We start from the raw sequence: 62,655 nt of genomic DNA on the forward strand, positions 1-62,655 counted from the left end.
GTGGTCCCTATAGTCCCTATAGCTGAATCTGGTGGTCCCTATAGTCCCTATAGCTGTATCTGGTGGTCCCTATAGTCCCTATAGCTGTATCTGGTGGTTCCTATAGTCCCTATAGCTGAATCTTGTGGTCCCTATAGTCCCTATAGCTGAATCTGGTGGTCCCTATAGTCCCTATAGCTGTATCTGGTGGTCCCTATAGTCCCTATAGCTGAATCTGGTGGTCCCTATAGTCCCTATAGCTGTATCTGGTGGTCCCTATAGTCCCCATAGCTGTATCTTGGTGTCCCTATAGTCCCTATAGCTGTATCTGGTGGTCCCTACAGCTGTATCTGGTGGTCCCTATAGTCCCTATAGCTGTATCTGGTGGTCCCTATAGTCCCTATAGCTGTATCTGGTGGTTCCTATAGTCCCTATAGCTGAATCTGGTGGTCCCTATAGTCCCTATAGCTGTATCTGGTGGTCCCTATAGTCCCTATAGCTGAATCTGGTGGTCCCTATAGTCCCTATAGCTGTATCTGGTGGTCCCTATAGTCCCTATAGCTGAATCTTGTGGTCCCTATAGTCCCTATAGCTGTATCTGGTGGTCCCTATAGTCCCCATAGCTGTATCTTGGTGTCCCTATAGTCCCTATAGCTGTATCTGGTGGTCCCTATAGCTGTATATGGTGGTCCCTATAGTCCCTATAGCTGTATCTGGTGTTCCCTATAGTCCCTATATCTGAATCTGGTGGTCCCTATAGTCCCTATAGCTGTATCTGGTGGTCCCTATAGTCCCTATAGCTGTATCTGGTGGTCCCTATAGTCCCTATAGCTGTATCTGGTGGTCCCTATAGCTGTAGCTGTTTCATGCTATTGTATTCAGTTAACTTCATATTACTTTATTCTATTGTATTAATACAATCACACTCAGGGGCCAAATTATAAAGTACATTTTACAGCAGGTTCAATTGCATCGGTTGAAAATGACAGCTCTGTCACAAAGGGCACATAACTAATGCTTTGGCATTGTTGAGAAGCTACATCCTTCAATATATTCCATCACATTCATATCTTATCCATGGATTTTCTGATGATAAATAATACATGTAAAAACAGTTTTTTGGGACCTACTTGTTGCCAACCTACATACAGTATATTACCTTAAACAGCCCTAAGGCATCGCGCCATCTTTCTGATCTGGAGGACAGTTATATGAGTTGTTATCCTTCTCTGGTCTGCCTGTTTGACGGTTCAGCGTGAGCCTCCCGGTGCCCATTACCAAGATGCCAGATGATCAGCGCGGGATGGAGGTCCCACGGGACAGGAGCCACGTGACTACGCCCTGCCACGAGATGGCAGCGGCAGATGGCATGGGTACCCGCTCTGGCAGTTGGCATGAGTGTCATTTCTCAAAGAAAGACAGAGAGAGAGAGAGGAGGGGGGAGAAGGAGAGAGAGAAAGAGAGAGAGAGAGAGAGAGGTGGAGAGAGAGAGAGGTGGAGAGAGAGAGAGAGAGAGAGGAGGGGGGAGAAGGAGAGAGAGGTGGAGAGAGAGAGGTGGAGAGAGAAAGAGAGAGAGAGAGAGAGAGAGAGAGAGAGAGGAGGGGGGAGAGAACGACACCAGTAAAGGAATGATTCTGTCATTTTGTTTGCAAGAGAAGAGAGAGGAGAGAAGAGAGGAGAGAAGAGAGGAGAGAAGAGAGGAGAGAAGAGAGGAGAGAAGGTGGCACAGAACAGAGAGAAGGGAGATACTAGAGAACATGCACACCGCCCGCTGACATACATTCAGGTGAGGAGACTTGTCTTGGTATACGGATTGTTTCACCTATCATATGCATGTTGTTCTATCAATAGTTTGTCACTAAATAGCATATATATATGTATAACTAATTTATTCAGAAATGTTGATTGCTGGAGCATGTGACTTTGGCCTTGGTTTTGCCAAATAGCAACACAACATCTCTCCAGATTCTCCATATATAGGAGAAGCACACGAAAATTTGACATTGACAGGCTATACATAGTGTGGGCATTGTAATAGTTTATGTGTTGACTGCATTGCTTGCGTGTGTGTTAACTGGGAGTTGTGGTCTATAGGAATCATGTTGACTCTACCGTATGAAGAACCAGATATGACGTATGAGCCCCGGTTTGGAGTCAACTACCCCCGTGGGAGCTTACCGGATCTGGAGCCAAACCCGATACACAGCCTGAACGTCACGTCGAACCCGGAGAGAGAGGGTGAGGAGGAGCCAGACCCGATACACAGCCTGGACATCACGTCGAACCTGGAGAGAGAGGGCGAGGAGGAGCCAGACCCGATACACAGCCTGGAACTCAGGTCGAACCCGGAGAGAGAGGGTGAGGAGGAGCCAGACCCGATACACAGCCTGAACGTCACGTCGAACCCGGAGAGAGAGGGCGAGGAGGAGCCAGACCCGATACACAGCCTGGACATCACGTCGGACCCAGAGGAGGGTGACATCTCAGAAAGAGAGGATGAGGAAGAAGAGAGAGAGGATGACATCCAGCAGGATGAAAACGGACACCCCAGAAAGAGAGGACCACGGAGAAAGAAGTTGACAAAAGGTAGACAGGAGAGGGTCACGGTGCGCCGTCATGAGGCAAACGCCCGTGAGCGCAGCAGGATGCACGGTCTGAACGACGCGTTAGAGAGCCTCCGAAAGGTGGTGCCCTGCTACTCCAAGACCCAGAAGCTCTCCAAGATAGAGACTCTGCGCCTGGCTAAGAACTACATCTGGGCCCTGTCAGAGACGCTGTCTGCGGGCAAGAAGCCGGACCTGCTGGGGTTCGTTCAAACTCTGTGTAAGGGCCTGTCCCAGCCCACGACCAACCTGGTGGCTGGCTGTCTGCAGTTGAAAGCCAGGTCCTTCCTCACGGACCACAACGGAGAGGTGACGTACCCCGGTAGTACGGCCCACTATGACAACATGTATCCCTACCCCGGGGCAGATCTGGGCACGGCCCCTGGACAAGCCTGCAGCACCCTGGGCAGCGCCAAGCCGTCCTACCACAGCCGGCACTACAGCTACGGTGGCCAGTACGAGCCGTGCTACGACCACACGCCTCCTGAGGGAGGAAGGGAGGGACACCTAGGCGGACAGATCAGCCCTCCTCTGAACTTTAACGGCATATTCTCTCTGAAACACGACGAACCGGAGGAGTACGGGAAGAGCGGCCACTATGGGATGAGATACAGTTCTGTGCCCGGTCACGGCTCCCTCAGCTCGGCATCCATGTACCGGGTATCGCCAGAGGGCCGGTTACACTATGAATTACACCTTCGGTCCGCAGGGCAGACCCACAAGGCTGAGACTCAGAGCCAGTAGGCAGAACTGCCAGGCTGGGACTCAGAGCCAGAAGGCAGAGCTGCCAGGCTGGGACTCAGAGCCAGAAGGCAGAGCTACCAGGCTGGGACTCAGAGCCAGCAGGCAGAGCTACCAGGCTGGGACTCAGAGCCAGTAGGCAGAGCTACCAGGCTGGGACTCAGAGCCAGTAGGCAGAGCTACCAGGCGGGGACTCAGAGCCAGTAGGCAGAGGCATAATTAATAGAACACTTAAAAGGTTATACTTCCCCTGTTACTATTCATCACACACACACACACACACACACACACACACACACACACACACACACACACACACACACACACACACACACACACACACACACACACAGATCACCAGTGGAAGGAGCACGGTGTGCCAATACAAAGTGTTTAACATGCAATTTATTGATTGATGAGTTTATGAATGTATTAATTTCTTCCCTGTGTATTGAATTATCTATGTAACTATTTGTTTATTCATTGACCTTAACATATAGCAGTTTGTCACAGGGAATTTAACACTGGTTTGATTGCAAATGTTGTGTAAAAATATTTTCTATTGTGTTTTTAAAATTGGGCCTATATCTATAGCTGATAAACAACTAGGCTACTGAATCATATTAATACAATTATTATGAAAACTTGGAGACGACCAGCGGTGTAGATTATCAAGGTAAAAAGCAAACACGAATTATCATCTCATCAGGGAATTATGTTTCATTTGACTTGTTTTCGCCGTGAGGAGACCTGCAACAATCTTCTATAAAGAGACGCAATGCCAGAAATATCCCAACTACAGGAAGAGATTCCAGAGAAACATGTTCAATACTAATTTAATCCCACATAAGAAAGGCCTCTGTAATGCTATAGGCCTTTGTGCTGACTGGGTGCATGTTGGAATATAGGTGTTTAAATAAGGCTCATTAATTATGTCGTCGTGCCAAAGCCTCAACGCAGCAGCTAAGCTCAATGTGTGCTCAAATCAAATTAACGCTTCAACTGTATAAAAGTCGAAGGAAAATGCATTTGTATTTAAATCAGTGAAGTAAAAAAAGGTGAATGTGATCGCTTAATGTATTTGAAAAAATGATGATCCATTAGTTTACGAATAGGCCTACTTCATTTTTTTTGTCTTAATAATGTGTTTAAAAATAATGTGAATGATATAATTTTGTGAAAATGTTTCGGTGCAGTATTGAGTGACTGTTGTTCTGTAAATCATCATCAATATCGATCATCACCTCCATCCTCACTATTCTAACTGAAGAACATCATAATATCATGAGCCAGAATGCAGTATATGCTCTTAGAGAAAAAGGTTCTGGATATTACCAAAGAATGGTTATATGCTAGCTTTATGTATGGCACCCTTCAGGTTCTATATGAAACCTTATATGGAACCCAAGTGTTCTATATGGAACCTTATATGGAACCCAAGTGTTCTACATAGAATCTTATATGGAACCCAAGTGTTCTACATAGAATCTTATATGGAACCCAAGTGTTCTATATGGAACCAATTTTGTTTTAGTGAAGAAGAACCCCTGGGGTTCTGATCAAACAACCCTACAAAAGGGTTCTGTACCTAACCTTTAGGTGTGCCATATATGAAGCAAGCAATACCCTTTTTGGTTCTATCCAGAAGGGTTAGGGTTTTCTAAGAGTTACAGTGCCTTGCGAAAGTATTCGGCCCCCTTGAACTTTGCGACCTTTTGCCACATTTCAGGCTTCAAACATAAAGATATAAAACTGTATTTTTTTGTGAAGAATCAACAACAAGTGGGACACAATCATGAAGTGGAACGACATTTATTGGATATTTCAAACTTTTTTAACAAATCAAAAAACTGAAAAATTGGGCGTGCAAAATTATTCAGCCCCCTTAAGTTAATACTTTGTAGCGCCACCTTTTGCTGCGATTACAGCTGTAAGTCGCTTGGGGTATGTCTCTATCAGTTTTGCACATCGAGAGACTGAAATGTTTTCCCATTCCTCCTTGCAAAACAGCTCGAGCTCAGTGAGGTTGGATGGAGAGCATTTGTGAACAGCAGTTTTCAGTTCTTTCCACAGATTCTCGATTGGATTCAGGTCTGGACTTTGACTTGGCCATTCTAACACCTGGATATGTTTATTTTTGAACCATTCCATTGTAGATTTTGCTTTATGTTTTGGATCATTGTCTTGTTGGAAGACAAATCTCCGTCCCAGTCTCAGGTCTTTTGCAGACTCCATCAGGTTTTCTTCCAGAATGGTCCTGTATTTGTCTCCATCCATCTTCCCATCAATTTTAACCATCTTCCCTGTCCCTGCTGAAGAAAAGCAGGCCCAAACCATGATGCTGCCACCACCATGTTTGACAGTGGGGATGGTGTGTTCAGCTGTGTTGCTTTTAAGCCAAACATAACGTTTTGCATTGTTGCCAAAAAGTTCAATTTTGGTTTCATCTGACCAGAGCACCTTCTTCCACATGTTTGGTGTGTCTCCCAGGTGGCTTGTGGCAAACTTTAAACAACACTTTTTATGGATATCTTTAATAAATGGCTTTCTTCTTGCCACTCTTCCATGAAGGCCAAATTTGTGCAATATACAACTGATTGTTGTCCTATGGACAGAGTCTCCCACCTCAGCTGTAGATCTCTGCAGTTCATCCAGAGTGATCATGGGCCTCTTGGCTGCATCTCTGATCAGTCTTCTCCTTGTATGAGCTGAAAGTTTAGAGGGACGGCCAGGTCTTGCTAGATTTGCAGTGGTCTGATACTCCTTCCATTTCAATATTATCGCTTGCACAGTGCTCCTTGGGATGTTTAAAGCTTGGGAAATCTTTTTGTATCCAAATCCGGCTCTAAACTTCTTCACAACAGTATCTCGGACCTGCCTGGTGTGTTCCTTGTTCTTCATGATGCTCTCGGCGCTTTTAACAGACCTCTGAGACTATCACAGTGCAGGTGCATTTATACGGAGACTTGATTACACACAGGTGGATTGTATTTATCATCATTAGTCATTTAGGTCAACATTGGATCATTCAGAGATCCTCACTGAACTTCTGGAGAGAGTTTGCTGCACTGAAAGTAAAGGGACTGAATAATTTTGCACGCCCAATTTTTCTGTTTTTGATTTGTTAAAAAAGTTTGAAATATCCAATAAATGTCGTTCCACTTCATGATTGTGTCCCACTAGTTGTTGATTCTTCACAAAAAAATACAGTTTTATATCTTTATGTTTGAAGCCTGAAATGTGGCAAAAGGTCGCAAAGTTCAAGGGGGCCGAATACTTTCGCAAGGCACTGTATGTATGGATATTTCTAAGCCTTACTTTGACAGAGTTGTTGAGGTCAGATATGCACCGGTATGGGGACCATGATTATGGGCTTTGGGCTGTGGACGGTATTGTTATTGTTTTTACTTTAGCCTTTATTTATCCAGGAAGTTCCATTGAGGTTAGAAAACCTCTATGAGCATTACGTGGGGCTAGATTAACCTGCGGTAACCGACAACTGCGTAGCAGCTTCATTGATTTTATTTATGCGGTGTCAGCTGTCAAATCAACAAGCGGCTCGCAGCATTATATCTAAAGAGGACATTACCATTACAAGGGCCAACTGGCATTAGTAATAATCCCATGTAGACTTGTTCAAACACTGGAATGTGTGATGTAATCTACACCTTGATTAGGCTGATATAAATCCTTATTATCTTGTTTCATGATTTTCTATTTGAGTGTCATTAATTCTATATAGCCTAGCTACATTCTGAAGGGTCGTGACAACCACATGAGCAGCAAGCCGCTCACCGATGTGACAGCTCTAAGGCAGTTACACCTCCGCAAAAAACACCAGCTATCGGGGTGTCGGCTTTTGTGGTTAAACTCTTGATCAGACAGTGGCTATAGACTTTGGCCTGTGTAGTCCTACACGGTAAGAGTGATGGGTTATGTACAGTAATGTGTAACGGTCCCATGATAGGGGATAGATGATCTATCAATTCACACACACACACACACACACACACACACACACACACACACACACACACACACACACACACACACGTCTATCAACAGAGTATTATTTATATTACAATTCTATACATTATTATTACAATCATTTATATTATTTATATTTATGTACATTATTATTACAAACATTTATATTATTTAAATGTATTTTTATGTTATTTTTGCAGAGTGAAAAACGGCGCTTGATGGTGTGATCTCTGAGTCAGATGTGTTTATGCACAGTAGGGTGGGTGGTCTCGAGGGTCCTTCTGACCACATATTTATAAATCAAAAAAGACAGCTGATATAATGGCCTATGATAATCACATATTTCCAATAAAACATACAAGAGAGATATAGTGAATCACTTTGCCAGATGCGCATTTTGAAAGACACAACAAAGAAAAGAAAACAGGTTGCCAGTAGGATGCAAATCACAATACAATGTTTCAGCACCATGGACAGCACACATGGCTTTATATACAGCTCTGCAGGTAGTCAGCACCATGGACAGAACACATGGCTCTATATAGAGCTCTGCAGATAGTCAGCACCATGGACAGAACACATGGCTTTATATACAGCTCTGCAGGTAGTCAGCACCATGGACAGAACACATGGCTCTATATAGAGCTCTGCAGGTAGTCAGCACCATGGACAGAACACATGGCTCTATATAGAGCTCTGCAAGTAGTCAGCACCATGGACAGAACACATGGCTTTATATACAGCTCTGCAGGTAGTCAGCACCATGGACAGAACACATGGCTCTATATAGAGCTCTGCAGATAGTCAGCACCATGGACAGAACACATGGCTTTATATACAGCTCTGCAGGTAGTCAGCACCATGGACAGAACACATGGCTCTATATAGAGCTCTGCAGGTAGTCAGCACCATGGACAGAACACATGGCTCTATATAGAGCTCTGCAAGTAGTCAGCACCATGGACAGAACACATGGCTCTATATAGAGCTCTGCAGGTAGTCAGCACCATGGACAGAACAAATGGCTCTATATAGAGCTCTGCAGGTAGTCAGCACCATGGACAGAACACATGGCTTTATATAGAGCTCTGCAGGTAGTCAGCACCATGGACAGAACACATGGCTTTATATAGAGCTCTGCAGGTAGTCAGCACCATGGACAGAACAAATGGCTTTATATAGAGCTCTGCAGGTAGTCAGCACCATGGACAGAACACATGGCTTTATATAGAGCTCTGCAGGTAGTCAGCACCATGGACAGAACACATGGCTTTATATAGAGCTCTGCAGGTAGTCAGCACCATGGACAGAACACATGGCTCTATATAGAGCTCTGCAGGTAGTCAGCACCATGGACAGAACACATGGCTCTATATAGAGCTCTGCAGGTAGTCAGCACCATGGACAGAACAAATGGCTCTATATAGAGCTCTGCAGGTAGTCAGCACCATGGACAGAACACATGGCTCTATATAGAGCTCTGCAGGTAGTCAGCACCATGGACAGAACACATCGCTCTATATAGAGCTCTGCAGGTAGTCAGCACCATGGACAGAACACATGGCTCTATATAGAGCTCTGCAGGTAGTCAGCACCATGGACAGAACACATGGCTATATATATAGAGCTCTGCAGGTAGTCAGCACCATGGACAGAACACGTGGCTCTATATAGAGCTCTCTAGGTAGTCACCACCATGGGCAGAACACATGGCTCTATATAGAGCTCTGCAGGTAGTCAGCACTATGGACAGCACACATGGCTTTATATAGAGCTCTGCAGGTAGTCAGCAACATGGACAGAACACATGGCTCTATATAGAGCTCTGCAGGTAGTCAGCCCCATGGACAGAACACATGGCTCTATATAGAGCTCTGCAGGTAGTCAGCACCATGGACAAAACACGTGGCTCTATATAGAGCTCTGCAGGTAGTCAGCACCATGGACAGAACACATGGCTCTATATAGAGCTCTCTAGGTAGTTAGCACCATGGACAGAACACATGGCTCTATATAGAGCTCTGCAGGTAGTCAGCACCATGGACAGAACACATGGCTCTATATAGAGCTCTGCAGGTAGTCAGCACCATGGACAGAACACATGGCTCTATATAGAGCTCTGCAGATAGTCAGCACCATGGACAGAACACGTGTCTCTATATAGAGCTCTGCAGATAGTCAGCACCATGGACAGAACACGTGGCTCTATATAGAGCTCTGCAGGTAGTCAGCACCATAGACAGAACACGTGGCTCTATATAGAGCTCTGCAGGTAGTCAGCCCCATGGACAGAACACATGGCTCTATATAGAGCTCTGCAGGTAGTCAGCACCATGGACAGCACACATGGCTTTATATAGAGCTCTGCAGGTAGTCAGCACCATGGACAGAACACATGGCTCTATATAGAGCTCTGCAGGTAGTCAGCACCATGGACAGAACACATGGCTCTATATAGAGCTCTGCAGGTAGTCAGCACCATGGACAGAACACATGGCTCTATATAGAGCTCTGCAGGTAGTCAGCGCAATGGACAGAACACATGGCTCTATATAGAGCTCTGCAGGTAGTCAGCACCATGGACATAACACATGGCTCTATATAGAGCTCTGCAGGTAGTCAGCGCAATGGACAGAACAAGTGGCTCTATATAGAGCTCTGCAGGTAGTCAGCACCATGGACATAACACATGGCTCTATATAGAGCTCTGCAGGTAGTCAGCACCATGGACAGAAAACATGGCTCTATATAGAGCTCTGCAGGTAGTCAGCACCATGGACAGAACACATGGCTCTATATAGAGCTCTGCAGGTAGTCAGCACCATGGACAGAACACATGGCTCTATATAGAGCTCTGCAGGTAGTCAGCGCAATGGACAGAACACATGGCTCTATATAGAGCTCTGCAGGTAGTCAGCACCATGGACATAACACATGGCTCTATATAGAGCTCTGCAGGTAGTCAGCACCATGGACAGAACACATGGCTCTATATAGAGCTCTGCAGGTAGTCAGCACCATGGACAGAACACATGGCTCTATATAGAGCTCTGCAGGTAGTCAGCGCAATGGACAGAACACATGGCTCTATATAGAGCTCTGCAGGTAGTCAGCACCATGGACATAACACATGGCTCTATATAGAGCTCTGCAGGTAGTCAGCACCATGGACAGAACACATGGCTCTATATAGAGCTCTGCAGGTAGTCAGCACCATGGACAGAACACATGGCTCTATATAGAGCTCTGCAGGTAGTCAGCACCATGGACAGAACACATGGCTCTATATAGAGCTCTGCAGGTAGTCAGCACCATGGACAAAACACGTGGCTCTATATAGAGCTCTGCAGGTAGTCAGCACCATGGACAGAACACATGGCTCTATATAGAGCTCTGCAGGTAGTCAGCACCATGGACAGAACACATGGCTCTATATAGAGCTCTGCAGGTAGTCAGCACCATGGACAGAACACATGGCTCTATATAGAGCTCTGCAGGTAGTCAGCACCATGGACATAACACATGGCTCTATATAGAGCTCTGCAGGTAGTCAGCACCATGGACAGAAAACATGGCTCTATATAGAGCTCTGCAGGTAGTCAGCACCATGGACAGAAAACATGGCTCTATATAGAGCTCTGCAGGTAGTCAGCACCATGGACAGCACATATGGCTTTATATAGAGCCCTGCAGGTAGTCAGCACCATGGACAGAACACATGGCTCTATATAGAGCTCTGCAGGTAGTCAGCACCATGGACAGCACACATGGCTTTATATAGAGCTCTGCAGGTAGTCAGCACCATGGACAGAACACATGGCTCTATATAGAGCTCTGCAGGTAGTCAGCACCATGGACAGCACACATGGCTTTATATAGAGCTCTGCAGGTAGTCAGCACCATGGACAGAACACATGGCTCTATATAGAGCTCTGCAGGTAGTCAGCACCATGGACAGCACACATGGCTTTATATAGAGCTCTGCAGGTAGTCAGCACCATGGACATAACACATGGCTCTATATAGAGCTCTGCAGGTAGTCAGCACCATGGACAGAACACATGGCTCTATATAGAGCTCTGCAGGTAGTCAGCACCATGGACAGAACACATGGCTCTATATAGAGCTCTGCAGGTAGTCAGCACCATGGACAGAACACGTGGCTCTATATAGAGCTCTGCAGGTAGTCAGCACCATGGACAGAACACATGGCTCTATATAGAGCTCTGCAGGTAGTCAGCACCATGGACAGAACACATGGCTCTATATAGAGCTCTGCAGGTAGTCAGCACCATGGACAGAACACATGGCTCTATATAGAGCTCTGCAGGTAGTCAGCACCATGGACAGAACACATGGCTCTATATAGAGCTCTGCAGGTAGTCAGCACCATGGACAGAACACATGGCTTTATATACAGCTCTGCAGGTAGTCAGCACCATGGACATAACACATGGCTCTATATAGAGCTCTGCAGGTAGTCAGCACCATGGACAGAACACATGGCTCTATATAGAGCTCTGCAGGTAGTCAGCACCATGGACAGAACACATGGCTCTATATAGAGCTCTGCAGGTAGTCAGCACCATGGACAGAACACATGGCTCTATATAGAGCTCTGCAGGTAGTCAGCACCATGGACAGAACACATGGCTCTATATAGAGCTCTGCAGGTAGTCAGCACCATGGACAGCAGCACCCAAGTGGAGATTCATCAAATCATTAATCGCAGCGCATGAAGTTCTCCTTTAGCAGACAAAAATTCCTACATTCAAAGATAAAGTAGACATGGTGGTCATCAGGCATAAGGCAGTGTCACACACACACGAAAGCCGCTTCTGTGGCCTGTTTCCAAGCTAAAGGCTAAAGCTTAGCTAGCAGCAGTGGTTGAATTTTCCTAATCATCGTTGTCTTGTTTTAAGGACAATGACGAGGAGAAGTAGGTTGTAAGTGGAACACAAGATGCAATTAAAGTTGTCCTATTCTGTGTACTTTCTATCCACGTTTTGCCCTAATGCGTGGGAGGATTGGCCATCTGGCAATTCCGGCAAATGCCAGCAAGGCCGGGCCATCTCTTATTGTGGTGGGCTGATCTAAATTGACCAATATTTTACAAGGGAGGTTTTTATTTTTTTATTACGCAATTTCTCTGTTGTCATAATAATTTATATAGACCTAGCTCTCACTCTGTCAGTCATTGAGTCAGAACAGAAAATCATGGATCATACAAAAAAAAACGTAAAAGGTGGTGCCGAAAAAGATAGAGACCAAAAAAGGTCTATTGAGGCCAACGCTGCTAAATGTCTGAAATGAAGCGATGTAATTGCTAAAGGTTGTGGTTCTGCTGGTCCTAGTGCTGCAGAGGACAGTGGTGCAGGTAGGAAGTAAACAATGACACACTGATACAGATCATCATACGCTGCCAGTTAGGCCTAATATTTTGTCTATATATTGTATGAAATAGTGGGCTAATCAGAGAAGGGGGAATTCGGGGGAACATTTTGACACTAGGCCACTTGTAATTCAGTCTAACAAGTCATTACAATTGTTTTTTGTAACACATAGGGAAGGCAATAGCCATCTACTAGACATTTATACAGTGTTTTTTATTCAGCACAAGTCATCATGTATTACAATAAAACATTGAATGAATGCATACACGCAAAATAAATCTTAATTAATCTGTAAAAGGTGAAGATGGGGGCCATCTGTGTACTTTCATTATTTTGTCAATGTTTAGGTTATTTGCTTCGCTTCTAAATCGATGTCTCTTCAGCCAGTGAGGCAACTTTGCTTTTTGAACTATAGCAGAGAAGACAAGCCGCGCATCTGCCCCCTCATTGGCTAGAGTGGTCCCATCTGATCTCGTCTCCTCCGGTCTGCCATCCAGCCTTGAGGCCCTCATATATTTTCATTGTTAGAGCAGTCACTCAACTTGTCAATATAATAGATCACATTTGACTTTAGTTACTAGCGACTCTGGTGTTGGATTACATTACATATTCACAGCTATTGGAGGCTAGAAAGTCCCGCCTAAAATGTAATTCGCTCATCTGAGGGCTAGAAGGGTTCATGGCTGGAAGGGATCCAGCTTTTTGTAAAATTAATGTCAAAAGTTGAATTTCTTTTGTTGCCTTTTAGCTAACCCCTTTTCTAACCAACCTAATTCTCCTAACCCGCTCCGTTAATTATCCTAACCTGCTGCGTAATTCGCCTAACCTGCTGCGAAAAGTCAAATCTGACATTATTTTGACAAAAGCTGGATTCCTTCTATCACTTCTTGATTCAAACGAAGTACAACGCTGGAAATCTGTCCGCATCTACAGAAACTAGTCCCATTGTTGTATAACAAACACAGATGGTTTTATATCGAATTCAGAGAGAGGGGAAGAGAGACTTGGTTTGAAGAAATCAACTGTGGGAGCAATACATACAAGACCACTGATAATCTCCCTCGATCTGGGGCTTCACGCAAGATCTCACCCGTGGGGTCAAAATGATCACAAGAACGGTGAGCAAAAATCCCAGAACCGCACGGGGGGACCTAGTGAATGACTTGCAGAGAGCTGGGACCAAAGTAACAAAGCCTACCATCAGCAAGGGCATTGAAGATGAAACGTGGCTGGGTCTTTCAGCATGACAATGATCCCAAACACACCGCCCGGGCAATGAAGGAGTTGCTTCGTAAGAAGCATTTCAAGGTCCTGGAGTGGCCTAGCCAGTCTCCAGATCTCAACCCCATAGAAAATCTTTGGAGGGAGTTGAAAGTCCGTGTTGCCCAGCAACAGCCCCAAAACATCACTGCTCTAGAGGAGATCTGCATGGAGGAATGGGCCAAAATACCAGCAACAGTGTGTGAAAACCTTGTGAAAGGTATATAACAAAGTATTGAGATAAACTTTTGTTATTGACCAAATACTTATTTTCCACCATAATTTGCAAATAAATTCATTAAAAATCCTACAATGTGATTTTCTGGATTTTTTTTGTCTGTCATAGTTGAAGTGTACCTAGGATGAAAATTACAGGCCTCTCTCATCTTTTTAAGTGGGAGAACTTGCACAATTGTTTTTTTTTTTGCCCCACTGTATGTACTGCCAATTCCTTCATGTTTTGGCTGTATATGTAGCCTAATATTAAACACAGCTAAGTGGGCAGGAGGAACACATGACATGCACTATAATCAGAAAATAATAAATGAAAAATCCAGGTAGCCTATTGTTCTGGAGGTGATGTGTCTGTAACAGATTGCTAAACTGTATTTTCTATGGATAAATGAGAGTCGGATACTCTGGTTTGCCAGGCAGAAAAGGAGAAGATAAATTAAGTGCTTTCTGGTCAATAATCTGGATAATGCCTGCCAATGCTGATGACTGGTCATTTGCCAACAGTCAGGACGCCAAACCTTTTGGTTGTGAAGCACAGATGAGATGTTTCTGAGACTATAATTTAGTGTAGTGGCCAGATGGAACAAAGACAGAAGTAGAAAATACACATGGTAGGTTATGGTAGGTTACACCTACTCATTCAAGGGTTTTCTTTATTTGGACTATTTTATACATTGTAGAATGATAGCAAAGACATCACAACTATGAAATAACACATATGGAATCATTTTGTAACAACACAAGTGTTAAACAAATCAAATGTGTTATATTTGAGATTCTTCAAAGTAGCCACCCTTTGCCTTGATGACAGCTTTGCACTCTTGGCATTCTCTCAATTAGCTTCATGAGGTTGTCACCTGGAACGCTTTACCTTTGCTGAGCACTTGTTGACTGCTTTTCCTTCACTCTGCGGTCCAACTCATCCCAAACCATCTCATTTGGGTTGAGGTCAGGTGATTGTGGAGGCCAGGTCATCTGATGCAGCACTCATCACTCCTTCTTGGTCAAATAGTACTTACACAGTCTGGAGGTGTGTTTTGGGTCATTTTGGGTCATGAGCAAAACTAGATAGGATGGTGTATCGCTGCAGAATGCTGTGGTAGTCATGCTGGTTAAGTGTGCCTTGAATTCTAAATAAATCACTGACTGTGTCACCAGCAAAGCACCCCCACACCATCACACCTCCTCCTCCATGCTTCACGGTGGGAACCACAGATGTGAAGATCATCCATTCACCTACTCTGCGTCTCACAAAGACACAGCGGTAGGAACCAAAAATCTGCAATTTGACCATGATGAAGGCCTGATTCACGCAGTCTCCTCTGAACAGTTGATGTTGAGATGTGTCTGTTACTTGAACTCTGTGAAGCATTTATTTGGACTGCAATGTCTGAGGTTGGTAACGCTGATGGACGTATCCTCTGCAGCAGAGGTAACTCTGGGTCTTCCTTTCCTGTGGCAGTCCTCATGAGAGCCAGTTTCATCATAGTGCTTGATGGTTTTTGCGACTGCACTTGAAGAAACCTTCAAAGTTCTTGACTTTTTCCAGATTGATTGACCTTCACATCGTAAAGTAAAGACGGACTGTCATTTCTCTTTGTTTATTTGAGCTGTTCTTGCCATGAGAGGGACTTGCTGGCAAGGACAAAATGGCTCCTTAACAGCTTCTACCCCCAAGCCATAAGACTGCTGAACAATTAACCAAATGGCCACCAGACTATTTACATTGACCCTCCCCTGGATTTTATTGATTTTTTAAAACTTTATTATATTTACTAGATATTTTCTTAACTATTTGTTGAATTGCATTGTTGGTTAAGGTCTTGTAAAAAAGCATTTCACTGTTGTATTATTTCACTGTTGCATGTGACAAATAAAATTGTATTCAATTTTTGAATTTATTTTGGTCCTTTACAAAATAGGGCTATCTTCTGTATACCACCCCTTCCTTGTCACTACACAACTGATTGGCTCAAAAGCATTAAGAAGAAAAGAAATTCCAAAAATGTACTTTTATGCTCAACCAGTGTCACTCATTGAGCTGACAGAAACTTTCAACAGGTTTTCCCCATTAAGCAGCGAGTCAGAGGCCGAGCCTTCTCTGGCCTCTACTCCACCCGTTACGGGGTCTGAGATGCCGAAGCTTCCCACCATTAGCTCTGACAAACTGAAAACCCTAGTCATTGGAGACTCCATTACCCTCAGTATTAGACTTAAAAAGAATCATCCAGCGATCATACACTGTTTACCAGGGGGCAGGGCTACTGACGTTAAAGGCTAATCTGAAGATGGTGCTGGCTAAGGCTAAAACTGGCAAGTGTAGAGAGTATAAGGATATTGTTATCCACTTCGGCACCAATGATGTTCGGATGAAACAGTCAGAGGTCACCAAGCACAACATAGCTTCAGCGTGTAAATCAGCTAGAAAGATGTGTTGGCATGGAGTAATTGTCTCTGGCCCCCTCCCAGTCAGGGGGAGTGATGAGCTCTACAGCAGAGTCTCACAACTCAAATGCCGGTTGAAAAATGTTTTCTGCCCCTCCCAAAAGATAGAATTTGTAGATAATTGGCCCTCTTTCTGGGACTCACCCACAAACAGGACCAAGCCTGGCCTGCTGAGGAGTGACGGACTCCATCCTAGCTGGAGGGGTGCTCTCATCTTATCTACCAACATAGACAGGGCTCTAACTCCCCTAACTCCACAATGAGATAGGGTGCAGGCCAGGTAGCAGGCTGTTAGCCAGCCTGCCAGCTTAGTGGAGTCTGCCACTAGCACAGTCAGTGTAGTCAGCTCAGCTAACCCCATTGAGACCGTGTCTGTGCCTCGACCTAGGTTGGGCAAAACTGAACATGGCAGTGTTCGCTCTAGCAATCTCACTGGAATAAAAACCTCCTCCATTCCTGACATTATTGAAAGCGATTGTGATACCTCACATCTCAAAATAGGGCTACTTAATGTTAGATCCCTCACTTCCAAGGCAGTTAGAACAATGAACTAATCACTGATCATAATCTTGATGTGATTGGCCTGACTGAAACATGGTTTAAGCCTGATGAATTTACTGTGTTAAATGAGGCCTCTCCTCCTGGTTACACTAGTGACCATATCCCCCGCGGATCCCGCAAAGGTGGAGGTGTTGCTAACATTTATGATAGCAAATTTCAATTTACAAAACAAAACTACGTTTTCGTCTTTTGAGCTTCTAGTCATGAAGTCTATGCAGCCTACTCAATCACTTTTTATAGCTACTGTTTCCAGGCCTCCTGGGCCATATACAGCGTTCCTCACTGAGTTCTCTGAATACCTATCGGACATTGTAGTCTTTGCAAATAATATTAAAAAAATTGGTGACTTTAATATTCACGTGGAAAAGTCCACAGGCCCACTCCAAAAGGCTTTCGGGAGCCATCATCAATGGCAACATGTTTCTGGACCTACTCAGTCATACTCTGGACCAAGTTTTGTCCCATGGAATAAATGTTGTGGATCTTAATGTTTTTCCTCATAATCCTGGACTATCGGACCACCATTTTGTTACGTTTGCAATCCCAAGAAATAATCTGCTCGGACCCCAACCAAGGACCATCAAAAGTCGTGCTATAAATTCACAGACAACACAAAGATTCCTTGATGCCCTTCCAGACTCTCTCCACCTACCCAATGACATCAGAGGACAAAAATCAGTTAACCACCTAACTGAGGAACTCAATTTAACCGTGTGTAATACCCGAGATGCAGTCGCAACCCTAAAAACCAAAAAGATTTGTCATAAGAAACTAGCTCCCTGGTACACAGAAAATACCCGAGCCCTGAAGCAAGCTTCCAGAAAATTGGAACGGAAATGGCACCACACCAAACTGGAAGTCTTCCGACTAGCTTGGAAAGACAGTACTGTGCAGTACCGAAGAGCCCTTACTGCTGCTCGATCATCCTATTTTTCTAACTTAATTGAGGAAAATAAGAACAATCAGAAATGCATTTTTGTCGCAAAGCTAACAAAAAGCAGCATTCCCCAAGAGAGGATGGCTTTCACTTCAGCAGTGATGAATTCATGAACTTCTTTGAGGAAAAAAATCATTATCATTAGAAAGCAAATTACGGACTCCTCCTTAAATCTGCGTATTCCTCCAAAGCTCAGTTGTTCTGAGTCTGCACAACTCTGCCAGGACCGAGGATCAAGAGAGACGCTCAAGTGTTTTAGTACTATATCTCTTGACACAATGATGAAAATAATCATGGCCTCTAAACCTTCAAGCTGCATACTGGACCCTATTCCAACTAAACTACTGAAAGAGCTGCTTCCTGTGCTTGGCCCTCCTATGTTGAACATAATAAACGGCTATCTATCCACCGGATGTGAACCAAACTCACTAAAAGTGGCAGTAATAAAGCCTCTCTTGAAAAAGCCAAACCTTGACCCAGAAAATATAAAAAACTATTGGCCTATATCATATCTCCCATTCCTCTCAAAGATGTGCGCAGCAACTCACTGCCTTCCTGAAGACAAACAATGTATACGAAATGCTTCAGTCTGGTTTTAGACCCCATCATAGCACTGAGACTGCACTTGTGAAGGTGGTAAATTACCTTTTAATGGCATCAGACCAAGGCTCCGCATCTGTCCTCGAGCTTCTAGACCTTAGTGCTGCTTTTGATACCATCGATTACCACATTCTTTTGGAGAGATTGGAAACCTAAATTGGTCTACACGGACAAGATCGGGCCTGGTTTAGATCTTATCTTTCCGGCTACCCGGATAAACAAATAAATAAATAAATAAATAATAATAAATAAACTTCAGTTAGTGCTAAACACAGCTGCTAGATTCCTGACAAGAACCCCCAAAAAAAGATCACATTACTCCAGTGCTAGCCTCTGATTTCAAGGTTTTACTGCTAACCTACAAAGCATTACATGGGCTTGCCCCTACCCATCTTTCCGATTTGGTCCTGCTGTACATACCTACAGGTACACTACGGTCACAAGACGCAGGCCTCCTAACTGTCCCTAGAATTTCTAAGCAAACAGCTGGAGGGAGGGCTTTCTCCTATAGAGCTACATTTTTATGGAATGGTCTGCCTACCCATGTGAGAGACGCAGACTCGGTCTCAACTCTTAAGTCTTTATTGAAGACTCATCTTTTCAGTAGGTCCTATGATTGAGTGTATTCTGGCCCAGGAATGTGAAGGTGAACGGAAAGGCTCTGGAGCAACGAACCGCCCTTGCTGTCTCTGCCTGACCGGTTCCCCTCTCTCCACTGGGATTCTCTGCCTCTAACCCTATTACAGGGGCTGAGTCACTGGCTTACTGGTGCTCTTCCATGCCGTCCCTAGGAGGGGTGCGTCACTTGAGTGGGTTGAGTCACTGACGTGATCTTCCTGTCTGGGTTAGCGCCCCCCCCTTGGGTTGTGCCGTGGCGGAGATCTTTGTGGGCTATACTCGGCCTTGTCTCAGGATGGTAAGTTGGTGGTTGAAGATATCCCTCTAGTGGTGTGGGGGCTGTGCTTTGGCAAAGTGGGTAGGGTTATATCCTGCCTGTTTGGCCCTGGTATCATCGGACAGGGCCCACAGGGTCTCCCGACCCTTCCTGTCTCAGCCTCCAGTTCTTATGCTGCAGTAGTTTATGTGTCGGGGGGCTAGGGTCAGTCTGTTATATCTGGAGTATTTCTCCTGTCTTATCCGGTGTCCTGTGTGAATTTAATTATGCTCTCTCTAATTCTTTCTCTCTCTCTCTCGGAGGAGGACCTGAGCCCTAGGACCATGCCTCAGAACTACCTGGCCTGATGACTCCTTGCTGTCCCCAGTCCACCTGGCCGTGCTGCTGCTCTAGTTTCAACTGTTCTGCCTGCGGCTATGGAACCCTGTTCAACCTGTTCACCGGTTGTGCTACCTGTCCCAGGCCTGCTGTTTTCAACTCTCTAGAGACAGCAGGAGCGGTAGAGATACTCTGAATGATCGGCTATGAAAAGCCAACTGAAATTTACTCCTGAGGTGCTGACTTGTTGCACCCTCGACAACAACTGTGATTATTATTATTTGACCCTGCTGGTCATTTATGAACATTTGAACATCTTGACCAGAAGAGGACTGACCACCCCCCATAGCCTGGTTCCTCTCTAGGTTTCTTCCTAAGTTCTGGCCTTTCTAGGGAGTTTTTCCTAGCAACCGTGCTTCTACACCTGCATTGCTTGCTGTTTGGGGTTTTAGGCTGGGTTTCTGTAAAGCACTTTGAGATATCAGCTGATGTAAGAACGGCTTTATAAATACATTTGATTTGATTTGATGTGGTCTCCAATGAAGTTGTAGAAACATAAGGTATTTCTGTTTTCACCTTGTCATTATAGATTATTGTGTGTAGATTGATGAGGGAAAAGATTTTAGATTTGAATCCATTTCAGAATTAGGCTGTATGTGGAAAAGGGAAGGGGTCTGAATACTTTCCGAATGCGCTGTAAATTTTCCCTTTTGTACTTTAACTATTTGCACATTGTTACAACACTGTATATAAACATAATATGACATTTGAAATGCCTTTATTCTTTTGGAACTTTTGTGCATACTGTTAATTTTTTTGTGTTTACTGTTCATTTTTTACTGTTTATTTCACTTTTGTTTAATATCTATTTCACTTGCTTTGGCAATGGAAACCTGTTTCCCATGCCAATAAAGCCCTTAAATTGAAATTGAATTGAGAGAGAGAGAGAAAGAGAACGGGTTCAGAGCAGAGGGAGCAGCTGAGCTATTACGTTTATTAATTATACAGATTTAGGGAACTGAGCCCCTCTAGATGAGGCCCAGGTCACCTGATCCTGACCCAACCAACCACAGACCAGCTGATCCTAACCCAACCTATCACAGGCCAGGGGCCAATAACTAATTTACATATTAGGCTATTGTATCAGTCGCCCTGGCAACTCGCCCAGTCAAGAGGAAGTTAATGAACTTGGCACAGAACCACCCGACTTCTCCCTGAAGTGTACACTCCTTCACTACCCCTCAAGGGGAGCTTTCAATTTGTGAACTTGGCAAGGACTCGGCGAGGTTAGAGGAGAGGGGGAGGGTGTGTGGGGCTGTGTGTGTTGGTGGGGTTTTCATTGTAGTGTTTAGTCAAATTAGATAAATACTGATGAATGCTTCGAGGGTAGTGCATACTGGTCTAACCTGGTCTAAACGGAGGGTAAACAGGTCTAACCTGGTCTAAACAGAGGGTAAACAGGTCTAACCTGGTCTAAACGGAGGGTAAACAGGTCTAACCTGGTCTAAACAGAGGGTAAACAGGTCTAACCTGGTCTAAATGGAGGGTAAACAGGTATAACCTGGTCTAAATGGAGGGTAATCAGGTCTAACCTGGTGTAAATGGAGGGTAAACAGGTATAACCTGGTCTAAATGGAGGGTAAACAGGTCTAACCTGGTTTAAACAGGTCTAACCTGGTCTAAATGGAGGGTAAACTGGTATAACCTGGTCTCAACAGAGGGTAAACAGGTATAACCTGGTCTCAACAGAGGGTAAACATAACTGACCTGGTCTAAATAAAGGGTAAACAGGTCTAACCTGGTCTAAATGGAGGGTAATCAGGTCTAACCTGGTCTAACTGGCGGGTAAACAGGTCTAACCTGGTCTAAATGGAGGGTAAACAGGTCTAACCTAGTTTAAACAGGTCTAACCTGGTCTAAATGGAGGGTAAACTGGTCTAACCTGGTCTCAACAGAGGGTTAACCTGTATAACCTGGTCTCAACAGAGGGTAAACAGGACTGACCTGGTCTCAACAGAGGGTAAACAGGTCTAAACGGAGAGTAAACAGGTCTAACCTGGTCTAAAAGGAGGGTAAACAGGTCTAACCTGGTCTAACTGGCGGGTAATCAGGTCTAACCTGGTCTAACTGGTGGGTAATCAGGTCTAACCTGGTCTAAATGGAGGGTAAACAGGTCTAACCTGGTTTAAACAGGTCTAACCTGGTCTAAATGGAGGGTAAACAGGTCTAACCTGGTCTAAATGGAGGGTAAACAGGTCTAACCTGGTTTAAACAGGTCTAACCTGCTCTAAATGGAGGGTAAACTGGTATAACCTGGTCTCAACAGAGGGTAAACATAACTGACCTGGTCTAAATAAAGGGTAAACAGGTCTAACATGGTCTAAATGGAGGGTAAACAGGTATAACCTGGTCTAACTGGCGGGTAATCAGGTCTAACCTGGTCTAAATGGAGGGTAAACTGGTATAACCTGGTCTCAAAAGAGGGTAAACAGGTATAACCTGGTCTCAACAGAGGGTAAACATAACTGACCTGGTCTAAATAAAGGGTAAACAGGTCTAACCTGGTCTAACTGGCGGGTAATCGGGTCTAACCTGGTCTAAATGGAGGGTAAACAGGTATAACCTGGTCTAAATGGAGGGTAATCAGGTCTAACCTGCTCTAACTGGCGGGTAAACAGGTCTAACCTGGTCTAAATGGAGGGTAACTGGTATAACCTGGTCTCAACAGAGGGTAAACAGGTATAACCTGGTCTCAACAGAGGGTAAACAGGACTGACCTGGTCTCAACAGAGGGTAAACAGGTCTAAATGGAGAGTAAACAGGTCTAACCTGGTCTAAATGGAGGGTAAACAGGTATAACCTGGTCTAACTGGCGGGTAATCAGGTCTAACCTGGTCTAAATGGAGGGAAAACAGGTATAACCTGGTCTAAATGAAGGGTAAACAGGTCTAAATGGAGGGTACACTGGTCTAACCTGGTCTAAATGGAGGGGACACTGGTCTAACCTGGTCTAACCTGGTCAAAATGGAGTGTACGCTGGTCTAACCTGGTCTAAATGGAGGGGACACTGGTCTAACCTGGTCTAAACAGGTCTAACCTGGTCTAAATGGAGGGTACACTGGTCTAACCTGGTCTAACCAAAGACAAGAGATAGTAGTAGATCCAATCAAATCTAATTGTATTGGTCTCATGCACCGAATACAACAGACTTCACAGAGAGACGCTGACTTGCGAGCCCTTTTCCAACAACACAGAGTTAAAAAGTGAGAAAGATAGAAACAAAAATAGTAACACAATAAAATAACAATAAGGAGACTATTTAGGTATACACATTTAGGTATATATAGTACCAGTGCTTGACCATTTTTAAATTAATTTATTTTATTTGACCTTTCTTTAACCAGGAAGGGCTCATCGAGATTTCAAATCTCTTTTTCAAGAGCGTCCTGGCCAAGATAGGCAGCATCAAGTCATTACACATTTATAGACAGACAACATGAAAAACTGTAAGTAATCTAGACCTGGACTGGAATAGGTTCCGGTACTCATGTTGGGTGCCGGTACTGTTTATATTTAGGTGCAAGAGATCCACAATACTGTTGAGATAATATTCAATAAAAGGAACAGAAGGGGTAGGGGTAAAGTGACTAGACAGTCTGGGTAGATAATAAACAGATTAACAGCAGTGTTGGTAGTTGAGGTAATATGTACATGTAGGTAGGGGTAAAGTGACTAGATAATCAGGGTAGATAATAAACAGAATAACAGCAGTGTTGGTAGTAGGGTAGGTAATATGTACATGTAGGTAGGGGTAAAGTGACTAGACAGTCAGGGTAGATAATAAACAGAGTAACAGCAGTGTTGGTAGTTGAGGTAATATGTACAAACAGTAGCGGCATGGAGACAGGGTTGGGTTTTTATACCAAGTTAGAAGGGCTTGTGTGTAAAGTAAAATGAGTGTTAACAGAAATGGACTAACAGACTAACATAAAGACTAACATCAGTAAGTTTAGGAGAGAAAAGTAAAAGGATGTGTTATCTGGAACAGAGATCTGAAAGAGAAGAAAAGAACATGACGTTTCTGTAACTGACATATTTTACGAGGAGACAAACTATTTCTGGTGTTTGGAGATACAATGACAAGTGACAGACCATCTGTCTCACCCTGTGAACTCCCTGTGTTGCTTGCTTTGTCTTCTGGAGTGTGTGTCTGTGTGCTTAGCCCATTTTGGAAACAGACTAATTAAACATTTTTGTTCTAACATGTTATTAATTGCAGTTATATTCCTACACCTTCATAACATAATATCCCCCACTGCACCACCACCAACCTGTCCCATCCTACTGCAGTTATGGGCAGTCTCTTTTGCAGAGGGTAGCTTGGGGAGAGGAATGAAGGGGGTGGTTTTGGAAAAACGGTCCACTACTGTCAGGATGGCGGTGTTGCCATCAGACGGGGGAGAGAACTGTGGCGAAGTCCAGGGATATGTGAGACCAGGCACGGTGAGGGACAGGCAGAGGTTGAAGGAGACCAGCCGGAGCTTGTCGAGGAGTCTTGTTCTGCGCACAGATCGTGCATGCGGCGACGAATGAGGAGACATCAGGAACTGTGGTAGGCCACCAAAAGCTTTGTTGCACAAAGGCCAGGGGCCAACGGGAGCCTGGGTGGCAGGCAAGCCTGGAGGAGTGGGCCCACTCCAGGACCGAGGAGCGGACCGCGTCAGGAACAAACATTCGGTTATCTGGGCATGGGCATGCTGCGCCTCACGAACATGCTTCCCTATTCCCCAGCTGAGTGCCGCCATCAGGTCTCGGGTTCCGGGGTGTAGCCGGGGGCTATAGCGGCGTGACAGCGCATCCAGCTTGACATTCTTGGATCATTATGATGGAGAAGTGGATCCGGGTGAAAAGCAGCAGCTGTCCTGGAATTGAGACGCCAGGCGGTGCGGAGATATTTCAGGTTCTTGTGGTCGGTGAACGGATGTTCTGCCCCCTCCAGCCAGTGCCTCCACTCCAACGCCATCTTCATCATGAGAAACTCACATTTACCCACATCGTAATTCCTCTCTGTGATGTTGAGGCGATGGGAAAAGAAGGCGCAGGGGTGTAACTTGAGGTCCAGGGCAGAGTGCAGGGACAGGACAGCCCCCTCTCTGACATCCGAAGCGTCGGCCTCCACCACAAACTGATGGGACGGGTCAGAATGAACCAAGATGGGAGCAGTGGCGAAACGGTGTTTGAGATCCCGGAACGCCCGGTCAGGAGCTGGGGACCACATGAACTGAACCTTGGGAGAGGTGAGTGCAGATAGGGGGAAGCCAGGGTGCTGTAATCCCGGATAAATCGGTGGAATCCCAGGAAACGCTGGAGCTGCACCGTGGACATAGGCTGGGGTCAATCCACCATCTGTTCACTCCCTGCAGCGATGATGTTACCCAGGAAGGGAATGGTGGAGATATGAAATTTGCACTTCTTTGCTTTCAGGAAAAGCTGGTTCACCAGGAGGCGTTGGAGAACCTGTCAGACGTGGAGCACGTGTTCTTTGGCGGAGCGGGAGAAGACAAGGATGTCGCTGAGGTAGAAGAAGCGGTTCAACATGTAGCCGAGAACATCATTAACCAGAGCCTGGAACACAGCTGGGACGTTGGTAAGGCCAAATGGCATGACCAGATACTCGTAGTGACCGCTGGCCGTGTTGAAGGTAGTCTTCCACTCGTTCCCTTCCTGTATCCCCACCAGGTGATAGGCATTCCGTAGGTTCAGCTTGGAGAACACAGTGGCCGCTTGGAGCGTCTCGAAGGCTGAGGAGATGAGGGGCAGCGGGTAGCGGTTCTTCACCGTGATGTTGTTGACTCCCCGGTAGTCGATGCATGGGTGCAGGGTTTTGTCTTTCTTATCCACAAAGAAGAATCCTGCCCCAGCGGGAGAGGCAGAAGGATGGATGAACACTGCGGCTAGGGAGTCCTCAATGTAGGTCTCCACAGCCTTGGTCTCCGGACCCGACAAAGAGTACAGTCATCCCCGGGGCAGAGTGGTGCCTGGGAGAATGTCAATCCCGCAGTCATAGGGTCGGTGTGGTGGAAGCGAAGTGGCCCGAGCCTTACTGAACACCTCCCGTAGGTCCTGGTACGCCACAGGAATGGCGGAGAGGTCCGGGGCAACTTCTGAAGACGTCCCGGCGCTGACTTCAGGCAACGAGCGTGGCAGAACGGGCGCCAGCCCATGATGGCACCAGCAGACCAGTCAATTGTTTACATGCTGCTGTGCGGGTTGTTGCTAACAATACTTTGCTTCCTGCCAACTTTACATTTTTAATAACCGTTTTATCTTTACATTTTTTTCCTTGCTCTACTTTTTTAATTCAAATCTTTCACCCCAGACGCTTTATCTGGACATGGTTCTACAGGATCTCCACCAGCTGAAGCTAAGTAGCAATGTTAAAGTTATGCCTTCTAATTGCAGTCGCTGTACTCATAATATCCATGAGAATGATCGCCTTGCGGTGAGGATAGCTGTGCTGCAAGCCCAGCTTCAGATGCAAGCGTTAGGCAAGGGTAATTTCAGTGTAGAAGGATGAAACAGAGTCTGTGCCACCAGTAAGTACAGATAGTAGTATAAATCCCTTCTTTATACAATTTAATATTCTGGAAAGAAAAGCTACAGGAATGCTCAAACGGTGTTGCTCACTCAGCCGAGAGAAACATTCAACCGGTTTTCCCCATTAAGACAGCGCTACAGGGAGACAGGAAGGACAGCTGATCGTCCTCGCAGTGGCAGACCACGTGTAACAACACCTGCACAGGATTGGCACATCCGAACATCACACATGCGGGACAGGTATAGGACGGCATCAACAACTGCCCGAGTTACACCAGGAACGCACAATCCCTCCACTAGTGCTCAGAATTTCTGCAATAGGCTGAGAGAGGCTGGACTGAGGGCTTGTAGACTTGCTGTAAGGCAGGTCCTCACCAGACGTCACCGGCAACAACGTCAGCTGTCCTTCCTGTCTCCCTGTAGCGCTGTCTTAATGGGCACAAACCCACCGTTGCTGGTCCAAACAGGACTGGCAAAAAGTGCTCTTCACTGATGAGTCGCGGTTTTGTCTGACCAAGGGTGATGGTCGGATTCGCGTTTATCGTCAAAGGAATGAGCGTTACACCGAGGCCTGTACTCTAGAGCGGGATCGTTTTGTGCTGGAGGGTTGGTCATGGTCTGGGGTGGTGTGTCACAGCATCATCGGACTGAGCTTGTTGTCATTGCAGCCAATCTCAACGCTGTGTGTTACAGGGAAGATATCCTCCTCCCTCATTTGGTACCCTTCCTGCAGGCTCATCCTGACATGACCCTCCAGCATGATAATGCCACCAGCCATACTGCTCCTTCTGTGCGTGATTTCCTGCAAGACAGGAATGTCAGTGTTCTGCCATGGCCAGCGAAGAGCCCGGATCTCAATCCCATTGGGCACGTTTGGGACCTGTTGGATCGGAGGGTGAGGGCTAGGGCAAATCCCCCCAGAAATGTCCGGGAACTTGCAGGTGCCTTGGTGGAAGAGTGGGGTAACATCTCACAGCAAGAACTGGCAAATCTGGTGCAGTCCATGAGGAGGAGATGCACTGCAGGACTTAATGCAGCTGGTGGCCACACCAGATTCTGACTGTTACTTTTGATTTTGACCCCCCCTTTGTTCAGGGACACATTATTCCAATTCTGTTAGTCACATGTATGTGGAACTTGTTCAGTTTATGTCTCAGTTGATGAATCTTATGTACATACAATTTTTTCTACATGTTAAGTTTGCTGAAAATAAACAGTTGACAGTGAGAGGACATTTCTTTTTTGCTGAGTTTGTGGATGAGATGTAAGACACACACACACACACACACACACACACACACACACACACACACACGGATTTAGTACTGTAGATATGTGGTAGTGGTGGAGTAGGGGCCTGAGGGCACACAGTTTGTTGTGAACTCTGTGAATGTATCGTAATGTTTTAAAATTGTATAAACTGCCTTAATTTTGCTGGACCCCATGAAGAGCCATAATATATACAAATACAAAAGTATTAATTCCACCGATTCTGTTGAAAAATGTTTCAGAAACGGAAGCAAATGGAACAAAATGGGGATAAACTTACCTGAATCTGCCCAATAGAAACTCTAATTTTCAACTGTTGGACTAATGACTACACCCTAGATCAGGTAGATGCAGGCAAGAGGTGATACTGTTGGACTAATGACTACACCCTAGATCAGCTAGATGCAGGCCAGAGGTGATACTGTTGGACTAATGATCACACCCTAGATCAGCTAGATGCAGGCCAGAGGTGATACTGTTGGACTAATGATTACACCCTAGATCAGGTAGATGCAGGCCAGAGGTGATACTGTTGGACTAATGATTACACCCTAGATCAGGTAGATGCAGGCCAGAGGTGATACTGTTGGACTAATGATTACACCCTAGATCAGGTAGATGCAGGCCAGAGGTGATACTGTTGGACTAATGATTACACCCTAGATCAGGTAGATGCAGGCAAGAGGTGATACTGTTGGACTAATGATTACACCCTAGATCAGGTAGATGCAGGCCAGAGGTGATACTGTTGGACTAATGACTACACCCTAGATCAGGTAGATGCAGGCCAGAGGTGATACTGTTGGACTAATGATTTCACCCTAGATCAGCTAGATGCAGGCCAGAGGTGATACTGTTGGACTAATGACTACACCCTAGATCAGGTAGATGCAGGCCAGAGGTGATACTGTTGGACTAATGATTACACCCTAGATCAGGTAGATGCAGGCCAGAGGTGATACTGTTGGACTAATGATTACACCCTAGATCAGGTAGATGCAGGCCAGAGGTGATACTGTTGGACTAATGATTTCACCCTAGATCAGCTAGATGCAGGCAAGACTGGACTAATGATTACACCCTAGATCAGCTAGATGCAGGCCAGAGGTGATACTGTTGGACTAATGATTACACCCTAGATCAGGTAGATGCAGGCCAGAGGTGATACTGTTGGACTAATGATTACACCCTAGATCAGGTAGATGCAGGCAAGAGGTGATACTGTTGGACTAATGATTTCACCCTAGATCAGCTAGATGCAGGCAAGACTGGACTAATGATTACACCCTAGATCAGCTAGATGCAGGCCAGAGGTGATACTGTTGGACTAATGATTACACCCTAGATCAGGTAGATGCAGGCCAGAGGTGATACTGTTGGACTAATGATTACACCCTAGATCAGGTAGATGCAGGCCAGAGGTGATACTGTTGGACTAATGATTACACCCTAGATCAGGTAGATGCAGGCCAGAGGTGATACTGTTGGACTAATGATTACACCCTAGATCAGGTAGATGCAGGCCAGAGGTGATACTGTTGGACTAATGATTACACCCTAGATCAGCTAGATGCAGGCCAGAGGTGATACTGTTGGACTAATGATTACACCCTAGATCAGGTAGATGCAGGCCAGAGGTGATACTGTTGGACTAATGATCACACCCTAGATCAGGTAGATGCAGGCCAGAGGTGATACTGTTGGACTAATGATTACACCCTAGATCAGGTAGATGCAGGCCAGAGGTGATACTGTTGGACTAATGATCACACCCTAGATCAGCTAGATGCAGGCCAGAGGTGATACTGTTGGACTAATGATCACACCCTAGATCAGGTAGATGCAGGCCAGAGGTGATACTGTTGGACTAATGATCACACCCTAGATCAGGTAGATGCAGGCAAGAGGTGATACTGTTGGACTAATGATTACACCCTAGATCAGCTAGATGCAGGCCAGAGGTGATACTGTTGGACTAATGATTACACCCTAGATCAGGTAGATGCAGGCAAGAGGTGATACTGTTGGACTAATGATTACACCCTAGATCAGGTAGTTGCAGGCAAGAGGTGATACTGTTGGACTAATGATTACACCCTAGATCAGCTAGATGCAGGCAAGAGGTGATACTGTTGGACTAATGATCACACCCTAGATCAGCTAGATGCAGGCCAGAGGTGATACTGTTGGACTAATGATTACACCCTAGATCAGGTAGATGCAGGCCAGAGGTGATACTGTTGGACTAATGATTTCACCCTAGATCAGCTAGATGCAGGCAAGACTGGACTAATGATTACACCCTAGATCAGCTAGATGCAGGCCAGAGGTGATACTGTTGGACTAATGATTACACCCTAGATCAGGTAGATGCAGGCCAGAGGTGATACTGTTGGACTAATGATTACACCCTAGATCAGGTAGATGCAGGCCAGAGGTGATACTGTTGGACTAATGATTACACCCTAGATCAGGTAGATGCAGGCCAGAGGTGATACTGTTGGACTAATGATTACACCCTAGATCAGCTAGATGCAGGCCAGAGGTGATACTGTTGGACTAATGATTACACCCTAGATCAGGTAGATGCAGGCCAGAGGTGATACTGTTGGACTAATGATCACACCCTAGATCAGGTAGATGCAGGCCAGAGGTGATACTGTTGGACTAATGATTACACCCTAGATCAGGTAGATGCAGGCCAGAGGTGATACTGTTGGACTAATGATCACACCCTAGATCAGCTAGATGCAGGCCAGAGGTGATACTGTTGGACTAATGATCACACCCTAGATCAGGTAGATGCAGGCCAGAGGTGATACTGTTGGACTAATGATCACACCCTAGATCAGGTAGATGCAGGCAAGAGGTGATACTGTTGGACTAATGATTACACCCTAGATCAGCTAGATGCAGGCCAGAGGTGATACTGTTGGACTAATGATTACACCCTAGATCAGGTAGATGCAGGCAAGAGGTGATACTGTTGGACTAATGATTACACCCTAGATCAGGTAGATGCAGGCAAGAGGTGATACTGTTGGACTAATGATTACACCCTAGATCAGCTAGATGCAGGCAAGAGGTGATACTGTTGGACTAATGATCACACCCTAGATCAGCTAGATGCAGGCCAGAGGTGATACTGTTGGACTAATGATTACACCCTAGATCAGGTAGATGCAGGCCAGAGGTGATACTGTTGGACTAATGACTACACCCTAGATCAGGTAGATGCAGGCCAGAGGTGATACTGTTGGACTAATGATTACACCCTAGATCAGGTAGATGCAGGCCAGAGGTGATACTGTTGGACTAATGATTACACCCTAGATCAGCTAGATGCAGGCCAGAGGTGATACTGTTGGACTAATGATTACACCCTAGATCAGGTAGATGCAGGCCAGAGGTGATACTGTTGGACTAATGATTACACCCTAGATCAGCTAGATGCAGGCAAGAGTGTGAAAGGCGGTATTGAATGTGTCACTGTCTGTCACCTTGATTACTAAAACCTCATGATGGGTACAGGGAAAATGTGAGTGTCATGTAGAAGCCTAAACCTATCGATGTTACATTGAACTGGGTGAATGGACTATGAATGACAGTCACCGACATGCTGTAATAGTAATAAGGCTAAGCTCATCAAAAAAAACGGTGTCCTCCCTCATTTTAAACTGTGTCCTCCTTCATTTAAACTGTCCTCCTTCATTTTAAACTGTGTCCTCCTTCATTTTAAACTGTGTTCTCCCTCATTTTAAACTGTCCTCCTTCATTTTAAACTGTGTCCTCCCTCATTTTAAACTATGTCCTCCCTCATTTTAAACTGTGTCTCCCTCATTTTAAACTGTTTCCTCCCTCATTTTAAACTGTGTCCTCCCTCATTTTAAACTGCGTCCTCCTTCATTTTAAACTGCGTCTTCCCTCATTTTAAACTGTGTCCTCCCTCATTTTAAATCACGTCCTCCCTCATTTTAAACGGTGTCCTCCCTCATTTTAAACTGTGACCTCCCTCATTTTAAACGGTGTCCTCCCTAATTTTAAACTGTGTCCTCCTTCATTTTAAACTGTATCCTCCCTCATTTTAAACTGTGTCCTCCTTCATTTTAAACTGTGTCCTCCCTCATTTTAAACTGTGTCCTCCCTCATTTTAAACTGTGTCCTCCCTCATTTTAAACTATATCCTCCCTCATTTTAAACCGCATCCTCCCTCATTTTAAACTGCGTCCTCCATTTTAAACTGTGTCCTCCCTCATTTTAAACTGCATCCTCCCTCATTTTAAACCGCATCCTCCTTCATTTTAAACTGCATCCTCCCTCATTTTAAACTGCATCCTCCCTCATTTTAAACTATATCCTCCCTCATTTTAAACTGCGTCCTCCATTTTAGACTGTGTCCTCCCTCATTTTAAACCGCATCCTCCCTCATTTTAAACTGTGTCCTCCCTCATTTTAAACTGCGTCCTCCATTTTAAACTGTGTCCTCCATTTTAAACTGTATCCTCCCTCATTTTAAACCGCATCCTCCTTCATTTTAAACTGTATCCTCCCTCATTTTAAACCGCATCCTCCCTCATTTTAAACTGCATCCTCCCTCATTTTAAACCGCATCCTCCTTCATTTTAAACTGTGTCCTCCCTCATTTTAAACTGTGTCCTCCCTCATTTTAAACTGTGTCCTCCCTCATTTTAAACTATATCCTCCCTCATTTTAAACCGCATCCTCCCTCATTTTAAACTGCGTCCTCCATTTTAAACTGTGTCCTCCCTCATTTTAAACTGTATCCTCCCTCATTTTAAACTGTGTCCTCCCTCATTTTAAACTGTGTCCTCCCTCATTTTAAACTGTGACCTCCCTCATTTTAAACTGTGACCTCCCTCATTTTAAATCTCGTCCTCCCTAATTTTAAACTGCGTTCCTCATTTTAAACTGTGTCCTCCCTCATTTTAAATCATGTCCTCCCTCATTTTAAACGGTGTCCTCCCTCATTTTAAACTGTGACCTCCCTCATTTTAAACGGTGTCCTCCCTAATTTTAAACTGTGTCCTCCTTCATTTTAAACTGCATCCTCCCTCATTTTAAACTGTGTCCTCCTTCATTTTAAACTATATCCTCCCTCATTTTAAACTGCGTCCTCCATTTTAAACTGTGTCCTCCCTCATTTTAAACTATATCCTCCCTCATTTTAAACTGTGTCCTCCCTCATTTTAAACTGCGTCCTCCATTTTAAACTGTGTCCTCCCTCATTTTAAACTGTATCCTCCCTCATTTTAAACCGCATCCTCCTTCATTTTAAACTGCATCCTCCCTCATTTTAAACCGCATCCTCCCTCATTTTAAACTGCATCCTCCCTCATTTGAAACCGCATCCTCCTTCATTTTAAACTGTGTCCTCCCTCATTTTAAACTGTGTCCTCCCTCATTTTAAACTGTGTCCTCCCTCATTTTAAACTATATCCTCCCTCATTTTAAACCGCATCCTCCCTCATTTTAAACTGCGTCCTCCATTTTAAACTGTGTCCTCCCTCATTTTAAACTGTATCCTCCCTCATTTTAAACCGCATCCTCCTTCATTTTAAACTGTATCCTCCCTCATTTTAAACTGCATCCTCCCTCATTTTAAACTATATCCTCCCTCATTTTAAACTGCGTCCTCCATTTTAAACTGTGTCCTCCCTCATTTTAAACTATATCCTCCCTCATTTTAAACTGTGTCCTCCCTCATTTTAAACTGCGTCCTCCATTTTAAACTGTGTCCTCCCTCATTTTAAACTGTATCCTCCCTCATTTTAAACCGCATCCTCCTTCATTTTAAACTGCATCCTCCCTCATTTTAAACCGCATCCTCCCTCATTTTAAACTGCATCCTCCCTCATTTTAAACCGCATCCTCCTTCATTTTAAACTGTGTCCTCCCTCATTTTAAACTGTGTCCTCCCTCATTTTAAACTGTGTCCTCCCTCATTTTAAACTGTGTCCTCCCTCATTTTAAACTATATCCTCCCTCATTTTAAACCGCATCCTCCCTCATTTTAAACTGCGTCCTCCATTTTAAACTGTGTCCTCCCTCATTTTAAACTGTATCCTCCCTCATTTTAAACCGCATCCTCCTTCATTTTAAACTGCAGCCACTGAACCCTTTCCTTATTTATTTCTATCCACAGCCTTTGAATCAGGTAATAATTCAACAGAAACGTACAGATTTCCTAATTGACAAAAATCTTCATTTGAAAACGCAAAATACCTTCACATTGTCTGTTGTTTTAACAATGTAACAATAATAATAATAAATGCCATTTAGCAGAAGCTTTTATCCAAAGCGATTTAGTCATTTGTGCATCCATTTTACGTAAGGGTGGCCCTGTGAATCAAACCCACAACCCACAGTCTATAATATTTGACTGATGGAACCTTTATTTGAACTGGGCAAATCAGTTAAGAACAAATTCTTATTTTACAATGACGGCCTACACCGGCCAAACCCTCCCCTAACCCGGACGACGCTGGGCCAAATTTGTGCCGCCCTTTGGGACTCCCGATCACGGCCGGTTGTGATACAGCCCGGGATTGAACCCGGGTCTGTAGTGACGCCTCTGCACCACTCAGGATCCCTTTCAGGGCCGCAATGTATAATTGAATACGTGTTTATAACAGTCAATAGCAGTGAAAAGTCTATGACAGTGTAATAACTGTTTATAACAATGTACAGCACAGCTACCAATGCACAGATGCGTTTCAAGAGCGTAAAACCTTTTGTTTCTGAACCCTCAGACCCGACTGGGCGCAGGATGGGGGACAGTGCCATCTAGTGGAATGGAAAAGAAACTGTTACTCCAGATATAATTTAATGCAGAATCTTTAAAATTCAAATCATTAATTCCCTTTCAACTCATTTATATTTAACATTATTGTTTAATACACGTTTCGATGTCCCCTTAAAATAATGATGTTTTTGAACATGTACTGATGGCATTTATTTAATTGACCTACCTTGGAAGAAAACCTATTTACAAATAACTAGTAGAAGTAGCCAAAATATACTCCATCTTGAAACCAAAATACACTCCAATTTGTTATGTTCAAGTGTTCAATACAAGACTCCCTTGTGAAAGAGACCTCGTTCTCAATGGTGACTCCCTGCTTAAATAAAAGGTCAAATAAATTAAATAAGTAAATGGAAGACTTTTATTTATACTTTTATAAGTGGTTTGCTTGATTTGGACCCGTTAATGTTGCTGATTTCACAGATCTACTTGACTGATTGATCGTCTCTGTCTTTATTAGAAGACTTGTGTGTGAGTACTAGGTAGAATAAATAATCTTGCACGGAATGATAACCCTGTGGTTTCTCTGACCCAGGTAAAGCCACCCACCCTGCCAACATCATGACCACCCTGTGGTTTCTCTGACCCAGGTACAGCCTCCCACCCTGACAACATCATGACTACCCTGTGGTTTCTCTGACTCAGGTACAGCCTCCCACCCTGCCAACATCATGACCACCCTGTGGTTTCTCTGACCCAGGTACAGCCTCCCACCCTGCCAACATCATGACTACCCTGTGGTTTCTCTGACTCAGTTACAGCCTCCCACCCTGCCAACATCATGACCACCCTGTGGCTTCTCTGACCCAGGTACAGCCTCCCCACCCTGACAACATCATGACCACCCTGTGGTTTCTCTGACCCAGGTACAGCCTCCCACCCTGCCAACATCATGACCACCCTGTGGTTTCTCTGACCCAGGTACAGCCTCCCACCCTGCCAACATCATGACTACCCTGTGGTTTCTCTGACTCAGGTACAGCCTCCCACCCTGCCAACATCATGACCACCCTGTGGTTTCTCTGACCCAGGTACAGCCTCCCACCCTACCAACATCATGACCACCCTGTGGTTTCTCTGACCCAGGTACAGCCTCCCACCGTACCAACATCATGACCACCCTGTGGTTTCTCTGACCCAGGTACAGCCTCCCACCCTACCAACATCATGACCACCCTGTGGTTTCTCTGACCCAGGTACAGCCTCCCACCCTGCCAACATCATGACCACCCTGTGGTTTCTCTGACCCAGGTAAAGCCTCCCACCCTGCCAACATCATGACCACCCTGTGGTTTCTCTGACTCAGGTACAGCCTCCCACCCTGCCAACATCATGACCACCCTGTGGTTTCTCTGACTCAGGTACAGCCTCCCACCCTGCCAACATCATGACCACCCTGTGGTTTCTCTGACTCAGGTACAGCCTCCCACCCTGCCAACATCATGACCATGTACAGTAAGAGAGTGGAAGATAACTAAGAACCCCCTCCAGAGGGCAACCTCCAACATGTTCAGAACCCCCTCCAGAGGGCAACCTCCAACATGTTCAGAACCCCCTCCAGAGGGCAACCTCCAACATGTTCAGAACCCCCTCCAGAGGGCAACCTCCAACGTGTTAAGAACCCCTACCAGAGGGCAACCTCCAACGTGTTAAGAACCCCTACCAGAGGGCAACCTCCAACATGTTAAGAACCCCCTTCAGAGGGCAACCTCCAACGTGTTAAAAACCCCTACCAGAGGGCAACCTCCAACGTGTTAAGAACCCCTACCAGAGGGCAACCTCCAACGTGTTAAGAACCCCCTTCAGAGGGCAACCTCCAACGTGTTAAAAACCCCCTTCAGAGGGCAACCTCCAACGTGTTAAAAACCCCTACCAGAGGGCAACCTCCAACGTGTTAAGAACCCCCTCCAGAGGGCAACCTCCAACGTGTTAAGAACCCCCTCCAGAGGGCAACCTCCAACGTGTTAAAAACCCCCTTCAGAGGGCAACCTCCAACGTGTTAAGAACCCCCTCCAGAGGGCAACCTCCAACGTGTTAAGAACCCCCTCCAGAGGGCAACCTCTGACGTGTTCGTTATGTTCGACCAATCACCGATCCAGAATTTGAAAGAAGCCTTTAACATGAACAACCAGAACAAAGACAAATTCATCGACAAAGAGGACCTGCACAACAAACTATCACGGATTACAAAGGGAAACAGCGGTGAGCTGCCCAGTGACGTGATCCTACCAGACTAGCTAAATGCGCTCTATGCTCGCTTCGAGGCAAGCAACACTGAACCATGCGTGAACACATTTTCCGTAGCTGATCTGAGTAAGACCTTTCAATAGGTTAACATTCACAAGGCCACGGGACCAGCAGGCATGTGTCTTCACTGGCATTTTCAACAGTTTGGCACCTCAGGGGTTTGCGGTATACGACGTACGACGTAACGCGGGTGGACACAGCCCTGAGCCGTGGTATATTGGCCATATACCACAATCCCCTGAGGACCTTCATTGCTATTATAAACTGGTTACCAAAGTAATTAGAGCAGTAAAAAGGCATGTTTTTGTCATACCCATTCTAAGGTCTGATATACCACAGCTGTCAGCCAATCAGCATTCAGGGCTCAAACCAGCCAGTTTATAAAACTGGCTCCATTGGTTTTAATGGGACTAAGTGCCATCCCAGTGATGGGTGGAAAATGCCAAATGATAACTCAAAAACAATTTGTTGTCCGGATAACAAACAATTTAACCAGGTTTACAAAAATATACAATGTTTGGAAAACACTAGGAAAATGATTCCCAAATTGTGCCATAAACACTATTCATTGGGTTTGCTCTGTATTCGTTTCCTTAATCTCATCTATAATATCCCTTAAGGAATCGATCACTGATTTGTAGTTATGACATACAAAGTTATGCCATATTGTTATGTATAAAATCTGTCTCGAATCCTGTCATCCCCCACGATGATGGGAGCGTCAACTTACATAGATGAACTATTAAAGCCTTATAGGTTCCCTTTATAGATGGTGAACTATTAAAGCCTTATAGGTTCCCTTTATAGATGGTGAACTATTAAAGCCTTATAGGTTCCCTTTATATATGGTGAACTATTAAAGCCTTATAGGTTCCCTTTATATATGGTGAACTATTAAAGCCTTATAGGTTCCCTTTATAGATGGTGAACTATTAAAGCCTTATAGGTTCCCTTTATAGATGGTGAACTATTAAAGCCTTATAGGTTCCCTTTATATATGATGAACTATTAAAGCCTTATAGGTTCCCCGGCCTTTATAGATGGTGTCTAGTTCCACTATTTATGGAGACATTTCTATTATAGTATAGGGCCTACTGAAATATGGTTGGTGTCTGCTTGAGGGCATCAGCAACGGACCAATTTAAAAAAAGACTGGTTTCCTAATCACCAATACATTTGTCAGCCAGCTATTAAAGTAATGGCTACCAAATGATGAGGTGACATATTGAATTAAATAACTTAAGGTTAGAGAGCGTCACTTTAAGATCATGATGATCAGGGACAGAATAACTTAGAATCACCAATGATGACTTTTTAAAGATAATTTGTGTTGACCTAAACAAATGGCAGAGCATTGAGTTAGTCGAGGTAAATTATTTGATCTGATGGCAAAAATGAACGAAATACTACAGTTTTAAAGATGAGATATTCCATTGTTGTTTGATAGTCATTTTCAATGAGTTGGTGAACACTCCTTTAAATCAGCCTGTGAATATTCTATTACATGGAATTAGTGTCCTGTGTGGCTCAGTTGGCAGAGCATGGCACTTGCAACACCAGGGTTGTGGATTTGATTCCCATGGAGGACCAGTATGACTCACTACTGTAGTGTCTCTGGATCAGAGAGTCTGCTAAATGACTCCCTACTGTAGTGGCTCTGGATCAGAGAGTCTGCTAAATGACTCCCTACTGTAGTGGCTCTGGATCAGAGAGTCTGTTAAATTACTCACTACTATAGTGGCTCTGGATCAGAGAGTCTGCTAAATGACTCCCTACTATAGTGGCTCTGGATCAGATAGTCTGCTAAATGACTCACATTGAATGTGATGCATAGACTTCCATACAACAAGACATAAAGTGCATTAAGAAAGTATTCAGACCCCATGACTTTTTCCCAAAAATGTTACGTTACCTTATACTAAAATGTATTTAATTGTTTCCCCCCCTCATCAATCTACACACAATACCCCATAATGACATCACAATACCCCATAATGACATCACAATACCCCATAAGGACAAAGTAAAAACTGGTTTTTAGAAATGTTTGCACATTTATTAAAAATACAAAACTGAAATATCACATTGACATAAGTAATTCAGACCCTTTACTCAGTACTTTGTTGAAGCACCTTTGGCAGTGATTACAGCCTCAAGTCTTCTTGGGTATGACGCTACAAGCTTGGCACATCTGTATTTGGGGAGTTTCTCCCATTCTTCTCTGCAGATCCTCTCAAGCTCTATCAAGTCGGATGGGGAGCGTCGCTGTACAGCTATTTTCAGGTCTCTCCAGAGATGTTCGATCGGGTTCAAGTCTGGGCTCTGGATGGGCCAGTCAAGGACATTCAGACCTGTCCTGAAGCCACTCCTGTGTTGTCTTGGCTGTGTGCTTAGGGTTGTTGTCCTGTTGGAAGGTGAAGGTGAACCTTCACCGCAGTCTGAGGTCCCGAGTGCTCTGGAGCAGGTTATCATTAAGGATCTCTCTGTACTTTGCTCCGTTCATCTTTCCCTCAGTCTCCCAGTCCCTGGAAGGGAAACATCCCCACAGCATGATGCTGCCATCATCATGCATCACCGTAGGGCTCGTGCCAGGTTTCCTCCAGACGTGACGCTTGGCACTCAGGCCAAAGAGTTCAATCTTGGTTTCATTAGACCAGAGATTCTTGTTTCTCATGGTCTGAAAGTCTTTAGGTGCCTTTTGGCAAACTCCAAGCAGGCTGTCATGTGCCTTTTACTGAGGAGTGGCTTCCGTCTGGCCACTCTACCATAAAGGCCTGATTGGTAGAGTGCTGCAGAGATTGTTGTCCTTCTGGAAGGTTCTCCCATCTCCACAGAATGACCATCAGGTTCTTGGTCACCTCCTTGACCAAGGCCTTTTTCCCCTGATGGCTGGGCAGACAGCTCTAGGAAGTCTTGGTGGCTCCAAACTTCTTCCATTTAGAATGAAGTAGGCCACTGTGTTCAATGCTGAACAATTATTTTGGTACCTATTCCCAGATCTATGCCTCGATACTATCCTGTCTTGGAGTTCTACGGACAATTCCTTTGACCTCATGGCTTGGTTTTCAAATCATGTCCAATCAATTTAATTTACCACAGGTGGACTCCAATCAAGTTGTAGAAACATCTCAAGGATGATCAATGGAAACAGGATGCACCTGAGCTCAATTTGGGGTCTCATAGCAAAGGGTCTGAATACTTACGTAAATAAGGTATTTCTGTTTCTTATTTATTTTTTTATAAATTAGCAAACATTTCTAAAAACCTGTTTTTGCGTTGTCATTATGGGGTAGTGTGTGTAGATTGATGAGATTATTTAATGAATTTTAGAATAAATCTGTAACCTAACATGTGGAAAAGGGGGAAGGGGTCTGAATAATTCCTGTATAATCTGTATAAAGGTGTGAAAGATGTTGGATTTGTTAACCTGCTCACTGAATGGATAGAATGCACTGGACTGCATCTGAAACACCATATTCAATATGTCTGCGTTTACACAGCCAGCACAATTCTAATATTCTTCCCACTAATTGCGTCTTTTGATCAAAAATTGGGGAAAATATCAGAATTCAGCTGACTGTGTGTGTAGTGCCCTACTTTTGACCAGGGTGCTGGGGGCTAGTGCCCTATTTTTGACCAGGGTGCTGGGATCTAGTGCCCTACTTTTGACCAGGGTGCTGGGATCTAGTGCCCTACTTTTGACCAGGGTGCTGGGATCTAGTGCCCTACTTTTGACCAGGGTGCTGGGATCTAGTGCACTACTTTTGACCAGGGTGCTGGGGGCTAGTGCCCTACTTTGACCAGGGTGCTGGGGGCTAGTGCACTATATTATCACAGGATACCAGTTCAGACAGACTACACAGTTTAAATCACACAATCACAACAGCTTTTTATCTGAAAAGACACACTATAACATGGTTCCACTAGGCAGTCAGCATTACATCCTGTCACTGGTCAGACTGATCATTAGTAACATCACATCCTGTCACTGGTCAGACTGACCATTAGTGACATCACATCCTGTCACTGGTCAGACTGACCATTAGTGACATCACATCCGGTCACTGGTCAGACTGACCATTAGTGACATCACATCCTGTCACTGGTCAGACTGACCATTAGTAACATCACATCCTGTCACTGGTCAGACTGACCATTAGTGACATCACATCCTGTCACTGGTCAGACTGACCATTAGTGACATCACATCCTGTCACTGGTCAGACTGACCATTAGTGACATCACATCCTGTCACTAGAAAGCAGTACAGAATCAGTCACCAGCTCAATATCTCTTTGTAATAGCAACACGTATCAGCAAACACCACACATTTTCAAAGTCTGAAGGATTATTTCATTTTGGTTATTTTACTTAGTTAAAATATCCTACATACACAGCACCCTTTTCTTAAGTCCCTGAGGACCAAAGGCAGGGGATATTGTTAAGAGGCTACAACAGTCAGTGTTGTCTTCTCTACCCCAGCACACACACGGAGGGCTCAGTCATTATAAGGGTACTCTGCTGCATGTTGCCATGCTAAATAAATACATTAGAAAAGCTCATAAATGTCACTTTTCCTTATTTAGTGTCCTTGCTTTGGCCTGATAGGGCTCCCACATAGGTCTCTGTCCCAAACTAAAGCACTACGTTGGAATAGGGTTCCACTAGAGGTGTCCTCGAGCTGCTCCAGGCCTGGAGAGAGATGACTCCACTAGAGGTGTCCTGGAGCTGCTCCAGGCCTGGAGAGAGATGACTCCACTAGAGGTGTCCTCGAGCTGCTCCAGGCCTGGAGAGAGATGACTCCACTAGAGGTGTCCTCGAGCTGCTCCAGGCCTGGAGAGAGATGACTCCACTAGAGGTGTCCTGGAGCTGCTCCAGGCCTGGAGAGAGATGACTCCACTAGAGGTGTCCTGGAGCTGCTCCAAGCCTGGAGAGAGATGACTCCACTAGAGGTGTCCTGGAGCTGCTCCAGGCCTGGAGAGAGATGACTCCACTAGAGGTGTCCTCGAGCTGCTCCAGGCCAATCACTTTTTGACAGCCCTTTTGATTTAAACACAACGTTCCGCCCATGGAAGAAGAGGTCAGGTAGTGACGTTTGGGACCTGAATGCCAAAATATTCAGGAGATAAAGGTCCTCAAAGTCGACCCGTATTGCATACCCCACCATACCATGAGACATCACTGGAAAAGATGTATGGTTGAGATTGATATAATTTAAGAGCTTACAAACAGGGTTGTCATACGATTTAATAATTTATTGCATTTAAAAAAATAAAAAAAAATGTGGACATTATTTAATGCTTTAACATAAATTATCTAACAAAGTGTAAACTCTTTTTCATATCTGCATTTTGTAGCTTAGGCCCTATTTCACATCATCTGAGGTTGTGTTGTGCCCTCCATCGGTTGAGACACAACATGCTCTTGAATACAGAAAGGGTGTCATACATTCTAATAGGTCAACTTTGAGCACCTTTATGTCTTCGATGTTTTGGCATTCAGGTCCCGAAAGTCACTTTCTGACCACTTCTACAATGGGTGAGTACGAATGGAAGGTTTTGTTCAAATCGAAAGGGATGATATCAAAAGGTCATCGAAATCAAATGGATTTCCCCAGATCCCAGATGGTGACTCAGTGGAGACCAGGACAGGGACAGAGAAGTGGAACAGCGTGGAGACCAGGGCAGGGACAGAGAAGTGGAACAGCATGGAGACCAGGGCAGGGACAGAGATGTGGAGCAGCATGGATACCAGGGCAGGGACAGAGATGTGGAGCAGCGTGGAGACCAGGGCAGGGACAGAGATGTGGAGCAGCAGAGAGATGGACATGACGGCAGATCCCAGATGGTGACCCAGTAGATCTCTGTGAACTAGTAGATCTAAGAATCTGCCAGGGCCAGGTTCTTAGACTGGATCTTAGCCAAGTGGTCTAAAATCCCTGCTTCTATCTTGTCACACTGAGCCAGGAATCCCTGGAGGAGGAGGAACAGGATAAGACAGTTAAATCCCTGCTTTTATCTTGTCACACTGAGCCAGGAATCCCTGGAGGAGGAGGAACAGGAAGAGGAGATAGCGGATATTCTTAGACCATCGTAGTAACCCTGTAATAACAAGTAACAACTTATAAACAGCATGGTTTTATATTACTCAAGTGGAATAAGGACCTACTTGATCACTCAGAGTGAAAACAGACTCACCTGAACTGTTTTTACTAGCCCCTTTTTCTTCATCCGACAGTCACCAAAGTTCTCTGGTAAAGTCTGTTAACACGACACAGTTGTTTTAGTGGTTAAAGTAAGCTGTGATAAGACCAGCAGCTAGGGATTCTCTACTCAACCAATCTGTGTGACCAGTCCACCTGACTAGAACTACATGTGTTTGTTAATAAGGTTGTGTTACCATAGAGTCCACCTGCTTTAGGAGCAGGCCTAGATTACTGTAGGAGGGTTAAGGGGACCAGTACTAAATGTAGGAGGGTTAGGGGGACCAGTACAACGTGTAGGAGGGTTAGGGGGACCAGTACTAAACGTAGGAGGGTTAGGGGGACCAGTACAACGTGTAGGAGGGTTAGGGGGACCAGAACTAAGTGTAGGAGGGTTAAGGGGACCAGTACGAAGTGTAGGAGGGTTAAGGGGACCAGTACGAAGTGTAGGAGGGTTAAGAGGACCAGTACGAAGTGTAGGAGGGTTAAGGGGACCAGTACGAAGTGTAGGAGGGTTAAGGGGATACAGTACGAAGTGTAGGAGGGTTAAGGGGACCAGTACGAAGTGTAGGAGGGTTAAGGGGACCAGTACTATGTGTAGGAGGGTTAAGGGGAACAGTACTGAGTGTAGGAGGGTTAGGGGGACCAGTACGAAGTGTAGGAGGGTTAGGGGGACCAGTACGAAGTGTAGGAGGGTTAGGGGGACCAGTAATAAGTGTAGCAGGGTTAAGGGGACCAGTACTAAGTGTAGGAGGGTTAAGGGGACTAGTACGAAGTGTAGGAGGGTTAAGGGGACCAGTACTAAGTGTATGAGGGTTAAGGGGACCAGTACTAAGTGTAGGAGGGTTAGAGGGACTAGTACTAAGTGTATAGGAGGGTTAAGTATAGGAGGGTTAGGGGGGACCAGAACTAAGTGTATGAGGGTTAAGTGTAGGAGGGTTAAGGGGACCAGTACTAAGTGTATGAGGGTTAAGGGGGACCAGTACGAAGTGTAGGAGGGTTAAGGGGACCAGTACTAAGTGTAGGAGGGTTAAGTGTAGGAGGGTTAAGGGGGAGCAGTATGAAGTGTAGGATGGTTAGGGGGAACCTAACTAAGTTTAGGAGGGTTAAGGGGACCAGTACGAAGTGTAGGAGGGTTAAGGGGACACGTACAAAGTGTAGGAGGGTTAGGGGGACCAGATCTAAGTGTAGGAGGGTTAAGGGGACCAGATCTAAGTGTAGGAGGGTTAAGGGGACGAGTACGAAGTGTAGGAGGGTTAAGGGATCAGTACGAAGTGTAGGAGGGTTAAGTGTAGGAGGGTTAGGGGGACCAGTACCAAGTGTAGGAGGGTTAGGGGGACCAGTACGAAGTGTAGGAGGGTTAGGGGGACCAGTACGAAGTTAAGGGGACCAGTACGAAGTGTAGGAGGGTTAAGGGATCAGTACGAAGTGTAGGAGGGTTAAGTGTAGGAGGGTTAGGGGGACCAGTACCAAGTGTAGGAGGGTTAGGGGGACCAGTACGAAGTGTAGGAGGGTTAGGGGGACCAGTACGAAGTGTTGCAGGGTTAAGTGTAGGAGGGTTAGGGGGACCAGAACTAAGTGTAGGAGGGTTAAGTGTAGGAGGGTTAAGGGGACCAGTACTAAGTGTAGGAGGGTTAAGTATAGGAGGGTTAGGGGGGACCAGAACTAAGCGTATGATGGTTAAGTGGACCAGTACTAAGTGTAGGAGGGTTAATTGTAAGAGGGTTATGGGGACCAGTACGAAGTGTAGGAGTGTTAAGGGGACCAGAACTAAGTATAGGAAGATTAAGGGGACCAGTACTAAGTGTAGGAGGGTTAAGTGTAGGAGGGTTAAGGGGACCAGAACTAAGTGTAGGAGGGTTAAGTGTAGGAGGGTTAAGGGGATCAGTACTAAGTGTAGGAGGGTTAAGTGTAGGAGGGTTAAGGGGACCAGAACTAAGTGTAGGAGGGTTAGGGGGACCAGAACGAAGTGTAGGAGGGTTGAGGGGACCAGTATTAAGTGTAGGAGGGTTATGGGGACCATCACTAAGTGTAGGAGGGTTAAGTGTAGGAGGGTTAAGGGGGACCAGAACTAAGTATAGGAAGATTAAGGGGACCAGTACTAAGTGTAGGAAGGTTAAGTGTAGGAGGGTTAAGGGGACCAGAACTAAGTGTAGGAGGGTTAAGTGTAGGAGGGTTAAGGGGATCAGTACTAAGTGTAGGAGGGTTAAGTGTAGGAGGGTTAAGGGGACCAGTACGAAGTTAAGGGGACCAGTACGAAGTAAGTGTAGGAGGGTTAAGTGTAGGAGGGTTAAGGGGATCAGTACTAAGTGTAGGAGGGTTAAGTGTAGGAGGGTTAAGGGGACCAGTACGAAGTTAAGGGGACCAGTACGAAGTGTTGGAGGGTTAAGGGATCAGTACGAAGTGTAGGAGGGTTAAGTGTAGGAGGGTTAGGGGGACCAGTACCAAGTGTAGGAGGGTTAGGGGTACCAGAAATAAGTGTAGGAGGGTTAAGGGGACCAGTACGAAGTGTAGGAGGGTTAGGGGCAACAGTACTAAAGTGTAGGAGGGTTAGGGGGAACAGTACTGAGTGTAGGAGGGTTAAGGGGACCAGTACGAAGTGTAGGAGGGTTAGGGGGACCAGTACGAAGTGTTGCAGGGTTAAGTGTAGGAGGGTTAGGGGGACCAGAACTAAGTGTAGGAGGGTTAAGTGTAGGAGGGTTAAGGGGACCAGTACTAAGTGTAGGAGGGTTAAGGGGACCAGTACGAAGTGTAGGAGGGTTAAGGGGACCAGTACGAAGTGTAGGAGGGTTAAGGGGACCAGTATGAAATGTAGGAGGGTTAGAGGGACTAGTACTAAGTGTATGAGGGTTAAGTGGACCAGTACTAAGTGTAGGAGGGTTAAGTGGACCAGTACTAAGTGTAGGAGGGTTAAGTGTAGGAGGGTTAAGGGGACCAGTACGAAGTTAAGGGGACCAGTACGAAGTAAGTGTAGGAGGGTTAAGTGTAGGAGGGTTAAGGGGATCAGTACTAAGTGTAGGAGGGTTAAGTGTAGGAGGGTTAAGGGGACCAGTACGAAGTTAAGGGGACCAGTACGAAGTGTTGGAGGGTTAAGGGATCAGTACGAAGTGTAGGAGGGTTAAGTGTAGGAGGGTTAGGGGGACCAGTACCAAGTGTAGGAGGGTTAGGGGTACCAGAAATAAGTGTAGGAGGGTTAAGGGGACCAGTACGAAGTGTAGGAGGGTTAGGGGCAACAGTACTAAAGTGTAGGAGGGTTAGGGGGAACAGTACTGAGTGTAGGAGGGTTAAGGGGACCAGTACGAAGTGTAGGAGGGTTAGGGGGACCAGTACGAAGTGTTGCAGGGTTAAGTGTAGGAGGGTTAGGGGGACCAGAACTAAGTGTAGGAGGGTTAAGTGTAGGAGGGTTAAGGGGACCAGTACTAAGTGTAGGAGGGTTAAGGGGACCAGTACGAAGTGTAGGAGGGTTAAGGGGACCAGTACGAAGTGTAGGAGGGTTAAGGGGACCAGTATGAAATGTAGGAGGGTTAGAGGGACTAGTACTAAGTGTATGAGGGTTAAGTGGACCAGTACTAAGTGTAGGAGGGTTAAGTGTAGGAGGGTTAAGGGGACCAGTACGAAGTTAAGGGGACCAGTACGAAGTAAGTGTAGGAGGGTTAAGTGTAGGAGGGTTAAGGGGATCAGTACTAAGTGTAGGAGGGTTAAGTGTAGGAGGGTTAAGGGGACCAGTACGAAGTTAAGGGGACCAGTACGAAGTGTTGGAGGGTTAAGGGATCAGTACGAAGTGTAGGAGGGTTAAGTGTAGGAGGGTTAGGGGGACCAGTACCAAGTGTAGGAGGGTTAGGGGTACCAGAAATAAGTGTAGGAGGGTTAAGGGGACCAGTACGAAGTGTAGGAGGGTTAGGGGCAACAGTACTAAAGTGTAGGAGGGTTAGGGGGAACAGTACTGAGTGTAGGAGGGTTAAGGGGACCAGTACGAAGTGTAGGAGGGTTAGGGGGACCAGTACGAAGTGTTGCAGGGTTAAGTGTAGGAGGGTTAGGGGGACCAGAACTAAGTGTAGGAGGGTTAAGTGTAGGAGGGTTAAGGGGACCAGTACTAAGTGTAGGAGGGTTAAGGGGACCAGTACGAAGTGTAGGAGGGTTAAGGGGACCAGTATGAAGTGTAGGAGGGTTAGAGGGACTAGTACTAAGTGTATGAGGGTTAAGTGGACCAGTACTAAGTGTAGGAGGGTTAATTGTAAGAGGGTTATGGGGACCAGTACGAAGTGTAGGAGTGTTAAGGGGACCAGAACTAAGTATAGGAAGATTAAGGGGACCAGAACTAAGTATAGGAAGATTAAGGGGACCAGTACTAAGTGTAGGAGGGTTAAGTGTAGGAGGGTTAAGGGGGACCAGAACTAAGTATAGGAAGATTAAGGGGACCAGTACTAAGTGTAGGAGGGTTAAGTGTAGGAGGGTTAAGGGGACCAGAACTAAGTGTAGGAGGGTTAAGTGTAGGAGGGTTAGGGGGACCAGAACTAAGTTTAGGAGGGTTAAGGGGACCAGTATGAAGTGTAGGAGGGTTAAGGGGACCAGTACAAAGTGTAGGAGGGTTAGGGGGACCAGAACTAAGTGTAGGAGGGTTAAGGGGACGAGTACGAAGTATAAGAGGGTTAGGGGGACCAGATCTAAGTGTAGGAGGGTTAAGGGGACCAGATCTAAGTGTAGGAGGGTTAAGGGGACGAGTACGAAGTGGAGGAGGGTTAAGGGGACCAGTACGAAGTGTAGGAGGGTTAAGGGGACCAGTACTAAATATAGGAGGGTTAAGGGGACCAGTACGAAGTGTAAGAGGGGTAAGGGGACCAGTACGAAGTGTAGGAGGGTTAAGGGGACCAGAACTAAGTGTAGGAGGGTTAAGGGGACCAGAACTAAGTGTAGGAGGGTTAAGGGGACCAGTACGAAGTGTAGGAGGGTTAAGGGGACCAGAACGAAGTGTAGGAGGGTTAAGGGGACCAGAACGAAGTGTAGGAGGGTTAACGGGACCAGTACTAAATTTAGGAGGGTTAAGGGGACCAGTACGAAGTGTAAGAGGGGTAAGGGGACCAGTACGAAGTGTAGGAGGGTTAAGGGGACCAGAACTAAATGTAGGAGGGTTAGGGGGACCAGTACGAAATGTAGGAGGGTTAGGGGGACCAGAACTAAATGTAGGAGGGTTAGGGGGACCAGAACTAAATGTAGGAGGGTTAGGGGGACCAGAACTAAATGTAGGAGGGTTAAGGGGACCAGAACTAAGTGTAGGAGGGTTATGGGGACCAGAACTAAGTGTAGGAGGGTTAGGTGTAGGAGGGTTAAGGGGGACCAGCACTACGTGTAGGAGGGTTAAGTGTAGGAGGGTGAAGGGGACCAGTACTAAGTGTAGGAGGGTTAAGTGTAGGAGGGTTAAGGGGACCAGAACTAAGTGTAGGAGGGTTAAGTGTAGGAGGGTTTTTAAAGGGGACCAGTACTAAGTGTAGGAGGGTTATTAAGGGGACCAGTACTAAGTGTAGGAGGGTTATTAAGGGGACAAGTACTAAGTGTAGGAGGGTTATTAAGGGGACCAGTACTAAGTGTAGGAGGGTTAAGTGTAGGAGGGTTAGGGGGACCAGCACTAGGTGTAGGAGGGTTAGGGCTGTGTTACCATAGAGTCCACCTGCTCTAGAATCTTCATGAACTGTTCAGATGCCACCTTCACTCTTTGGTCCAGTCTCCCCAGCGCCTCAGCCTGCAGGTCTTTAGCTAGGAACCCCTATAGAACAACAGTAACAGGAAAGTGAAAAGAAAAGCTAACTCCTGTGTACATGTAATGTGTAGATACTGTGTGGGTGCTGACAAGTGCAGCCTCTTGCTTCACTCTCTCTGGGCATTATCTGTGCTAACACTACTGCTGGGTCTCAGTTTGGTAAGGATGCCAACGTTGAACCAGGACCATACCAGTAACGCAATACTCCTTAGTATTGTGGCAAGGACACAAAACACGATGCGGATTTAACTTGTTTAGGAAACAAACATCATAGGAGTCACATGTATTTATTTTCTAAGCTATAGCACACAATATTTTACATATAAAGAGTTGTGTGCTTCCTGCTTTAGTATCATCACAGTTCTAGTATATATTCACATGTAAAGTGCCTTCGGAAAGTATTCTTACTGACTAGACTTATTCCACATTTTGTTGTGTTTCAGCCTGAATGGATTCAATCTTTTTTTCTACACATAATACCCTATAATGACAAAGTGAAAACATGTTTTTAGACATTTTTAGAAATGTATTCAAAATTAAATACAGAAATATTTAATTTACTTTGTAGAATCACCTTTTTGCAGTAATTACAGCTGTGAGTCTTTCTGGGTAAGTCTCTAAGAGCTTTGCACACCTGGATTTTACAATATTTGCCCATTCATCTTTAAATTCTTCAAACTCTGACAAGTTGATTGCTGATCATTCAAGTCTTGCCATATTTTTTTATAGCTGATTTATGTCAAAACTATAACTAGGCCACTCAGGAACATTCCATGAGGTCTGCACAATGCATCACCAGGGGCAAACTACCTGCCCTCCAGGACACCTACACCACCCGATGTCACAGGAAGGCCATAAAGATCATCAAGGACAACAACCACCCGAGCCACTGCCTGTTCACCCCGCTATCATCCAGAAGGCGAGGACAGTACAGGTGCATCAAAGCAGGGACCGAGAGACTGAAAAACAGCTTCTATCTCAAGGCCATCAGACTGTTAAACAGCCACCACTAACATTGAGAGGCTGCTGCCAACACACTGACTCAACTCCAGCCACTTTAATAATGGAAATTTATGTAAAATATATCACTAGCCACTTTAAACAATGCTACTTAATATAATGTTTACATACCCTACATTACTCATCTCATATGTATATACTGTACTCGATACCATCTACTGCATCTTGCCTATGCCGTTCTGTACCATCACTCATTCATACATCTTTATGTACATATTCTTTATCCCTTACACTTGTGTGTATAAGGTAGTAGTTTTGGAATTGTTAGGTTAGATTACTCGTTGGTTATTACTGCATTGTCGGAACTACAAGCACAAGCATTTCGCTACTCGCATTAACATCTGCTAACCATGTGTGTGTGACAAATAACATTTGATTTGATAAGCAACTCCAGTGTAGATTTGTCTTTGTATTTTAGGCTGTTGTCCTGCTGAGAGTTATTTACTCTGTGAATTAGAACCTAACAGTGGTGACTGGGTGTATTGATACACCATCCAATGTGTAGTTAATAACTTCACCATGTTCAAAGGGATATTCAATAACTGCTTTTTATTTTATTTTTTACACATCTACCAATAGGTGCCCTTCTTTGCAAGGCACTGAAAAACCTCCCTGGTCACTGTGGTTGAATTTGTGCTTGAAATTCACTCCTCGATTGAGGGAACTTGGATTTATTTAGGCAAGTCAGTTAAGAACAAATTCTTATTTACAATGACGGCCTCCAGATGTGTGGGGTACAGAGATGGGGTAGTCATTCAAAACTCCTGAACCTATTTACGCTTATTATTGACTCAAGACATTTCAGCTTTAAACATTTTTTAAAAATATTCTACAAACTAAAATGTCACTTTGCCATGGGGTATTGTGTCAGTGACACAAAATCTTAAGTAAATACATTTTAACTTCGGTCTGTAACAACAAAAATGTGGAAAAGGTGAAGACAATGTATATAATATGTAGATATAAAGTATCAGAACATACATTCTTCAGGCCTGTCAGCTCTCCATCCACCTTCTCCAGTTTCTTAGCCGTCTGTTCTACTGACTTCTCAATGTCCTTCAACTTCTTCAGCTCAGACTCCTCCTCTGGGCTGTTCTGAGAGGAGACAACACACAGGTCTGTATTCAAACCATTTTAGGAACGAATGATAAAAACAAATGTGTGAGTGCCAGTCAGCAGAACTAGGAAGGTCTTACCCTTTTTCCAATCATCATGAGTTTACATCCCTGTTTGATTCCAAAGCTGGACAGACTCTCCTCCATCTCCTTCAGTGACTTCCCTGAAACAACAGGACAGCAAAGGCATCATGTTGGGGCTTGAACCAGCTACCCTGTGGTTAGAGGTGAGTGCAATATACTACAACCTGTGCCATACAGTCCAGTCCTCTTGGCAGAGGCTGTAGTAATAGTCTGGCTGCCAGTCTGTCTGTTTTCCTTATGGAACCCTGTGCCATACAGTCCAGTCCTCTTGGCAGAGGCTTTAGTAATAGTCTGGCTGCCAGTCTGTCTGTTTTCCTTATGGAACCCTGTGCCATACAGTCCAGTCCTCTTGGCAGAGGCTGTAGTAATAGTCTGGCTGCCAGTCTGTCTGTTTTCCTTATGGAACCCTGTGCCATACAGTCCAGTCCTCTTGGCAGAGGCTATAGTAATAGTCTGGCTGCCAGTCTGTCTGTTTTCCTTATGGAACCCTGTGCCATACAGTCCAGTCCTCTTGGCAGAGGCTGTAGTAATAGTCTGGCTGCCAGTCTGTCTGTTTTCCTTATGGAACCCTGTGCCATACAGTCCAGTCCTCTTGGCAGAGGCTGTAGTAATAGTCTGGCTGCCAGTCTGTCTGTTTTCCTTATGGAACCCTGTGCCATACAGTCCAGTCCTCTTGGCAGAGGCTGTAGTAATAGTCTGGCTGCCAGTCTGTCTGTTTTCCTTATGGAACCCTGTGCCATACAGTCCAGTCCTCTTGGCAGAGGCTGTAGTAATAGTCTTGGTGCCAGTCTGTCTGTTTTCCTTATGGAACCCTGTGCCATACAGTCCAGTCCTCTTGGCAGAGGCTGTAGTAATAGTCTTGGTGCCAGTCTGTCTGTTTTCCTTATGGAACCCTGTGCCATACAGTCCAGTCCTCTTGGCAGAGGCTGTAGTAATAGTCTGGATGCCAGTCTGTCTGTTTTCCTTATGGAACCCTGTGCCATACAGTCCAGTCCTCTTGGCAGAGGCTGTAGTAATAGTCTGGCTGCCAGTCTGTCTGTTTTCCTTATGAAACTGTCAAGCCTAACAATGGACTCAATGTATTACACCTTTAATGAGGTCAGGTGAAGATATCGCTGCAGTGGATTCTGCTATTTTCTGTGGGGTTTTTATGCTGGTCCAAACTTTTTTTATTTTTACACATAATATTTCCACCGTTGTTTCCTATGACTGAAAACAGCCTCTGGGCATCAGAACAGCGATCACTAACCTAGATTTGGATGAAGACTTCTACTTCAATGAGTCGGCAGCTGTGGATATACTGCTCATACAGTATACTGCTCATACCAGACCAGGCCCTAATAACCGGGACAAGAAAAAGAACGCACAAGCGAGGCAAACGAGCGGCCTCCCTGATGCTTCTGGGAAGGTTAAGGGGGAGGTGTGTCTCTTTGTTAACAACAGCTGGTGCTCTAATGTTAAGGAAGTTGAGGCTCTGCTCGCCTGAGTCAGAATACCTCATGATAAGCTGCAGACCACACTATTTACCTAGAGAGTTTTCATCTATATTTGTCATAGCTGTCTATGTAACACAACAAACCGATGCTGGCACTAAGACCGCACTCAAAGAGCTGTATAAAACCATAAGTAAACGAGAAAATGCACATCCATAGGTGGCGCTCCTAGCGGCCGGGGACTTTAAGGCAGGGTAACTGAGATCAGTCTTACCTAATTTCTACCAGCATGACGCCACCGATAGAGATGGCAGCGTCGCTTCAAGTCCTTATATACTGTTCAGTATTTTTATTTATATATATATATATATATATATATATATATATATATATATATATATATATATATATATATATATATATATATATATATATATATATATATATATATATATATATATATATATATATATATATATATATATATATATATATATTTTATTTCTTACATGTTAGTCCAGAAAACCTTAAGTGTTATTACATACATACAGCCGGGAAGAACTATTGGATATCAGAAAGACGTCAACTTACCAGCACAACGACCAGGAATACAACTTTCCCAAAGTGGATCCTTTGTCAGCACCTTCCAGGGAATTTGAACTGATTCGAGAGGCCGACCCAAAACAATGCCGTAGGAGGAGAGGGTGCCGGAGCGGTCTTCTAGTGAGGCTTCGGATGCGCGCACACCACCCACCACTTCAGAGTATATTACTCGCTAATGTCCAGTCCCTAGTTAACAAAGTTGCTGAAATCAGGGCAAGAGTTGCTTTCCAAAGAGATACCCTGGATTGTAACATACTCTGTTTCACAGAGACATGGCTAGCTGGGGACATGCTGTCGGAGTACGTACAGCCAACGGAATTTTCAGAGCATCGCGCCGAAAGGAATAAACATCTCTCCGGTAAGAAGAAGGGCGGGGGGTGTAGGTTTCATGATTAATGACTCATGGTGTAATTGTAACAACATACAAGAACTCGAGTCCTTGGTCACCTGACCTAGAATTCCTCACAAGCGAATGCCGACCGTATTATCTACCAAGAGAACTCTGCTTGGTTATCGTTACAACCGTATATATCCCCCCATCAAGGAACTTTAGTGGAATTCATGCAAAATGGAAACCAGAGGCTGCATTTATTTTAACTGGGGATTTTAACTAAATATGAGAACAAGGCTACCTAAATTCTATCAGCATATCGATTGCAGTACACGAGGGAGTAACACACTCGACCACTGCAACTCTAACTTCCACAACGCATACAAGGCCCTCCACCGCCCGCAAATCTGACTATGACTCCATCTTGTTGCTCCACTCCATTAGGCAGAAACTAAAACACGAAGCGCCCGTGCTTAGGTATATCCAACTCTGATCTGACCAATCGGATTCCACGCTTCAAGATTGCTTCGATCATGTGGACTGGGATACGTTCCAGGTAGCCTCAGACAATAACATTGATGTATATGCTGACTCGGTGAGAGAGTTCATAAGGAAGTGTTTAGGAGATGTTATACCCACTGTGACTATAAAGACCTTCCTTAACCAGAAACCGTGGATTGATGGCAGCATTCGTGCAAAACTGAAAGCACGCATTTAATCATGGCAAGGCAACCGGAAACATGACCAAGTACAAAAAGTGTAGTTATTCCCTCCGCAAGGGAATCGAACAAGCAAAGCATCAGCGGCTCACAAACGAGAGGTATGTGGCAGGGTCTACAGACAATCACGGCTTATCAAAAGAAAACCAGCCCTGTTGCAGACATCGACGTCTTGCTGCCAGACAAATTAAACAACTTCTTTGTGCGCTTTGAGGACAATACAGTGCCACCGACACGGCCCGCTACCAAAGACTGTGGGCTCTCCTTCTCCATGGCCAACGTGAGTAAAACACTTAAACGCGTTAACCCTCGCAAGGCTGCAGGCCCAGACGGCATCCCCAGCCGCGTCCTCAGAGCATGCGCAGACCAGCTGGCTGGTGTGTTTACAGACATATTCAATCAATCCCTATCAGAGTCTGCTTTAGTAAGTTCAGACCCCACATGCTTCAAGATGGCCACCATTGTTCCTGTACCCAAGAAGGAAAACGTAATTGAACTAAATAGCACTCACTTCTATCATCATGAAGTGTTTTGAGAGACTTGTTTAGTCAAGGATCATATCACATGTTACCATAGACCCACTCCAAATTGCTTACCGCCCCAATAGGTCCACAGACGATGCAATCACCATCTGGACAAGAGGAATACCTACAGTGCATTGCGAAAGTATTCGGCCCCCTTGAACTTTGCGACCTTTTGCCACATTTCAGGCTTCAAACATAAAGATATAAAACTGTATTTGTTTGTGAAGAATCAACAACAAGTGGGACACAATCATGAAGTGGAACGACATTTATTGGATATTTCAAACTTTTTTAACAAATCAAAAACTGAAAAATTGGGCGTGCAAAATTATTCAGCCCCTTTACTTTCAGTGCAGCAAACTCTCTCCAGAAGTTCAGTGAGGATCTCTGAATGATCCAATGTTGACCTAAATGACCCACTTCCAGTGGGTCAGAAGTTTACATACACTAAGTTGACTGTGCCTTTAAACAGCTTGGAAAAATCTAAAAAATGATGTCATGGCTTTAGAAGCTTCTGATAGGCTAATTGACATCATTTGAGTAAATTGGAGGTGTACCTGTGGATTTATTTCAAGGCCAACCTTCAAACACTGTGCATCTTTGCCTGACATCATGGGAAAATCAAAAGAGGGAAAGTTTTCATGGGAAAGCCAAAAATTGTAGACCTCCACAAGTCTGGCTCATCATCCTTGGGAGCAATTTCCAAATGCCTGAAGGTACCACGTTCATCTGTACAAACAATAGTATACAAGTATAAACACCATGGGACCACGCAGCAGTCATACCGCTCAGGAAGGAGACGCGTTCTGTCCCCTAGAGATGAACGTACTTTGGTGCGAAAAGTGCAAATCAATCCCAGAACAGCAAAGGACCTTGAGAAGATGCTGGAGGAAACAGGTACAAACGTATCTATATCCACAGTAAAATGAGTCCTATATCGACCTGACCTGAAACGCTGCTCAGCAAGGAAGAAGCCACTGCTCCAAAACGACCATAAAAAAGACAGACTACTACACATGGGGACAAAGATCGTACTTTTTGGAGAAATGTCCTCTGGTCTGATGAAACAAAAATAGAACTGTTTGGTCATAATGACTATCATTATGTTTGGAGGAAAAAAGGGGGAGGTTTGCAAGGGGTTCTGGGACACTGTAAAGTCCATGGAGAATAAGAACACCTCCTCCCAGCTGCCCACTGCACTGAAGATAGGAAACACTGTCACCACTGATAAATCCACCATAATTGAGAATTTCAATAAGCATTTTTCTACGGCTGGCCATGCTTTCCACCTGGCTACTCCTACCCCGGTCAACAGCACTGCACCCCCCACAACAACTTGCCAAAGCCTTCCCCATTTCTCCTTCTCCCAAATCTGCTCAGCTGATGTTCTGAATGAGCTGCAAAATCTGGACCCCTACAAATCAGCCGGGCTAGACAATCTGGACCCTTTCTTTCTAAAATTATCTGCCAAAATTGTTGCCACCCCTATTACTAGCCTGTTCAACCTCTCTTTCGTGTCGTCTGAGATTCCCAAAGATTGGAAAGCAGCTGCGGTCATCCCCCTCTTCAAAGGGGGTGACACTCTTGACCCAAACTGCTACAGACCTATATCTATCCTACCATGCCTTTCAAGGGCTTCGAAAGCCAAGTCAACAAACAGATTACCGACCATTTCGAATCTCACCATACCTTCTCTGCTATGCAATCTGGTTTCAGAGCTGGTCATGGGTGCACCTCAGCCACGCTCAAGGTCCTAAATGATATCTTAACCGCCATCGATAAGAAACATTACTGTGCAGCCGTATTCATTGATCTGGCCAAGGCTTTCGACTCTGGCAATCACCACATCCTCATCGGCAGACTCGACAGCCTTGGTTTCTCAAATGATTGCCTCGCCTGGTTCACCAACTACTTCTCTGATAGAGTTCAGTGTGTCAAATCGGAGGGTCTGCTGTCCGGACCTCTGGCAGTCTCTATGGGGGTGCCACAGGGTTCAATTCTTGGACCGACTCTCTTCTCTGTATACATCAATGAGGTCGCTCTTGCTGCTGGTGAGTCTCTGATCCACCTCTACGCAGACGACACCATTCTGTATACTTCTGGCCCTTCTTTGGACACTGTGTTAACAACCCTCCAGGCAAGCTTCAATGCCATACAACTCTCCTTCCGTGGCCTCCAATTGCTCTTAAATACAAGTAAAACTAAATGCATGCTCTTCAACCGATCGCTACCTGTACCTACCCGCCTGTCCAACATTACTACTCTGGACGGCTCTGACTTAGAATACGTGGACAACTACAAATACTTAGGTGTCTGGTTAGACTGTAAACTCTCCTTCCAGACCCATATCAAACATCTCCAATCCAAAGTTAAATCTAGAATTGGCTTATCTCACTTATCTCCCTCACTAGCTTTAAGCACCAACTGTCAGAGCAGCTCACAGATTACTGCACCTGTACATAGCCCACCTATAATTTAGCCCAAACAACTACCTCTTTCCCTACTGTATTTAATTTATTTATTTATTTTGCTCCTTTGCACCCCATTATTTTTATTTCTACTTTGCACATTCTCCCATTGCAAATCTACCATTCCAGTGTTTTACTTGCTATATTGTATTTACTTTGCCACCATGGCCTTTTTGCCTTTACCTCCCTTATCTCACCTCATTTGCTCACATCGTATATAGACTTGTTTATACTGTATTATTGACTGTATATTTGTTTTACTCCATGTGTAACTCTGTGTCGTTGTATGTGTCGAACTGCTTTGCTTTATCTTGGCCAGGTTGGAATTGTAAATGAGAACTTGTTCTCAACTTGCCTACCTGGTTAAATAAAGGTGAAATAAAAATGTTGTGGGGGTGCACTTCACAAAATAGATGGAACCATGAGAAAGGAAAATTATGTGGATATATTGAAGCAACATCTCAAGACATCAGTCAATAAGTTAAAGCTTGGTCGCAAATGGGTCTTCCAAATGGACCCCAAGCATACTTCCAAAGAACTGAAAAAGCGTGTATGAGCAAGGAGGCCTACAAACCTGACTCAGTTACACCAGCTCTGTCAGGGGGAATGAGCCAAAATTCACCCAACTTATTGTGGGAAGCTTGTGGAAGGCTACCTGAAACGTTTGACCTAAGGTAAACAATTTAAAGGCAATGCTACCAAATACTAATTGAGTGTATGTAAACTAGAGGTCTACCGATTAATCGGAATGGCCGATTAATTAGGGCCGATTTCAAGTTTTCATAACAATCGGAAATCGGTATTTTTGGGCGCCGATTTTTTTTTTTACACCTTTATTTAATCTTTATTTAACTAGGCAAGTCAGTTAAGAACACATTCTTATTTTCAATGACGGCCTAGGAACGTTGGGTTAACTGCCTCCTTCAGGTGCAGAAAGACAGATTTTCACCTTGTCAGCTTGGGGGATCCAATCTTGCAACCTTACAGTTAACTAGTCCAACGCAATAACGACCTGCCTCTGTCTCGTTGCACTCCACATGGAGAGTGCCTGTTACGCAAATGCAGTAAGCCAAGGTAAGTTGCTAGCTAGCACTAAACTTATCTTATAAAAAAACAATCAATCATAATCACTAGTTAACTACAAATGGTTGATGATATTACTAGATATTATCTGTTGCATATAATCTGACTGAGCATACAAGCATCTAAGTATCTGACTGAGTGGTAGGCAGAAGCAGGCGCGTAAACATTCATTCAAACAGCCCTTTCTTGCGTTTTGCCAGCAGCTCTTTGTTGTGCGTCAAGCATTGCGCTGTTTATGACTTCAAACCTATCAACTCCCGAGATGAGGCTGGTGTTAGTCCACACCCGTTGTTTACCAAGCATTTCACTGTTAGTCCACACCCGTTGTTTACCAAGCATTTCACTGTTAGTCCACACCAGTTGTTTACCAAGCATTTCACTGTTAGTCCACACCTGTTGTTTACAGAGCATTTCACTGTTAGTCTACACCTGTTGTTTACCAATCATTTCACTGTTAGTCTACACCTGTTGTTTACCAAGCATTTCACTGTTAGTCCACACCTGTTGTTTACAGAGCATTTCACTGTTAGTCCACACCCGTTGTTTACCAAGCATTTCACTGTTAGTCCACACCAGTTGTTTACCAATCATTTCACTGTTAGTCTACACCTGTTGTTTACAGAGCATTTCACTGTTAGTCTACACCTGTTGTTTACCAATCATTTCACTGTTAGTCTACACCTGTTGTTTACCAAGCATGTGACATAACATTTTGATTTGTTACTCTACCTTTAAAGATGAGTTTCTGTGCAGGCATCGGGACCCCGGTAACCTGAACCAGAGCATCAGAAAGGTCCTTCAGTATCGGTTCGTTCCCGTCCGGCCCCGTTACCGTGATGCTGTGCTTCGTAGAACCTGCATGGGGGTGAATTAGACGCAGAGTACTTTCATATAGCGGCTACATCAGAGACATTAGCCAGCTACACATCTCAGTAACTGATCGGTGCTTTCAGCAACATACACTAGTGTTGCATTCAATTGTATTGGTTTACATAAAAACAGTCCATGGGAAGCCAGATGTTAAATACAATTCCATTTCAATTTACTGTGCCAGTGGGCAGGACGGTTTTGTCATTATGACCGGGGGCAGTTGAGACAAACTATCTAAAAGATCATATTATTAAACTGACTGTCTGTCAGTCTGTCTGTCTGTTGTAGACCCACTTCCTCTCTGTTTACGTCCAAATGAAGAGTCGTGCTCGTGTGGACGAACAGGGAATAACCTGCGGGGGGCTTTGGCATGGGTAACGTTACGCAGAGGTGGGTCTACAACAGACCGGAACGTGTTTCATAATACGACCGGTCTTAAATTCACCAGTTATAAATGACCGACCGTCCTGCCTACCCATCGACAGACAGTACATTCAAATTAAAATCGTATTGATGCGTTCAGATGCCAGTCGGAACTACGAAACTCGGAAACGTGTATTCAGAGTTTCCTAGTTCCGTCTAGCATGTGAACTGAAGCATTAACATCTGGCTTCCCAAAGACTGTTTTGGTGCAATCCAATACAATTTAAAGCAAGACTAGTGTACATAAACACACCAGCATTTCAAAAGCACCTAGCTACGTATCTGACAACTACCTGGCTAACTAACATCTCCTGCTGCGTGTAGCCAGCCAGCCCGTAGACTCCGACTATCCGACTACCAGCACCATCTCTTTGTCTTCCTTTTACGGGGTAATATACATTAAACAAGCTGCAACATCCAAAGCAAAGTGATTGACTTTACCGTAAGCAACAGTGACCGTCACTGTATTCTCCGCCATTTCTGTGTAGCATGAGTGAAAACGCAAGAGGCCAGGGTTCCGGTTGGAAAGCACGCCATCCCATGTACACCGAGGGGACTGGCGGTACTGCAGCTTCACAGACGCTGTTCGGTTTGAGAAGGTTTACGTTCAGGTTACGGGCCCACCCCATACACAACCAATCAGTCGATATAATCGAGAACTATCATCAGAAATCACGCGACATGAATCAGACAGTGAAAAAAGTCACATGAAAAAGACAAAAAAAACAACAACTGAACAGCCATAATAGTTCTCGATTATATCGATTGATTGGTATTGAATGGGGTGGCCGGTCATAGCCGGATGTACGGTGGCTCAGGTTAAATCAAATCTAATTTTATTGGTCACATACACATGGTTAGCAGATGTTAATGTGAGTGTAGTGAAATTCTTGTACTTCTAGTTCCGACAGTGCAGTAATATCTAACAAGTAATCTAACAATTCCCCAACAACTACCTAATACACACAAATATAAAGGGATGGAATAAGAATATGTACATATAAATATATGGATGAGCGATATCAGAGTGGCATAGGCAAGATGCAGTAGATGGTATAAAATACAGTATATACATGTGAGATGAGTAATGTAAGATATGTAAACATTATTAAAGTGGCATTATTTAAAGAGACTAGTGATCCATTTCTTTAAGTGGCTAATGATTTGAGTCTGTATGTAGGCAGCAGCCTCTCTGTGTTAGTGATGGCTGTTTAACAGTCTGATGGCCTTGAGATAGAAGCTGTTTTTCCAGTCTCTTGGTCCCTGCTTTGATGCACTTGTACTGATCTCGCATTCTGGATGTCAGCAGGGTGAAAAGGCAGTGGCCCGGGTGGTTGTTGTCCTTAATATCTTTTTGGCCTTTCTGTGACATCGGGTGCTGTAGGTGTCCTGGAGGGCAGGTAGTTTAAATCAAATCAAACTTTATTTGTCACATGTGCTGAATAAAACCAGTGTAGATCTTACTGTGAAATGCTGAATAAAACCAGTGTAGATCTTACCGTGAAATGCTGAATAAAACCAGTGTAGATCTTACTGTGAAATGCTGAATAAAACCAGTGTAGATCTTACTGTGAAATGCTGAATAAAACCAGTGTAGATCTTACCGTGAAATGCTGAATAAAACCAGTGTAGATCTTACCGTGAAATGCTGAATAAAACCAGTGTAGATCTTACTGTGAAATGCTGAATAAAACCAGTGTAGATCTTACCGTGAAATGCTGAATAAAACCAGTGTAGATCTTACCGTGAAATGCTGAATAAAACCAGTGTAGATCTTACTGTGAAATGCTGAATAAAACCAGTGTAGATCTTACTGTGAAAGGCTGAATAAAACCAGTGTAGATCTTACTGTGAAATGCTGAATAAAACCAGTGTAGATCTTACCGTGAAATGCTGAATAAAACCAGTGTAGATCTTACTGTGAAATGCTGAATAAAACCAGTGTAGATCTTACCGTGAAATGCTGAATAAAACCAGTGTAGATCTTACCGTGAAATGCTGAATAAAACCAGTGTAGATCTTACTGTGAAATGCTGAATAAAACCAGTGTAGATCTTACTGTGAAATGCTGAATAAAACCAGTGTAGATCTTACCGTGAAATGCTGAATTAAACCAGTGTAGATCTTACTGTGAAATGCTGAATAAAACCAGTGTAGATCTTACCGTGAAATGCTGAATAAAACCAGTGTAGATCTTACCGTAAAATGCTGAATAAAACCAGTGTAGATCTTACCGTGAAATGCTGAATAAAACCAGTGTAGATCTTACTGTGAAATGCTGAATTAAACCAGTGTAGATCTTACCGTGAAATGCTGAATAAAACCAGTGTAGATCTTACTGTGAAATGCTGAATAAAACCAGTGTAGATCTTACTGTGAAATGCTGAATAAAACCAGTGTAGATCTTACTGTGAAATGCTGAATAAAACCAGTGTAGATCTTACTGTGAAATGCTGAATAAAACCAGTGTAGATCTTACCGTGAAATGCTGAATAAAACCAGTGTAGATCTTACTGTGAAATGCTGAATAAAACCAGTGTAGATCTTACTGTGAAATGCTGAATAAAACCAGTGTAGATCTTACCGTGAAAGGCTTACTTACAAGCCCTGTAGTGCAGTTCAAGAAGAGTTAAGAAAATACTTACCAAATAAACTAAAGGAAAATAATAATAAAAAGTAACTCAATAACGAGACTATATACAGGGGTACCGGTACAGAGAAAGTGTGGAGACTATATACAGGGGTACCGGTACAGAGAAAGTGTGGAGACTATAAACAGGGGTACCGGTACAGAGAAAGTGTGCGGGGTACAGGTTAGAGGTAGGGGTGAAGTGACTATGCATAGATAATAAACAGAGAGTAGCAGCAGTGTACAAAAGGGAGGGGGGGTCAATGTAAATAGTCCGGTGGCCATTTGATTAGTTGCTCTGCAGTCTTATGGCTTGGGGGTAGAAGCTGTTAAGGAGCCTTTTGGTCCTAGACTTGGTGCTCCGGTACCGCTTGCCGTGCGGTAGCAGAGAGTACAGTCTATGGCTTGGGTGACTGGAGTCTCTTGACAATTTTAAGGAACACCTAGGAACCTCCCTTCTACACACTGCTGCCACATAGGAACCTCCCTTCTACACCCTGCTGCCAC

The 62,655-nt window shown here is 44.7% G+C and overlaps 2 protein-coding genes across 2 annotated transcripts; one reads left to right on the forward strand and one right to left on the reverse strand.

Annotated features, from left to right (window-relative positions):
- The first annotated feature begins 1,545 nt into the window (after nucleotides 1–1,545).
- LOC110530903 (neurogenic differentiation factor 6-B) lies at nucleotides 1,546–4,510 on the forward strand. The gene is made up of 2 exons (XM_036986792.1): nucleotides 1,546–1,765; nucleotides 2,074–4,510. Exon 2 carries the CDS (start codon nucleotides 2,079–2,081, stop codon nucleotides 3,324–3,326), a length of 1,248 nt encoding a protein of 415 aa, XP_036842687.1. The 5' UTR covers nucleotides 1,546–1,765; nucleotides 2,074–2,078; the 3' UTR covers nucleotides 3,327–4,510.
- Nucleotides 4,511–40,764: 36,254 nt separating this feature from the next.
- On the reverse strand, nucleotides 40,765–60,226 carry bag1 (BCL2 associated athanogene 1). The gene is made up of 7 exons (XM_036986793.1): nucleotides 59,961–60,226; nucleotides 58,956–59,081; nucleotides 51,063–51,145; nucleotides 50,848–50,961; nucleotides 48,745–48,852; nucleotides 43,087–43,149; nucleotides 40,765–42,861 (listed from the first exon to the last, which is right to left on the reverse strand). The coding sequence occupies exons 1-7, from the start codon at nucleotides 59,995–59,997 to the stop codon at nucleotides 42,769–42,771; spliced, it is 624 nt and encodes a 207-aa protein (XP_036842688.1). The 5' UTR covers nucleotides 59,998–60,226; the 3' UTR covers nucleotides 40,765–42,768.
- Nucleotides 60,227–62,655: the final 2,429 nt, after the last annotated feature.

Source organism: Oncorhynchus mykiss, chromosome 8 (assembly GCF_013265735.2).
Source record: "Oncorhynchus mykiss isolate Arlee chromosome 8, USDA_OmykA_1.1, whole genome shotgun sequence".
NCBI classification, from domain to species: Eukaryota; Metazoa; Chordata; class Actinopteri; order Salmoniformes; family Salmonidae; genus Oncorhynchus; species Oncorhynchus mykiss.

Coding starts and splice junctions, on each gene's coding strand:
- LOC110530903 (XM_036986792.1), top strand. CDS start 2,079: ATGTTGACTCTACCGTATGAAGAACCAGATATGACGTATGAGCCCCGG.
- bag1 (XM_036986793.1), bottom strand. CDS start 59,997: ATGGCGGAGAATACAGTGACGGTCACTGTTGCTTACG. Junction 51,146..58,955: donor ACAGAAACTCATCTTTAAAG/GTAGAGTAACAA, acceptor CTGTTGTTTCAG/GGAAGTCACTGAAGGAGATG. Junction 42,862..43,086: donor GGCTAGTAAAAACAGTTCAG/GTGAGTCTGTTT, acceptor CTCCTCCTCCAG/GGATTCCTGGCTCAGTGTGA.